This window comes from Triticum urartu, chromosome 2A (assembly GCF_056163025.1).
Source record: "Triticum urartu cultivar PI428250 chromosome 2A, HENAU_Tu73, whole genome shotgun sequence".
In the NCBI taxonomy this organism is placed as follows: Eukaryota; Viridiplantae; Streptophyta; class Magnoliopsida; order Poales; family Poaceae; genus Triticum; species Triticum urartu.
The window spans coordinates 110710122-110782210 of NC_141874.1; the positions used below are offsets into that span (position 1 = coordinate 110710122).

General features: G+C 44.5%; 1 protein-coding gene across 1 annotated transcript; it reads left to right on the plus strand.

Moving 5' to 3' along the window:
- The first annotated feature begins 34761 nt into the window (after positions 1-34761).
- On the plus strand, positions 34762-39873 carry LOC125529796 (uncharacterized). The gene is made up of 6 exons (XM_048694211.2): positions 34762-35120; positions 37286-37667; positions 38258-38454; positions 38546-38687; positions 39203-39362; positions 39445-39873. Exons 1-6 carry the CDS (start codon positions 35035-35037, stop codon positions 39471-39473), a joined length of 996 nt encoding a protein of 331 aa, XP_048550168.1. The 5' UTR covers positions 34762-35034; the 3' UTR covers positions 39474-39873.
- Positions 39874-72089: the final 32216 nt, after the last annotated feature.

Below are 72089 nucleotides of genomic sequence, written 5' to 3' on the forward strand. Positions count from 1 at the left end.
TTGTAGGTGAAGTTTGAAGTTTGTTCCTTGTTGGAACATGGAGATGTTGTTCCTTGTTTGGAACATGTTTACTTGTTGGGATATCACAATATATCTTGATTAATTAATGCATCTATATACTTGGTAAAGGGTGGAAGGCTCGGCCTTATGCCTGGTGTTTTGTTCCACTCTTGCCGCCCTAGTTTCCGTCATATCGGTGTTATGTTCCCAGATTTTGCGTTCCTTACGCGGTTGGGTAATAATGGGAACCCATTGACAGTTCGCCTTGAATAAAACTCCTCCAGCAATGCCCAACATTGGTTTTACCATTTGCACTAACAACCTACCACCTTCCCTTGGGTTCTGCAGACTCAAGGGTCATCTTTATTCTAACCCCCCCCCGGGCCAGTGCTCCTTTGAGTGTTGGTCCGAACTGAGCTGCCTGCGGGGCCACCTCGGGGAAACTTGAGGGTTGGTTTTTACTCGTAGCTAGTCTCATCTGAGTGTGCCCTGAGAAAGAGATATGTGCAGCTCCTATCGGGATTTGTCGGCACATTCGGGCGGTGTTGCTGGATTTGTTTTACCCTGTCGAAATGTCTTGTTGTACCGGGATACCGAGTCTGATCGGAATGTCTCGGGAGGAGGTCTATTCCTTCGTTGACCATGAGAGCTTGTCATGGGCTAAGTTGGGACTCCCCTGCAGGGATTTGAACTTTCGAAAGTCGTGCCCGTGGTTATGGGCAGATGGGAATTCGTTAATGTCCGGTTGTAGATAACTTGAACCTTAACTTAATTAAAATGAGTCAACTACGTGTGTAACCGTGATGATCTCTTTCCGGCGGAGTCCGGGAAGTGAACACGGTGTTGGAGTTATGCTTGACGTAGGTTGTTTTAGGATCACTTCTTGATCATACTTGTATCGACCGTGCTTTGCCTTCTCTTCTCGCTCTCATTTGCGTATGTTAGCCACCATATATGCTAGCCGCTTGCTGCAGCTCCACCTCATACTTTACCTTACCCATAAGCTTAAATAGTCTTGATCGCGAGGGTGCGAGATTGCTGAGTCCCTGTGGCTCACAGATACTTCCAAAACCAGCTTGCAGGTGCCGATGAGTCCGTGCAGATGACGCAACCAAGATCAGGAGGAGCTCGATGAAGATCTTATCCTTTGTGTTGTTCCGTTCTAGTTGATCAGTAGTGGAGCCCAGTTGGGGTCGATCGGGGATCTGTGTAGCATTTGGGGTAGTCTTCTTTTATTTTGGTTCATAGTCGGACCCTGATTGTATCTGGATGATGTAATGCTTTATTCATGTATTGTGTGAAGTGGTGATTGTAAGCCAACTATGTATCTTTTTCCCCTATTGTATTACATGGGTTGTGTGAAGATTACCTCACTTGCGACATTGCTTTCAATGCGGTTATGCCTCTAAGTCGTGCTTCTACACGTGGGAGATATAGCCGCATCGAGGGTGTTACAAGTTGGTAATCAGAGCCTTCCCCGACCTTAGGAGCCCCCACTGATTGATCGTTCTTAGCAGCCGTTGTTGTGTCTAGAAAAATGTTTTGAGTCATTTAGGAATTATATGTCAAAGAGTTTAGGAATTCTTTTTTACTTCCCAGTCTCCTCATCGCTCTGGTAAGGCATCCTGGCGTAGAGTTTTGACTCTTCTCTTCTCAAATTTCACTAAATTTTTTTTAGGATCACGCGGGTATCTTGGAATCGTTCCGATGGTTTTGTGACGAGAACATTGTCTTGGTGCCTCCTGTCAGGGGTTTTGTGGCAGTGTCCCGGGGAGTTGAGCTCTAAGGTGTTGTCGTCATAATTTTATCATTGCAGTTCTGGAATACCTGAGTTTAGTACGCCGACATCGAAAATCTCTTTTATGCAGTTCGTGGGTGAGATAACCTCGACGCCACCCAGTACTGGGGCGGGAGTTCGGGAGTATTGCCATAACTTGTATAACGGATGCTTTTCGAAGGTTGAGGTAGATGATTTCCGAAGGTTTCTTGGTTATGTGTTGAAGGATGGATACAGCTGGATGTAGGATTTGCTAGTTTTGGGTGAGATATTATGCTTCCCCTGTATCCCCAACACCTGATTGCATAGCCGGAAAGTTTCGGGAGTTTATAAGTCGGAATTCAAGTAGTTCGTAGGATATCTTTTCGACAGATGTATGATATGAAATTAGGGTTCGACGTCTAGCGGTCCGCCTATTCACGGTTGGTTTTACAGTGGTCTCGTTGTGTCTTAAAGAGTCCTTGGCTATGCCGACTCGGGGACGCTTCGTATGTCATGTGCACTGCCTTGTACATGATGGTGCTGTACGATTGAGCCCGTGTAGGCCCCACCACGAAAACTTCGGACGAAATCTCTATCATATGTTTGTTCTGGCTTATTCCGCAAGCCAACCCTTTGTGTTGTTTTGAGTTGTGGTATTCAAGTTGCTTCGAAGTCAAATGTTGATTCCATACCTTTCCTAAACAGTGTTCTCATATTTCTATGTGAATACTAATCCTTCTTGATCATCAAGATTGTTTTTGTCAATCCTTTTAACCGGTGTGCTTCTCTTCAAGTGGATCCGATCACTTCAACATTCGCAAGATCAACTCAAGCTCTCTCAACGGTGTTTGTTTCATCCATCCCAAGTTGCCTTTGTTTTCCAACCCTCCCACCCTTTTTCTTCGAGGACTAAGATTTTTTTCTTAATCAAATATCCATTTTATATGTGTGAAGTCTCTTCTTTCTTTTCTTTCAATATTCTTATCCGGTGATTCTCATGAAGATTCTAACGGAGCTTCTAGTTCATCATTTTTCATTCTTTTCTTCTCCAGTGGATGCAAATCAAGCTTTGTTTTTGATCATATCCTTTTTTCCTCGTTTCAAATACCTTCTCATGCCGGTGCACCTCATATTCGTTCACTTCTCGCTATTTAATTGTTCCGGAGTGCTCAAGATATATCGAAGATTTGTGTTTTCCACTCTGCATTCATTCAAGATCTTTCGAGGTTGTTATCTCATTCAAGTCATTTAATTCAACCGGTGCAACAACTCTTTCAAATTATTCAATGGTGTTTCTTTTGAGTGGGCCCTAACCCACAGGTCTTTTCCCAGGATCTTACCTGACTCTTCTTATTTTCCCGGAGGTATTCTCAAATTCCTTTCGAAGTTTGACGTAAGTATGATTTATCATCAGTCAAATGTCTTCTTCAAGATCTGTCAAATTCTTTTCATCGTCGGCTCAACCTCTTCGCTTTTGATTCTTCCGGAGTATCTCAACAATACATGGTGGTGTTCTCGTCGTCATTCTCGGATTTTGAAGACCAAAGAAGAATTTTTCTCTCAATCTTGCTCTTTTCTCTTCAAGATTCGTGTTTCTAGCTTTATGCCATTCTCTCATAATTATTTTCGGTTGTGAGAATTCTTTTCACCTATCCGGAGCAATTCAAGAGTCTTTTCAGTTTGTTCATCCGGAGCCCATCATCTAAGATTTATTCATTCTCAGCTGTCAGTTATCATTCTCCTATCTTACCAGTGCATCGTTCAAGTGATCTCTAATCAGTCGTGATTCCTTCGTTCTCATGGATCTAAACTCTCTCATGTATCTTCGTTCATTTGCTAATTCTTACCGGTGATTCACCCCTTTTACTTCGTTCGTTTTCAATTCTTACCGGTGGCTCGTTCAAGAGTTCTCTTCCTTGGTTATTTATCAATTCATTCGTTCTTTCCAATCCTTCCGGTGGTTCGTTCAATACCTTTCCAAGTTGGCGCGATATCTATCTTAATCTTCCTATGAGGATAAGTAGTATGTAAAATCCATTGCTTGTCATCAATTTGAATTGGTGAAGGATAAGCATAATGTAATTCTTATTATTATTTCATCCAAGTGATTTAATTCCTTATTCTGGAGGTTCATCAAAATTCTTGATTTCAGTTGTTTCATCTTTTCTTTTCCGGAGTTCCAAGTTTTTCTGCATTATATCGTCGCAAAGCTCCATCTATATCATTTCTAGGCTTCAACCTTACTCTTTTCATCTTTCTTTTTGTTTGATCATTCTTTCATTACCTGAGTTCTTCATGAAGGTTCTACGTGATAGTTCATCAAGGATTTAATTCCTTCTCGAAGTGTTCATCAAGATTCTTTTCAGAGGAGCTCAAGCATTCTTCTTCTTGCTATCCGGAGTGCAATTCTTTCTTCCGTATCATTGGAGGTGGTATTATGTCATTCTTGATAATTTGAGTTCATGTTTCATGATTCACATCTTATTAAGAATGAGGTATTTTAAATCCTTCAATCTCGTCATTGGAGTTACCTTGGGTTATATTTCACCTAAAGCCTTCCCTAAGTATTGTTGCTATCTATGGTGCTTATAAATGATCCAAGTTCTTCATTTATTCTCCCGGTGCGATAGTTTCTCGTATCCTTTTTGATATCAAGCCAATTATTGTTTCGTTAGTGGCAGAATTTCACCTCATAATGTTGAGATGTCTTCCATAAGCCCACTACCAGCTTACTCTTTTCGTTGTTGGTTTTCCAACAATTCCGTTCGACCCTTCTCCTAAAAGATGCATTGTCAAGCTCTTTCGTGACAGAACTTGGCATTTTCTTCTCCATTCTTTTCTCTCAATTACCTATCTTCTATTTTTTCGTTCCGGAGGTCTATTGATGTTGCTCTTTTCACTCCTCATCTCGTTTTGTCAAGATCATGTTCAATTTCTTCCATTTACAGTCGAAGTGCTGTCCAAATTATATCAGTCTTATCCCTTCTCTATCTTGTTTAACCGGAGTGTCGTGTCCTCTGCTCAAGTTCTTTTCATCGTATCAAGTCTTGCATAACTTCTCAACTGGAGTGCTGCCCGTATTTGTTCTTCCTCGTTCCTCTTTTCTAACGGAGATTGTCAACTTCGTTCATCTCCGTTGTGTTCTTTTCTTGAAATGGCTTAACCTTTTCAAGGCTCCTTGGTTTCACTCATTGGTCAAAGAAGCAACTTAGTTTTACCTCTTCTTTTTCTCTTCCGTTTTCCCTCCAGTGCCATTCTAGATCTGGGGACGAGATCCTCTCGTAGTGGTGGAGTGTTGTAACGCCCCGAGACCGTTGTGCCAGGTGTCCTCCAGTTATTCGCTGTTTTTGCCTTGTCATTCGCTTGCGTGTTGCATCTCATCTTATCATCATGTGCATTGCATCATCATGGTTTCAAAACTTGCATTCGTCCGAGTTCTCCGAGTTCTCTCCGTTGTCCGTTCTGAGCCTAGACACACTTGCACGCGCCCGCGGCATGTCCGAAATAGTATTTTATAAGTGCCCGGAAAATGTCCTTGGAATGGGATGAGAGTTGACGTGTGGTCTTATTATAGTGTAGACAGAGCGCCTGTCGAGTTTCGTCGCATTCGGAGCTCGTTTGATAGCCCAACCGTTATATATATAGCGGCACCGTTGCCGGTATTTTCGTCGGACGTTTTCGATCTTCGGAAACCCGTGTCGGGCTGCAGTTCTTTTCTCTCCTCTCAGTCCAACCCTCCTACACAGCCCGAGTCCAGCCCACTAAACCCCCCTCCGACCGGAACCGTTCGATTACGATCGGAGGGCTCCGAAACCCCCCTAGAACCCCAACCCTAGCCATTTTTGCTATAAAAGGGAACCCCCTTCCAAATCTAGACATTCTTCCACTCTCCTCCTCATTTTCCGCGCAGCCCCAGCCTCCACCCGCCACTTGTCGCCGTTAGATCTGCTCCGCCGCCGCCACTTGGCCTCCTCCAGCGCCGCCACCTCGCCGTTGCACATGGCACCACCCCAGTGGGCAGCGTCGCCGCCCTGCCCAACCAGATGAGGCCACGTCGCCCCTGGGTCTCCCCTCCACCGCGCGGCCCTGCAGGCCCACGGGGAGCCCATCATGGACCGCCACAAGCCCGACCGTTGTGCCCCGTCGCCTCGCTTGAGTTGGATCGGGAGAGCTCGATCCCGAGCTCCCTGCGCCACCGCCTGACCTCTCGCCGGAGTTGAGGACCCCGAGCGCCCTGTCTCTCTCCCTCCCCTGCCCCTCCTTCTTCATCTCTCTCTCACAGAGCTCTCTCTCTCCCCGTGTCGCGCAGATCCTCGAGTTTCGTCGCGCCGCCGCATGGAGTTCGCCGGAGCTCGCGACCCCCGCCGTTTCTTCGCCCGGATCTGTGCCGCCCTCGCCGTCCTTGCCCACATCCGATCAGATCCGGTGCCCAGGGGCCGGATCCACCCATTCCCGTCGTCAGTCGGGCCCATCCCCGCTGCCTATCGCCGTACCCTCGCCGGAATCCGTCGGTCGCCGCCGCGTCGTTCCTCCTCTGCATGTGGCCGCAAGTCGCGTGGCCCAGCGCCTCCTCCTTGAGCTCGACCTGGGCCTGGCCCAGCTCCAACGCAGGTGGATCCAGCGATTGGGCCTCCTCCTCTCCAGATCTGGGCTATGGCCTATGGTGAGACCCCCATCGCCTCTGCTCCGGTTGGCCCGGCTAAATTTGGCCCGAGATGTATTTTCTTTCCACAGAATGTTTTAGCTAATTTCCTGAGCACTACCCGTTTTGCAGAATAGTCCCTAGAGTTCATGCATATAATAACTCACAAACCGTGCATCGGATTAAAACAAACTTAATATGAAATATGCTTAGTTTTTCATCTAGTTTCATAATATGTCTTTTTCATCCATGTTTAAAATGATGTTTGATTAAATTTGCTCCTATGCCATGCTAAAATGACTTAATTCATAACTAAATAATTGTAGCTCCGTTTTTAGCAAACTTTATATGTAAATGGGGTAGAATTTTGCCTAGTTTAACATGGTTCACTTACTTTGCATGTTTAACAACTCTAAAATTTTGTTTAGGGCATAACAGTACCAAACCTAATATATACATATGAGGAGTTTCCGGAATTGTTGTTCGTTGTTTCCGGCCTCATTTAAACTTGACTAGATAGGTAGTTTTCATTTGCTTCACCCTCTTGCCATGTTTTACAACATTTAATATTGTTGTGTACATAAACGAGATCGAACTAAATAACTTGTCGTGGTGTTTCGCCAATATGCAACTCGTTGCATATTGAGCTCCACTTAACTTGTAGTGTTGTTTGTGCACTTTGCCATGCCATGCATATTTAAACCGGACATGCATCATACTTGATTGCGCTTCGTGCCATGATTATGTGATGGTTGTTTTACTATATTGTTTGCTTTCTTTCCGGTGTTGCTTCTTTGGGTTGGTTCCGATAACGTTGCGTTTGTGAGGATCCGTTCGACTACGTCCGTTTGTCTTCTTCATGGAATCGTTCTTCTTCCTTGCGGGATTTCAGGCAAGATGATCATACCCTCGAAATCACTACTATCTTTGCTTTGCTAGATGCTCGCTCTTTTGCTATGCCTATGCTACGATGCCTACCACTTGCTTATCATGCCTCCCATATTGTGAACCAAGCCTCTAACCCACCTTGTCCTAGCAAACCGTTGTTTGGCTATGTTACCGCTTTGCTCAGCCCCTCTTATAGCGTTGTTAGTTGCAGGTGAAGTTTGAAGTTTGTTCCTTGTTGGAACATGGAGATGTTGTTCCTTGTTTGGAACATGTTTACTTGTTGGGATATCACAATATATCTTGATTAATTAATGCATCTATATACTTGGTAAAGGGTGGAAGGCTCGACCTTATGCCTGGTGTTTTGTTCCACTCTTGCCGCCCTAGTTTCCGTCATATCGGTGTTATGTTCCCGGATTTTGCGTTCCTTACGTGGTTGGGTAATAATTGGAACCCCTTGACAGTTCGCCTTGAATAAAACTCCTCCAGCAATGCCCAACATTGGTTTTACCATTTGCACTAACAACCTACCACCTTCCCTTGGGTTCTGCAGACTCAAGGGTCATCTTTATTCTAACCCCCCCCCCCCCGGGCCAGTGCTCCTCTGAGTGTTGGTCCGAACTGAGCTGCCTGCGAGGCCACCTTGGGGAAACTTGAGGGTTGGTTTTTACTCGTAGCTAGTCTCATCTGAGTGTGCCCTGAGAAAGAGATATGTGCAGCTCCTATCGGGATTTGTCGGCACATTTGGGCGGTGTTGCTGGATTTGTTTTACCCTGTCGAAATGTCTTGTTGTACCGGGATACCGAGTCTGATCGGAACGTCTCGGGAGGAGGTCTATTCCTTCGTTGACCGTGAGAGCTTGTCATGGCCTAAGTTGGGACTCCCCTGCAGGGATTTGAACTTTCGAATGTTGTGCCCGCGGTTATGGGCAGATGGGAATTCGTTAATGTCCGGTTGTAGATAACTTGAACCTTAACTTAATTAAAATGAGTCAACTACGTGTGTAACCATGATGGTCTCTTTCCGGCGGAGTCCGGGAAGTGAACACGGTGTTGGAGTTATGCTTGACGTAGGTTGTTTTAGGATCACTTCTTGATCATACTTGTATCGACCGTGCTTTGCCTTCTCTTCTCGCTCTCATTTGCGTATGTTAGCCACCATATATGCTAGCCGCTTGCTGCAGCTCCACCTCATACCTTTACCTTACCCATAAGCTTAAATAGTCTTGATCGCGAGGGTGCGAGATTGCTGAGTCCCTGTGGCTCACAGATACTTCCAAAACCAGCTTGCAGGTGCCGATGAGTCCGTGCAGATGACGCAACCAAGCTCAGGAGGAGCTCGATGAAGATCTTGTCCTTTGTGTTGTTACGTTCTAGTTGATCAGTAGTGGAGCCCAGTTGGGGTCGATCGGGGATCTGTGTAGCATTTGGGGTAGTCTTCTTTTATTTTGGTTCCGTAGTCGGACCCTGATTGTATATGGATGATGTAATGCTTTATTCATGTATTGTGTGAAGTGGCGATTGTAAGCCAACTATGTATATTTTTCCCCTATTGTATTACATGGGTTGTGTGAAGATTACCTCACTTGCGACATTGCTTTCAATGCGGTTATGCCTCTAAATCGTGCTTCGACACGTGGGAGATATAGCCGCATCGAGGGCGTTACACCTCGCTATCAACGACGGCCTAAACGTTGCCCCTCCTCCCCTTCACCAGCGGAGGGGGATACGTCTGGATCTATAACCAGCGGTGAGGATAGAAAGCCAATGTTTTTTAAAGGGAGAAAGACAGTGTTACTACCCCTATCTTGTTTAAATCTGGAGAGGATGAGAGTGTGTGAATAGAGCAACCCTAGCAAGCAAGCGCGGAGGCTCCGGCCACGTAGTGAGCAACCCTAGCAAGCAAGCAACCCCTATCTTCATCAACTCGTACAAGACCGAGAAATTTGATTACTACAATGCCCTCTCCCTCGCGGACTGAGATCCAGTGCCTTAAATGCACCTGCCTTTGGCTGCATGACAGGAGGGCCAACCACCTGTCATGGACGCAAAGGCAGGAGCAGTAAGTTGAAGCTTTCACTATCCCTCCCGCACGAGGTGGACGGACATGCAGCAGTGGATTCGATACTGTAGAAGTAGGAGTAACATCATTATTGTTCGTCTTCTCGAAGAGGCGAAGAGCCAAGCGCAACCCGAACATGGCAGTTGCGAACGCTCGCATGATGCGGTTCCTTGGAGTACTAGCCAGGCTCTTGCATGAGACAAAATTGCTATTGTTTAACAATTAAACTCCATTATCCATTGGTTGATACTCATTCTGCATAGGTCCACGCGCTTAGCACCGTTTCCTCCTGGGGTCACCAATGTTTATTTGCTAATTAATAGCATTGCATGCAATGAACTAGCCATTGCAAGTCATTAAAAGCATGCACACCTCTCATCTCTTATTGGTTGATATGTCAAGAAACAAGAAACAAGGTAGAAGTTAATGCACCGTGCCTAAGTGTTTTGGGACTATTTGGTTTTCGTAAGATGACTTGCACACCTAGACAGAGGGAGTAGTATAGCCCTGTAAACCGGAAAGGAGTATTTGCCTTTCTAGAGATTTCAACAAGTGACTAGACTACACCGTGTGCAGTACTCCCTCCCTTCCGGTTTATAGGGCTCAAATCTCAAATCTCATGAACCAAGGCATTTTGCGATTGGAGGAATGTATCTCATACTTTACAAAACTACCCTAATTAAACTCATGCATTAATTACGTAGTTCTCTCGTTTTCCTCTCTGCCTTGGTCGCGGTGCACAATATTGAGCACTCCTATATGACTAGCCGCTCTATTTACATGCGGGACATTTCAAAGCATCCGGGCCCGCATGCCATCCACCAAATCACAGTGAGGTGCTACAGTTGAGACTCACCTGTAACCCCGGTGTGGCCGTCATGACCCGTCATATCACAAAACCCACACCTTTACCAGAAGTGGTAAGGTGGCCTCCAAGTTGGACTGGACGAAGCAACCATCATTTCACTAGAACGCTCGTTCAAGCCCTTTCTTCCCTTTCTTGAAGAAAACCTCACTCCAGGCTACTCACTTCTGCCATTTTTCTTCTGTACCGATGAAGGAAAGGTGGGCGAATCAGTTATGCTGCTATATTTTCAATCCAAGAATCTTCTTTTTGCGAAGCACCGACCGATTCTCACATCCTATTCTTTTCCCGTTTTCATTGCGATTGTGGTTTCCTTTCAATTACTTTTTGTTTGTCAGTTCATTGATGGATCCTGGAGCACTAGGCAAAGAGTTGTCGGCGGACAACCCACTGGAGACAGCGATCTCCAGGAAGCGAGCACCGACCAACGAGTTGACCATGTTGGCGGGCCAACCCATGGAGACGAATAACTCCAAGAAACAAGCATTGGCCAAAGAGTTGAGGATGTTGGCGGACGAACTCCTCAAAGGAAGTTGGAAGAATGACAAGGGCCCCACCGTGCCTACCCCAGGAACTCTGATTGCCACCTATGTGAGGCTCAAGACCGAGTTTGAGGAGATAGTCGCCGTTGAGAAGCAGTATTCCCCTGGAAAGGTGATGGCCCCCATCGAGGACGAGGAGATGGCCCCGGAGGGATGAGATCCCCCGGTGAGCTGCACAAGGTAAAAAATAATGGCTTATTACCATAGTTGTGGTTTCTGATTATTTGCAATGTGCTTGCTAATATGTTAGGGTTGTGCAGGTGCCGGTGGACGTCCTTGATGATTCCGATGTCGTGGCCCGTCCTGTTGGCATCGCCCCGGAGATCGATTCCGATGCCGCTGTCCATCCTGTGGACATCGCCCCAGAGATCGATTCCGATGTCGCGGTCAGTCCTGCGGACATCGCCCCAGAAATCGATTCCCATGCCGCTGTCCGTGTTGTGGTCATTGCCCGAGAGATCGATGACAAGAAATAGTTGGTCGCGCTAATCCTTCAGGGTAGTTTGCATTGCCCTATGTTTAATTACCAGAATGATGCGTGTTATCAAACCATCTTAGGGCTAGTGCACTGTCTTGTGTGGGCGGATCTTGCTACTTTTGTTTGATAGTGAATCATGCGATGAATCATGTGAACCCTCTCCGAGTTATGGAAACAGATGTATCCTCACCAGCTTTTGATGTAATATATGGCATGATTAGATGTAAGTTTGAACTGTTTATCATATCAGCAGGGCTTGTTTGATGATTCTTGGTGTTAGTAGGCTAGCTACTGTGCAAGCTATAGTACTTGCAAAACACTCACCGAAGAGAAACGTTGGGGCTGATGAGCTTGTGGTACGCTTATACTTATCCCTCGTCGATCGACCAATAGCCCTAGCTCCTAAAATTGTAGGCTCAGCGATCGATGACCTAGGCGGGCTAGTTTGGCCTAGTGGGTTTCAGTGATATGACGTGCAACACAAAATCATAGCAGTGCAGAGACGTACTCCCTCCGTTCCAAAATAGATGACCTAGGCGGGCTAGTTTGCCCTAGTGGGTTTCAGTGATATGACGTGGTACAGTGTCGTCCAGTCTTCGTGTGTGGTAGCAGTATTGCGGGTACAGTAAGTTTTCTTGAAGAAGCAGAATTCAACGAAGTCATGATGGTTCCTTCGTCCGAACAACTTACAGTGGGAAAGGTTGGGCCTGCGATACGACCGGGGTAGACCAGGATAATTTTGTGCATGGCAGGTGGACCAGGATGGTCGACGTCCCACATGTCGGTGAATGAAAGTATTCTTTCCGATATAGAGGACGAGCAACGAGTATTCATTGTTTATTTTTGATGAAAGCTATTGTCTCCACTATTACGACAGAGGAGTGTGAAACATGGCAGCCTAGTGAACTTGGCATGTGCACCACTCCCTCCTTCCTCATGTAATGCCCAGGTTACAGCTTTTTCTCACTTTCTCTCTATCTATTTCCTCTCAAATGTTTTTTACCTTTCTTTTTTTAAGACACAATTGTTTTTATGCCTTTTTTAGAATTATTTTTTTATACTTAGGAGCACGTGTAGAGACGGGCTCTTGCAGAGCCCACTCCTTGACTTTGTCAATGCCTCTCTCTCCTCCACATAAGGAGTACTACTTGCTATGCATGCATGCGGCGGGCAGCTGGCGTCTTGAGGGACCAGGGCGGTGAGAGCGGGCTCCGGAAGCGGTCCGGACTCTAGCATAATTTTGGTTTTTACAATATTTCTTTCTCCATTGATAGCTAGGCCCGCGTAGATAGATAAAGAACACGAGCTGATGAGGCGCATGCGGACTGTTTGACTGGTCAACCAGACAAATACGGAGCTATACGCTGAGCCAGTGACCGTATAATCACCATATCTCGTATACAATGATCAAAGTGAGCTATCAAGACAAGTTTGATGACCGCCAATGCATTTTACTCGGTAATAAATGACCAGGATTGAAGGGAAATCCAAATTTGCTTCGTCTTCTGTCCTTGAGCTCTTGATAAACCAATGCACTATATGGTTGTCCGGCCACTCCACCCCAGAGCTCTCACCAAGCGTCGTTCATGCCACCGCACCGCACACTAACCGGTAAGGCAGCGATGGCATCCCGCCGCGCCGAGTTCCTCGCCGCCCACGACCGCACACAAAATGGTAGGGAAGCGATGGCATCCTGCCGTGCCGAGTTCATCGCTGCTCGCGACCTCACAACTATGTGGGAGGAATTTGAAGATGCCAAGGCCGAATGGGCGGTAGAGCAAGAGGCGGCCAAAGCCGCACAGAGGGAGCGGAAAAGTCATAAAGCACTCAAGAAAAGAGAGGCCCACTGCCGCAAGAAAGAAAAGGACGCACGCGCTGCTGCGGAGAGGTCGGCGGAGATCCAAGCACGGTGGGGTGTCACTGACAAAGTCGGGAAGGAGAACGACGGTGTCTGGCCAGCATGTGAGAAGTAGTAGTACTAGTAGTTAGTGTGTGTGTGTGTGTCTGAGTACGAGCATGTACCAGTACTACTAGTTACTACTGTAGTTTTTAGAGCAAATTACCAGTACATTAGCCTAGACTAAATGGAAAAATTCCTATCCTAAGCATCAAATGGCATCTCTTTCTCTATAGGAATTGAGATGCATGTCATCTCACTTCCTATGATTTTCATATTCCTATCCTATGAACGAAAGGAGGCCTCTGTTGGAGTAACTACTGTAGCTAGCAGTACTGCTGGTACAGTAGTTTTCTTCAAGAAGCGGAATTCAACGAAGTCATGATGGTTCCTTCGTCCAAGCAACTTCAAAGTGGGAAGTGGGCCTGTGATTTGACGGCTCATTAGTCATTGTTACTGCGGCGCGACGACCTGGGTGACTCCCTTGGAGTTCTGCCTGCATGGCAAGTGGACTAGGATGGTCGACGTCCCACATGTTGGCGAAAGGAAGTATTCTTTCCGATATCAAGGAGCAAGGAAATCGCGTGGTATAGTATCACTCCTGATTGGTTCGCAAAAAAAATAGTATCACTGCCGATTTATAATTATTTTTTATTTCTGATGAATGCTAGCGTTTCAACTCTTACGACGAAGGGTGCCAAACACGGCACGTGCTGGATGTCCCACACATCAGCGAAAGGAGTGGGACATGAACAGCGTGGTAGAGCCCAGCGTAAAAAAACAACGTGGTAGAGCATCTCCACTTCTTCCACTTCTGGGTCGGAGACCACACGTAGTAGTACTTAGTGGTATGAACGATAAAAAGTGCGACCTGGAGACAAAGACACGTCTAGTTGGAAGGTCTCGGGGCACATACACGTAAACAGATATAAAAGTTAATATGTGCCTCCAACTAATATAGTAGTAGTAGAGTACTTAGCCACGTACTCCATAACATCACCGTGCATTGCACGTACAACATTTAGTGGTAGTACGTAGTAAGAGACAAATGTCGCCCAAGAGTTCCCTTCTCGACCTACTTTTGGGTGTTTGGTAGAGTGTATGGAGGGTGCATGAGTCCACACTAGTTTAGCACAAATACACTAGAAGCATGCATGAAGAGGGGTGCTGAGTTGAGCATGCATGAAGAGGGAACAACTATGCTGAGACGAGAACGCAACCAAACACACCCTATATGCCACGCATGTTCATACCATTTGTGCCTTTCTACTTCACTTACTGCGCTACATTACTCAGGTTCGTACGTCTGGGTACATGTTCGTCTCGTAGTTCTAGTCCCACGTGTTCTTCAAATAGATGGAACGATCCTTGCATAACACGTGCACCTTGATGCTAGATGTCTCGCGTGTTGGCAAAAGGATGAACAAAGCTCACGTAAAAAAATAGAGTGGAAGAACATAGATTCCGGACGACCGAGAAGGAGCAAGGAACCTCGTGGTGGAGCGTATGCACTCATAATATTTAATATTATTCAGTGATATAAAATTAACCAATCATCTCCACAGTGGACTGGAAGAGTACGAAACATGGCAGCCGAGTGTAGTATCATACTAGTACATGGCTAACCCACGCTATCACCATATTTCTTGGCCTCCGTGCGACACCTATCTCTAGTAATCCAGTAGCCTCTATCGCTTCTCCCTCCTCGTCTCTATCAAAGTGCGACGGGCTGGCGTTTCTGCCGTCTATTGAGGTCGGTTAACTATCACATGTTAGCGACATGCCAAGAGCATTCTAAAAAAATTCCTTTCACGTTCCGTTTTCAAAAAGAAAAAAATCCTTTCATGTACGAATTTGCATGTATGCTTTGAGCAACTTGCATGTCCTATACTGCTCCTGTTTGATACTCTAACTTAGCTAGAGGTTAGACTAACTCATGACTAACCCTGAACTAACTGTAGCCAAAGAGGTGTTTGGGTGACAGGGTTAGATTGACAATAAATGCACTTCATGGAGAGAGAAAAGTGATTTTTCAGTGGTCCCAATGAAAACTATCTCCAGTTAGCACCTCTTGGGTGGGACAGTTTTTTTTTGGTGGGTTCGGTGCAACTTGCTCCAATTTAAACCCTCATGCTTGGATAGTTTAGGGCTATTTGAGCCCCAACTAGCTCAAACTAACTCTAACCCATGGATCCAAACAGGGCCTATGGTCAGTCTCGACGCGGAGCGGTCGCGTGCACCGGGAAGCGGCGCTCTCTCGGCCGTCGCGCCACTTCAAAGCCGGCGCTAGTGAGAGGTCCCCTCCGCTCTGGCCGGGCATTAATGCGGCACTGACGCTCCAGGGCGATGCTGACCGTTTCACGCGAGAAGCGCGCGCTGGCAAGGGAGTATAGGTTTTTGAACTGTTTCAGGTGTAGTACTAGTAGTTTGCAAAACTACTCAATTATTGCACTCAGTTTCCTAAGAAATTGTGGTAAAAAACGTTACTCCACAGCCCGCTTCCCTTCTCCTTCCTCTTCCACCGCCCGCGCACGTCCGCGGGAAGCGACCGGTCAACCCTTATATAGGAGTGCTAGCACAAAAAGATGCATGCATGACCACTAAAATTTCCATATTAAAGCGCCGCTCCGGCGGGAGTATGGCATATGTTGTTACCTTCGGCCGGCCCATGGCTACCGAGCGACGGCGACCAAAGAAGAGGCGGCGGGAGGGGAATAAATGCAGCTACTGTTTGGGTTCGCCTTCCGACTTAAATAAATGTGCATCATCACGTGTACCTGCGGGTGCACAAATTGTAACATACGTGTCTGCTTAAGTGGGTGTCACGTAACTGGTGTGTGTGTGAGAGAGAGATTCTGAGAGACAGAGTGCGTGTGTGCGACTCTACTCTTCGGACATGTACTCAACCTTTTGCATCGGGATATAAGTATAATGGTATTTACTTCAGCTAGTGATTTGCGTGGCCATGTTAATGTGGTTGTGTCAAAAAAAATGTCACTTCCTACTCGTGATTTGCGTTATATAATTACAAGCAAGATTCTCGTGCATTGCACGGAACATCAATATGCATTTTTTATAGAACACCTGTTGTGATTGACCCATGCAGGAGTAATCCCATGTGTAAAAACTAATGATATCTCAAGAATTTTATCGGAAAACGGGTATCTCGAGAATGTCATTGAAAAAATGAAAGATGAGAGATAAGGCGAGGAGGAGTGGAGCGTGGTGGTGACTGGTGGTCGGAATGGGCGGAGGCATGGGGATGGACGGCGCCGGCAGGCGGCAGCGGCCACCATGCATGCTAGATTATTCCAGAGACTTATTCCTTTTTTAATTGCTGAGCAATGAGGTTGCGAGAGATAATGATGTGGAGAGAGGTGCCGGTATCTTTTGTAAAATTATCATAGTTTGCTTTCTATCCTCAGATATAGATCATATGGTATGTATTACAAGATGGCAGGCACACCATCACCACCAACTCGTTTTTTTATAAGGGTACAGATGATAAGTTTGCTGACTACTAAAGTAAAGTGGAATTTATCCATGTTATGCAAGTAAATAAAGGTGATTGTTTATCATACGGGTAAGGTTGGATGAAGGGTGGTAGGAACAAATGCTCCACCTAGAGCATGTGTGTGTGAGATGGAGTCTTAGTGTGTGTGTGTGGGGTGTGTGTGTGTGGGGGGGTGTGTGTGTGAGAGAGAGAGAGGGAGAGAGATGGAGTCTTAGTGTGTGGGGGGGGGCAGGCGTGTGTGCTTGCGTGTGTGTGTTTGTGTGTGTGTGAGAGAGAGAGATGGAGTCTTAGTGTGTGTGTGTGTTGGGGGGTGCGTGTGTGCGTGTGTGTGTGTGTGTCGCGGGGTCCTCTGTGGCCGATGTAATTTAAGTGTGCATGGATTTCATCATAGAGAGGTGATGTGTATGGCAGAGGCCACCAACGATGGGGTGCGAGAGAGAAAATGCCCGTAGAGAGGGAAGAGAAGATGTGTGCGCGTGAGAGGAGTCGACTTCGAGAGAACGTGTTTGTTCGAGAGACACCGAGGAAGACTACTATATATCGATGGTGCATGTAGGCGGGAATTAAACTAAGGGATGGTCTTATTGGTTTCGGGGATATAGAGGAAGAGTGAGAGGTGGGGGGTAGCTAGAAGGAGATTGTTAAGTGTGAGTGTGTGTTTTACCCATCCATGCGGAAGTTATGTGCACAAAAGAGGAGAACGATTCGATGTGGCGTTAGGATTGAGGGTAATTAACTACGTATGGAGACATAGAGACCTTGAACGTGCATGTGTGAGAAGTATACATGTATACGTGGGATGTGTGTGTGTGTGTGCGCGCGCGCATGATCGAGATAAAAGAAAGAAGACATAAGTCATAAGATCAACGACATGGGAGAGACGGATCAGTATAACAATATGCATGCATGTGAGAATGCATGGAAGAAGTCCCGACAATTGAGCATGTGTTTTTGTCTTTAAGAGATAGTGGCGTGGGCTGGAGCATGCATCTATGACGAGCAGAGGGAGTGAGGCGCAACAATTGTGCAAAAGAGACCAACCTATAAATGCATATGTGTGGAGAGACATATATAGTGTGGGTGATAGGAAGCAAGACTCCGTGAGAGAAAGAAATGTTGACGGAGAAACTACGGATAGATACAGAGATGGAGATGTTAGCTAGAGGGACATCCGCTAGTTTGGGTGTTGGAGATGACCATCGGGTGGTTCAAAGGGTGAAGTTATATATGTGTGTGAGAGGGCACTTGACTGCATGTAGAGAGAAACATATGTAGTGTGCGGGGTAGGAATCAAGAGTGAGGGCGAGAAAGAAGGTTGATGGAGAAACAGATAGATAGAAAGATAAAGATGCTAGCTAGTGTGCATTAGAGATAGGAGTCGAGTGGATCAGAAGGCTGGGTTATGTGTGTGGGTGTGAGAGAGATAGAGAGAGGGTGCGTGTGAGTCACATACAAACAGATATCAGAGAGAAATGAGATCCAGAGAGACGGAGTTTTGTGTCTGCGAGAGAGAAAGATATTTCACAACGAGAGTGATAGCTAGAGAGACATACGAGGGAACGCAAGATATCTCTAGGGAGAGAGGGTGTGTGTGAGCGACATACAAGAGAACAATGGAGAAATATGAGACCCTGGGAGACGGAGTTTGTGTTTGTGTGTGAGAAAGAGATATTGAAGAGGAAGAGTCGTAGGTTCTCATATCTAAGGAGCGAAAGACATCTCTGTATGAGGGGTGTGCGAGTGGCACACATGGGAATAGTAGAGAGAAATGAGACCCCGGGAGACAAAGTTTTGTGTTTGTGTGAGAGAAAGAGATTCCACATGGAGAATCATAGTTAGAGACACATAGCAGGGAGCGAGATATACTTAGAGAGAGATAGAGTGATGAAGGTCGAGGGAGAGAGTACCGTCAGTGTGTTACGAAGATAAAAGATCATTGTCGACATACAGGTAGCACGAAAGATACCTGAGAGACGATGGACGCGTATAGGTCCAGAGAGATAGTCCTATATAAGCATGAGTGATAGCTATATGAGACGAATATATGGATTAAAGGGGATTCAAATATTTAAACTGGAGATCACGACATCGATAATATCATAACGCAAATTGGTGTATCAAACATGCATATTCATTTGAATTTGGGCACACGTGTAATGTTATATAGTTTATCAATATTGGTGATCCATAGATTATTCAATTACAAACAATGCATGGTTTATATACAATTAATGTCTAAACGGGATTACACTATATGTTACGTGTGTGAAACACATTATACATGTTTGAGAAGTAAAAAAAACCGCATGAAACACATATTAATTGGAGACAGTTAGCGAGGAATGCATACATAGGATTTCAACATAAAGTGGTTTCAAATATTTGAAAATCCAAATTGATGGATACAACCTTGTGAATCTGAGATCATGCCATTTGTAGACCATATTTATGTATAAATGGTGTTGTGCTTTTGAAAGTATATATAAAAAAATGATGTATATAGAATGTAATTCCAATTGAAAATGGATCCCGCCCGAAAAAAATAGAATAAAAACGGGATTCGAATTGAGTTGGCACGGTAAACGTGCACTGTACAAAATTTGAACGAAGGGGGGAAAGTCGCAGTAACCGCCCGAAACCAAAATCTGCGAGATGGAAATCACTACTGCCTATCCCTGCCACGCAAAGCCTATATGCTGGATTTCTATAGGTTTCGATAGGGGTAGGTTTGTAATTTCACCCAAACGTGATGTAGCCGCCTCTCACCCGGATTCATACACGGTGGGCACCAAAACACAATGTGTCCTCGGCCGAAATCGACTCCCTCCCTGATTCATATTCATACACGGTGGACGCCAAAAACAAACTCTCGTCGGCAAATATTCGGTGTATGCGAGATTACCGTCCTATCCCCAACCGACTAGTGTTGCTGTGATGTAGTAGAAATTTGAAACGGGGCTAAGTTTGTAAATTTCCTCACATTTGAGATAAGCGCGCCCTGAATACATGGTCCCCCCTTCCTCTCTACCTCCCTTTTCCCCATTCGTACTCCGTGGGCGCCAAAACACCCTCTCCACCCCACCCTCCTCCGTCCGCCGCCGTCCACCACCCCATCCACCGCCGTCCTCCTCCACCATGCCGGAGCTGATACCCTGACGCCTCCGTCCATTACAAGAGATCGACCTCTCTCATCCACGGCTTCGGACCGGGATCCTTGCATCCCGTCCTCTCGCTTCATCCCCGCCGTCGTCCACCTTGCTGGCGCCGCTCCTACGACCGTCTCGTCCACCGCACCCCGCCGCCACCGTCTACCCTCCTACATCTGCTTCCACGCCGCCGACAGCCATCGCTACCGCAGCACCATCAAATTCTCAGCAGATGCGTAACGGCACCGCGCCAGAGGCGGTACTCTTTCGTATCTGCTCAACTTATTTATCACAGCAAGAAAATAGATCGCCACTGCTTTACTCTGATTTCTTGTCTTGGTTGCGAAGTTGCCTTTGTCCGGTTTGCACCTTCAGATCCTCCATGGAACGCTCAACACCATACTCACAATGCTTATGGTTTTCCCCTTTTATATTCCACACTAGTTAAATCACAGTAGACTAAATTTCAAAATTAGGTCAGTCGATTTTTTAGAGCTCGCCAAAGTTCGCCGGTGCGATCGAAGGGGCTCGGGTGGGGACGGTGGTTGTGGGAGGTGGTGGTGGGGTCGAACAAAGAAAACTCGACGCGGGTGGGGCGGGGGTGGGGGTGGCGGAGGAACACAGGCGGTGGGGCCGGTGGTTCGGCCGGCGGCCCGTGCCGTGTTCTGTATGGGAAGCACAGTATGTTCCTTGTCAGGAAGGGGAGCAGGGACATCTGCAGTCAACAGCTGATAGAGCTGGCCTGTACGTGATCGATAGGATTTCAATTACTAGCGGCAATACAACACCGTAATTTCCAGCCAGTTCCACTTTCCCGATTTATATATCCTGGTTATGGTCTACCCCTGTTATGTACACTATGATCTGCCTAGTTGTTGTGTGCTCTTGTTATCATGGTTTGGCAATAAACTCTCTATACAGTATATTATGAACCTATCATCTGCCAGCTATCCTTACTTCTGGAGCCTATTTTTTGTGTACTTGTGCCAGATTATATAAATGCACGCACCATATTACAGCACACATGAGCTCTCTCATCAGAATCCAGTGATAGCACACAAGTGTTTACAGGGGCGCCCCTATATTAAAATATCATCTGCATTACAAAGATAATCTCACAACTATTTATGTTTTCATGGTTCTCAGATATTATACGCAATTACAGTGAATATCAGAATCCGCGCATCAGAAGAATATTGTGGAACACTGCAATGACTTACAAAATTGGCAGCAAGGCATTGAGTGCCATTCTGGAAGCAATGAAACTCGTACGCTCCCCACCTGTTGATTCTTGTTCAGAATATCATCCTAATGACTATTCTAACCTCGAGGAGTCAAAGGCAGATGGTATGTCCTGTTCACCCATCAAGGTGCCTGTTCTAATTTGGCAAGGTTTTATTGATTGCGCGTATCTTACATATGTTGTCTTGCATTTCTTCTACTTTGTTGCACCGCCATCTGCTTAGTTTACTCATCATATATGTCGAGATGCCATGCCCATCCATTATCAATACATATTCCATCTGTCATCATACCATATTTTTTCACTCAAATGTTGTTCTTGTGCATCAGACATCAAAAAGGAACAGGGTGATTGCCGAACCTGAAGGGGCACCAGCAAAGTCCTTGAAAACGTGGTGGTGCCAGAGAAATCAGACAGCACCCCACTTATATTGGTTGTACAACCAGTGACACAAAACGTAGGACCGACTCCAGCAGATGGTACCCATACTTCACTGGCCACACCACTAGCCCCACCACACAGGACCTGCACTCCATCAAAAGGTATACCGATTTCATTTGCCATAGCACCAGCTGTACCACAGAAAAATCCCACCCCAGCAAAAAGTACAGCAAGTCCACCGGCCGAAGACCTATCCCAACTGCAGAGACGGCCAATTCCTGCAGATTGGAACCCCATTCCATTTATTCCCAGTTTAAAAGGCAATGCTTTCAATGTTGTTAGGGACTACGTGCATATATTCCCATCATGGGAAGATTATTGTGAAGACAGACACCATTTTCACATCTTCCTATCCAACTTACGTGTAAGTGCTATTATTCATGGTTATTATTTTCCTATTTTCTACTGATTGAACACATCAATGATGTACATTACATTGTTGTAACTAGGCGAGGGTCAATCTGGATAGTCATGACGAGCAAAGCTTGCTTGTGCTTTTCAAGGAAGCATTGCAGCAGTATCGGTGTTACCTGAGGAAATCCCACTTTGATGGCAAGTCTATAAACGAATTTCTGGTGAAGTCTCCTGTGCTAAATTTAGAAGACATTGAATGGAAAAACCTTGTTATGAACTGGTCTCGTTCCCAGGATGAGGTATTGTCTATGAAATCACATGACAATTTGAACTTCTACTTTTCCGCATGTGCCTTACGGATCTTTTTTGCAGGAAATCTGCTCGAAGAAGAATTCCAGTTTGACAAGAACGACAGGATATCGCAAATATGATGCCCGCTGCTTTGCTCTTGTTAGTACCTGTTGTCCTATATCACTGTACTTGCATACATACCTGGTTCATTATGTGACAGCAGTATGCATGATAGCTTGCTTATCAATTGTTCGCTCCAAATTATCTGATCTGTATGAATGGTTACATTAGTGTAGAATATATCCAATGCCAATGTTTTTTTAGCTCTGCATTGTTCTTGTAAGTACATGCTGTCCTTTATCAGTGTACTTATAATGACAGGTAGTTGTTCATGTACCATCACTCTGCAGCTTATTTTCCTTTGCCCTCCATTTTCTACACATCAGATCTATATTTACTCTTACCATAAGGTTGGTACTGAAGAAGTTTAGTTGTGCATTGCTCTTGGCTGTACCTTTCGCCTCTATCGCTGCACTTACATTTATAGCTACTTGGTTATGTAGCATCACTCTTCATGTTATCTTAAATATTCTCCATTTTTTTCGTATATTATCACATCTATATTTACTCTTAACAAAATGTAGAATAAAGGCAATGCTTTTGAAGAAGATTCTGTGGTAAACTTCTTGAATTGCCCCCCCCCATCAGCATGGACAAGGCCTTTATAGAGCCTGTCTTCACCAATAATGTAAGTTTGTCCATCTCAAGCCTTCAAACTTTTTTGTATATATTTGGTTAGGCATGACTGCAACAGCTGTTTATTTTTGGTGTTTGCATCAAATTGCTTGTTTAAAGTTTATTATATGTAGTTCATAAACAAAAGTTTGTCCTTTCTCAATTTAAGTTTTCAGTTGTACAACCAAGTTCCTTCTTCATACCATGTAAATTAAACTATACAGAGCAAGTGATCTTCTTTTGCACTGCATGTATACTTCTGTTCTTCATCCGTAATCTAGTGGTGTGGTGAACCTACCCACTACAACACAATGTCATATTCTGCAATGTCTTAACTATGAACAATGTCATATCATTCTACTATTATTTAAACCGTCTCTTTATTTGCCAATCTGAAATGGTATAAATTGACAGCACACTAACCATTGATACTTATGAGTTCTTGATCTGTAATCCAGTGGTGTCGTGAAGCTGCCAACTCCTTCACAATGTCATTTCCTGCCATGTCTTGACCTGAACAATACCATATTGTGTTAATGCAAATTTAAAGTGTCACTTTATTCGTCAGTAAGAAATGTGATGAATTGTCAGCACTGATACTTTTATGTGCAAAACCTGTCATCTGTCTGCTTGTTTATCTTTCAGAGTGAGGAAGATATAAGTGTTGAACAAGCGCAGTCTCATCATCTTGCTCAGCTGCTTGCGCTGCAGCTCCCCAGCAGGGCTAAGCTTTCCTAAACTCTATTGAAGTGCTGTCGGTTTTGTATATTATTTTGTCGGCGTGTTTATTTGCACTGGTGGCGATCTTTGATGCCCAGTGTATGTAATCTGCTGTCTGCTTGTGCTTTATTATCATAATGGCGAACTTTGATGCCCAGTGGATGTAATATGACGTAATTTCTTTATTGTATAGTCTAGGTTTTTTCTTATTCACGATGCTGCAGTTATTTTACTGTATATATATCCTGTCTTCGCAGTAAACTGGCCAAACCGTAAAATTACGGTACATAATCGGGCCGTCATGCAATCACGATGTAGGTTGGGCCTGAAACGTGTCGAACAGCTCACGGGCCGGCAGCAGCCCTAAATGAACCCCGGCCCATGATTGTGCGAATCAAATCACGGGCTTTGAACTGGCCAAAAAATTGTCTCGATCCTTGTTTGGCCCAATCAGATATCGGCTGCGAGCAGGCCGGATGCAAACCGGGCCGTAGTTAGGCCCAACTATATGACGGGCTTTTAACAGGATGAAATTAATATAGGGCCGAAATGTTAAACGGGCCCTTAACAGGGCAAAACTAATATCAGGCCGAATTACTAAGTGGGCCTTTAGCAAGTGGGCCCAAAAGCATAGTGTCCAGTTGACGGGCCGAATCTAATACGGGCCATAATTGAGCCCAAAGCCTCTTAAAGGGTCGGACCTGATCTAGGCCGTAATTTAGCCCAGAACGTGGTAGGCCTTTAACGGGCCGGATCTCATATGGGCCACTATTAGGCCCGGAGTGTGGCAGGCCAATAATGGACCGGATCAAATATGGGTCGGCATTTGGCACAAAACATGGCAGGCAGTTAATGGGCCGACCTACTAGGGTCCTCAAAATCTTGTGGGCCTATAGCTGGGCCGGCCCATTAACGTCGGCGAAATCTCATGGGCCTTTAGCTGGGCCAGCCCGTTATGATCCTCAAGAATCTTGTGGGCCTTTACCTGGGCCGGCCCATTACGGCACACAAAAATCTTGTGGGCCTTTACCTGGGCCGGCCCATTATGGCCCGCAAAATCTTGTGGGCCTTTAGCTGGGCCAGCCCATTATGGTCCACAAAATCTCATGGGCCTTTAGCTGGGCCGGCCCATTATGGTCCGCAAAATCTTGTGGACCTTTAGTTGGGCCGGCCCATTTAAACTTGTTGGGTCGTGCCACGTGTCGACGTATCATAGGTGCCTTCTGTCCAGTGAGTGGATGACATCTATCCCGACGATGAGCCGACACGTGTTTCCTCTAGCCAATGATGATTTTACACGTGGAAAATCCCCATTGGTCGGGGCTATTAACGGGTTATCGGATCCAAAACCCGACCCGATAGCTTAACGGCGTTCCGTTACGGTGGATGCCACGTGTCGGTTACCCTTGATGAAAGCATTTCTGTGACGCACGATTTATCGTTATGGAATTGGACACTTCCGTGATGATAATTTTGGTAATCTCATGGAACACTTCTACGACAGCGCGGGTATGACTATCTTGATTCTGTCATAAATTTGTCATGGATGTACATGCATGACAAAAAAAGCGACGTACTGTGACAAACACTTATCATCATGGAAGTGTATTTTTTTGTAGTGAATATATCTTAATGCTATGGTTGGGTTTTACCTTAATGAACGTTAGTAGTTGCGGATGCTTGCTAATAGTTCCAATCATAAGTGCATAGAATTCCAAGTCACGGATGACATGCTAGCAGTGGCCTCTCCCACATAATACTTGCTATCGGTCTAGTAAAGTAGTCAATTGCTTAAGGGGCAATTTCGCAACTCCTACCACCACTTTTCCACACTCGCTATATTTAATTTATTGTTTCTTTATTTAAACAGCCCCTACTTTTTATTTACGTACTCTTTATTATCTTGCAAACCTATCCAACAACACCTACAAAGTACTTCTAGTTTCATACTTGTTCTAGGTAAAGCGAACGTCAAGCGTGCGTAGAGTTGTATCGGTGGTCGATAGAACTTGAGGGAATATTTGTTATACCTTTAGCTCCTCGTTGGGTTCTACACTCTTACTTATCGAAAACTGTTGCGATCCCCTATAATTGTGGGTTAACAAGACCTTTTTCTGGCGCCGTTGCCGGGGAGCAATAGCGTGGGGTGAATATTCTCGTGTGTGCGTGTTTGCTTTATCACTAAGTAATTTTTATTTGCTGTTCTTAGTTGTTTTCTATCTTTAGTTATGGGTAGGAAACACAAAATACCAAAAAAATTAGTTGTACCTACTAAACCAATGGTTGAAGAACCACTCAAAATCTAGCACACTATTGAAGCTTATTACTTGGATCATCTTCGATCCCTATGTGCTCATGCTGAAACCCCAACTAGCTTAGTTGAGGGCAAATCTTTAGATGAGCATGCTTGTTATGTGCGACACCGCATATCTGAAAAGGGAAACGTTTACTGGATCAAATTCATCGTTTGCAATGCTATGCTTGGAATTTATGTGAAATATATGATTTTATTTGTTGTTCTGAAAACCCTAAGAAACACCTTCCCTATCAATGTGAGTTTAGTGATAATGGAATCGTATCTTCGTATGCTAAGGGTGTTTATAGTTACTATGATGTTCAACAAATCAAAGAATTTGTTGCTTTTAAGGGTGCTTATGAAATTGCTTCTTTGATTGAAAAGTATGATGCTACTCTTTACAAATATGAAAATTTTGACATACTTAAATATTGCTATGATAATTATGCTTCTAATGCCTATGTTGAACCATATATTGAGGACTACTCCGCTGTCCAAGAAGAGACTAATATTTTGCAGGAGTTTATGGAAGAAGAAATTGATGAAATTGTGAGCTCATTGGATGAAAAAGATGATGAGGAGAGCGAAGGACAAAAGGAGGAAGAGTGGATTAGCTACCCGTGCCCACCTTCTAATGAGAGTAACTCTTCAACTCATACATTGTTTAATTTCCCTTCGTGCTTACCGAAGAATGATTGCTATGATGCTTGTTATGATCCCGTTGATTCTCTTGAAATATCCCTTTTTGATGATTCTTGTGGCCAAGATGCCAATATGAATTATGCTTATGGAGATGAACTTACTATAGTTCCTTATGTTAAACATGAAATTGTTGCTATTGCACCCACACATGATAGTGCTGTTATCTTTTTGAATTCTCCAAACTACACTATATCGAAGAAGTTTGCTCTTATTAAGGAATATATTGATGGATTGCCTTTTACCGTTGCACATGATGATTTTGATGAATATAATATGCATGTGCTTGCTGCTCCTACTTGCAATTATTATGAGAGAGGAACTATATCTCCACCTCTCTATGTTTCCAATATGATAAAATTGCAAGAAACTGTTTATACTATGCATTGGCCTTTACTATGTGTGCATGAATTGTTCTTTTATGACATGCCAATGCATAGGAGTTAGACTTCGTCATTACATGATATATGTTACCTTGTGCTCACCACTAAATTACAAATCATTGTTAATTAAAATTGGCTTTGATATACCTTGGGATCCGGGTGGATCCATTACTTGAGCACTATATGCCTAGCTTAATGGCTTTAAAGAAAGCGCTGCCAGGGAGACAACCCAGAAGTTTTAGAGAGTCATTTATTTCTGTTGTGTGATTTTATAAAGTTTAAATATAAAAATAATGTGCCAAGGTTTGCCTTTAGGATGTTTACATTTGCTTGATGGTTTGTACGGTGCAGGACAGAAACTTTGGTCGTAGTGCAAAATTTTACATTTTTAGCTGGAACGTCAAATGGTTCTGATTCTTTCTGCACTGTCTTCCTATACAAATTGTTTATTTTTCCTAATTTTGGTAGAATTTTTCAAGTATCAGAAGTATGGTGAATGTTCAGATTATTACAGACTGTTCTGTTTTAGACAGATTCTGTTTTTGATGCATAGTTTGCTTGTTTTGATGAAACTATCGATTCATATCAGTGGATTAAGCCATGAAAAAGTTATATTACAGTAGACACAATGCAAAAACAAAATATGAATTGGTTTGCAACAGTTAATTTAATTTCTTAGCATATTGAATAACATTTAATTTCTTAGCAACTCTTTGCCCTAGAACAACACCTACATCATAATAACTAGCATCACACATAATTTCAAAAGGTAAATTCCAATCAGGTGGCTGAACAATAGGTGCAGAGATTAATGCTTTCTTAAGTATTTCAAATGCTTCTACGCAATCATCAACAAAAACAAATGGTATATCTTTTTGTAATAAATTAGTCAGAGGCCGAGAAATTTTTTAGAAGTCCTTAATGAACCTCCTATAAAAACCGGCATGACCAAGGAAACTTCTTATACCTTTGATGTCCTTGGGACATGGCATCTTTTCAATAGCATCAACCTTGGCTTTATCAACCTCAATACAATACCTTCATTAACCATAAAGTGGCACTTCTCCCAATTCAAGACAAGGTTAGTTTCTTCACATCTCTGCAAAAGTCGATCAAGGTTGCTTAAGCAATCATCAAAAGAGGATCCATAGACGGAGAAATCGTCCATGAAAACCTCACATATCTTTTCACAAAAGTCAGAGAATATAGCCATCATGCATCTTTGAAAGGTAGCAGGTGCATTACATAAACCAAAAGGCATACGTCTATAAGCAAAAGTACCAAAAGGGCAAGTAAAAGTAGTCTTTGATTGATCATTGGCTGACACAAGTATTTGAGAGAAACCAGAATAACCATCTAGAAAGCAATAATGTGTATGTTTGGATAATCTTCTAGCATTTGATCGATAAAAGGTGAGGGGTAATGATCTTTTTCAGTAGCTTTATTTAATTTGCGGAAATCAATTACCATCCTATAACCTGTAATAATTCTTTGCGGGATCAACTCATCTTTATCATTAGGAACGGCAGTAATACCTCCCTTCTTAGGGACACAATGGACAAGACTTACCCACTGACTATCAGCAACGGGATAAATTATACCTACCTCAAGAAGCTTTAGTATTTCCTTTCTTACCACTTCCTTCATCTTAGGATTCAGTCGTCGTTGATGATCACGAACTGGTTTGGCATCTTCCTCTAAATTTATTTTGTGTTGACACAGAGTGGGACTAATGCCCTTAAGATCATCAAAAGTATACCCAATAGCATCACAGTGCTTCTTCGGAGTTTTCAATAATCTCTCTTCTCCATGCTCTAAAAGGTTAGCACTAATAATAACAGGATATATCTTTTTCTCATCAAGATAAGCATATTTAAGAGTCGGTTTAAGCTGAAACACGGGATCACCCTTGGGTGGAGGAGGATCCCCTAGGATTTCAACAGGCAAAATGTGTTTCAGGACGGGTTCCTGTTTAAAGAATACTTCATCTATTTCCCTTCTTTCTTTCATAAACATATCATTTTCATGGTCTAGCAAATATTGTTCTAAAGGATCACTAGGAGGTACGACAATAGAAGCAAGACCAATAATTTCATCTTTACTAGGCAATTCCTCTTCACGGTGTTGTCTACGAAATTTAGAGAAATTAAATTCATGAGACATATCACCTAAGACAATAGTAAGAACATCCTTTTTGCAATCTATCTTAGCATTAACAGTGTTCAAGAAGGGTCTACCAAATATAATGGGACAAAAGCTATCTTGTGGGGAACCAAGAACAAGAAAATCAACAGGATATTTAGTTTTCCCACACAAGATTTCAACATCTCTAACAATTCCAATTGGTGAAATAGTATCTCTATTGGCAATTTTAATTGTGACATCAATATCTTCTATCTCAGCAGGTGCAATATCATGCATAATTTCTTTGTATAAGTCATGAGGTGTAGCACTAGCACTAGCACCCATATCACACAAGCCATGATAACAATGATCTCCTATTTTAACAGAAATAACAGGCATGCCTACCAAAGATCTGGGTTTATCTTTAGCACAAGGTTTAGCAATTCTAGCAGTCTCATCACGGAAATGAATAACATGCCCATCAATATTATCAGACAAGAGATCTTTAACAATAGCAATATTATGTTCAACTTTAATTTGCTCAGCAGGTGTATAAGTTCTAATATTGCTTTTACGAACCACAGTTTAAGCTTTAGCATGATCTTTTATCCTAACATGAAAAGGTGGTTTCTCAACATAAGCAGTAGGAACAATAGGATCATTATAAGTGACAGTCTTTTCTTCAACTTTAATAGGTGCAGCTACTTTTAATTCTATGGGAGGATGATATTTAAACCACTTCTCCCTAGGGAGATCAACATGAGTAGCAAAAGATTCACAGAAAGAAGCTACTATCTCAGAGTCAAGTCCATATTTAGTGCTAAATTTACGGAAAACATCGGTATCCATAAAAGATTTAACACAATCATACTTAGGTGTCATACCTGACTCCTTACCTTCGTCGAGGTCCCAATCTTCAGAGTTGCGTTCAATTCTTTCTAATAAATCCCATTTGAATTCAATAGTCTTCGTCATAAAAGAGTCAGCACAAGAAGTATCGAGCATGGTGCGATTGTTATCAGAAAGCCGAGCATATACATTTTGAATAATCATTTCTCTTGAGAGCTCATGATTGGGGCATAAATATAACATTGATTTAAGCCTCCCCCAAGCTTGAGCGATGCTTTCTCCTTCGCGAGGCCAAAAATTATATATATAATTGCGATCACGATGATGCATAGGATAAAACTTCTGATGAAATTCCAATTTCAATCGTTTGTAGTTCCATGAACCCGTATCATCACATAGCCTATACCATGTCAATGCATCTTCCTTCAAAGATAAAGGAAAGACCTTCTTCTTAATAACATCTCCGGGTACACCTGCAAGCTTAAATAATCCACAAACTGCATCCACATATATTAAGTGCTCATCAGGATGCGTTGTTCTGTATCCTGCAAAAGGATTAGCTAGCAGTTTTTCTATCATACCCGAAGGAATTTCAATGCAGACATTTTCATTTTCAGTAGGTTCAGTAGGTTGAGGAGCAACTCTTTGCTCTACTGGTCGGGGCAAAGATACCCCGAACAAGCCCCTCAGAGGATTACTTTCCATAGTAACAAGTGACAATAAATTTCAGCACACTATATAAATTTTTCCTTACCAAATTCCACCTACCAAAGGCGCTTCACTCCCCGGCAACGGCGCCAGAAAAGAGTCTTGATGACCCACAAGTGTAGGGGATCTATCGTAGTCCTTTCGATAAGTAAGAGTGTCGAACCCAACGAGGAGCAGAAGGAAATGATAAGCGGTTTTCAGCAAGGTATTCTCTGCAAGCACTGAAATAATAGGTAACAGATAGTTTTGTAATAGGATAATTTGTAACGAGTAACAAGTAACAAAAGTAAATAAAGTGCAGCAAGGTGGCCCAATCCCTTTTGTAGCAAAGGACAAGCCTGGACAAACTCTTATATGATGTAAAGCGCTCCCGAGGACACATGGGAATATCGTCAAGCTAGGTTTCATCACGTTCATATGATTCACGTTCGGTACTTTGATAATTTGGTATGTGGGTGGACCGGTGCTTGGGTGCTGACCTTACTTGGACAAGCATCCCACTTATGATTAACCTCTATTGCAAGCATCCGCAACTACAGCAAAAGTATTAAGGTAAACCTAACCATAGCATGAAACATATGGATCCAAATCAGCCCCTTACGAAGCAACGCATAAACTAGGGTTTAAGCTTCTGTCACTCTAGCAACCCATCATCTACTTATTACTTACCAATGCCTTCCTCTAGGCCCAAATAATGGTGAAGTGGCATGTAGTCGGTGTTCACATAACACCACTAGAGGAGAGACAACATACATCTCATCAAAATATCGAACGAATATCAAATTCACATGACTACTATTAGCAAGACTTCTCCCATGTCCTCAAGAACAAACGTAACTACTCACAAAGCATATTCATGTTCATAATCAGAGGGGTATTAATATGCATATAGGATATGAACATATGATCTTCCACCAAATAAACCAACTAGCATCAACTACAAGAAGTAATTAACACTACTAGCAACCCACAGGTACCAATCCCGGACTTGGAGACAAGAATTGGATACAAGAGATGAACTAGAGTTTTGAGAGGAGATGGTGTTGGTGAAGCTGTTGATGGAGATTGCCCTCTCCCGATGAGAGGAGCGTTGGTGATGACGATGGCGATGATTTCCCCCTCCCGGAGGGAAGTTTCCCCGGCAGAACAGCTCTGCCAGAGCCCTAAATTGGTTCCGCCAAGGTTCCGCCTCGTGGCGGCGGAGTCTCGTCCGGAAAGATGGCTTATGATTTTTTTTCTCATCGAAATACTCCATATAGCAGAAGATGGCTATCGGAGGGCCACCAGGGGGCCCACGAGGCAGGGGGCGCGCCCAGGGGGTAGGGCGCGCCCCCACCCTCGTGGGCAGGGTGTGGCCCTTCGGTGAACTTCTTGTGCTCAGTATTTTTTTATATATTCTGAAAACGTCTTCCGTGAAGTTTCAGGACTTTTGGAGTTGTGCAGAATAGGTCTCTAATATTTTCTCCTTTTCCAGCCCAGAATCCCAGCTGCCGGCATTCTCCCTCTCTATGTAAACCTTGTAAAATAAGAGAGAATATGCATAAGTATTGTGACATAATGTGTAATAACAGCCCATAATGCAATAAATATCGATATAAAAGCATGATACAAAATGGACGTATCACTTGCCGAAACACTATCTTTTGACTTACAAAGGAAAGATAAGGGAGCTACAATAACCTTATTTCCCTCCATGTGTTCCATTAACAGTGCTTAAAACAGTGGCCTACAAGCAATTTGTGTACAATAACTGACAATCTACAATATTGTATTTGTAAACATGGCCAATTTTTTTGCCGTGCACATTGGGGAGCTTTATTGCTTTAACCATGTCGTGTTAGAATGAACTCCAAGTGTGTTTACAGTAAAGCTTGGGCATTCCTCAAGGCAACACTTGGAAACCGATAAGAGACACACATGCTTGGCACAAACGTCTGCCGAACTATTGACATCCCTTGGGACATGTCTAAGTCAGAAAATGCAATAAAACTTGATGATTTCTCCCCTATTTCATCTAAAAGATTTGTTGCATTAAGATCAGAGGTTAACGAAGACCTAAGCAGTAGACTTTCATCACGACATGTAAAAAGTCCTGGAGTTGAGTAAAAATGACCCCCCTCCTGGAGAGCCATTCCTTTGACGACCATCGGGTCAGTGACCCCAATGAACGACTTACTCCAAGCTCCCAGGAAGATCAGGTGAGAGCATCTCCAGCCGTGCCCCCGGCAGCCCCTCCCTCCCCAAGGCATTTTTTCGGCGCCGGCGGCCGAAAATCGGCCCAGTCGCGTCCCAGGAGCCCGTTTTTTTGACGGTTTGGACCGAAACTAGCACCGGCGGACCCAGGCCGAACCCGGTGCGCCGGGGGGTGTCTGGGACGCCGGGGAACACGTTTTTGGCGCGAATGGTGATGGGCCCGCCGCATCAGCGAGACGCCGCTTCGTCGTCCTCATCGCCTCGATTCCCGCAGGAATCAATGCCAAGGCTACTGCGCAGGTCAGACTCCATTGATACCTTAGGGCGGCGCAGTGAAGGCGCCACCGGCGCGCATCACGCCAGCTCCCGCCACGCGTCGCCCGGCATGCAGGCTCTCGCCGCCCGGCCGCGGCTATAAAAACCGATCCCCCGCTGGTGAATGCCACAACTGCACACTTCGCCTCGGATCGCCACACAAAGCATCACACTCCCTCCCTCCCGCCGATGAGCAAATGGATGAGAGGTTCCCAGGCGACGGCGCGGCGGCAAACGGCTTCGGCATCCGCCATCTCCAAGAGCCGAAGGCACGCCTCCTCTACGAAGCCGAGTATCCGGCGCCCCCGCCGGTGCCCGGAGGGGTGGCACTGCAGGACGAGATCGCTTGCATCCGCTCGTCGCTGACGGAGGAGCAGCGAAACGAGCCGAGGTACGCCGCCGACAGCCACACGTTGTGGACGATGTACTTCGAACGCCGCCGTGAAGACCAGATCGCCTCCACCAACGACATCATCCCCCACGGACAATGCCGACGGGCGGCGCGACTGATGGGGCATGCCCGGCCGCACCCTCGAGGCCGTCCTCGACCACATCGAGACCGGCAACACGCCGCGCCTTGAGTACCCGTCGCGACCGTCCTTCTCTCGTCGCTGTGGCAGCTCCTAGACGCCGTGGCGAATGGAGCCGGGGACGTCCTCGTCGTCGGGCTCCGGCTCGCTCTCCTCCGGCTCGCCGGCGCTCCGCCCCGTCAAGCCGGAGCCGGAGGAGACGCCGCTCCGGCGCCCTCGTCATCAACGAGGGTGCCCGCTCCTCTCCGCGCTCCCTCCGCCTGGTCCGGCCGAAGCCCGAGCCGGGGCTGCTCCCCGTGAAGCCGGAGCACGCGGACATGGTTGCCCGAGACGACGCGGCCACCCTCAAGTGGGCAAGGGAGGACTACGTCCGCGAGCAGGTGCTCCGCCAGCGTCGGGCATACGTGAAGCTCCAGGTCCGTCACCGCAGACGCGAGGAGGGTGGCGTCATCGTCCTCGACAGCGACGAGGAGGACGAGGCCTGGCCGTCCAACCCCCCACCGCGCGTCGGGACCCTGGCCAGGGGTGCAGTCGGGACGGCGGCGGCTCCAGTGGGGCGCGTGACGACTACGACGACGACGGCGACGGCTCCAGTGGGGCGCGCGACGACTATGACGACGACGGCGGCGACTACACCCGTTTCTACAGACTTCTCGGTATGTAGATGGCGGGCGGTGGCCGCGGCGAGCAGGGCTAGGTGTAGTTTGGCGTAGTAGTAAGTGTAGTTTGCATGTTTATCTGTTTTTGTATAAATTTCAATGAAGTTTCGTTGAGTTTGTGCTAGATCGCCGAGTTTGTACGATTTTGTATGAAATATCGCCGAGTTCGTGCGATTTTGACGGCGACCTATGAGTATCGACTGGGAACGCAATCGCCCCCACGCGTCAAGTATGCGTCCTCAGGCGGCATTTTTTCGATATTCTGAAGGGCCGAACGGCTGGAAATGCTATGAGACCAGACCACCAGATCCTTGACTTGCCTTCTCTGTTTCGCTGCTGTAGCACACTGCCTCGAGGATCCACCTCCGCGCCACACGTGGTGTGCCGACCACACGCTCGAAACTTCCAACCCCCCAGCTGCGCAGATGACTCGTCCCCGAACCCTATTTTCCCTCGAATAAAATTTCTGCGCCGCCATCCCGTTCTCCCTCCCTCCTCCGCCCTCCTTTTCCCCCGTGCGAATATCCGCCATAAAATCCCACCGGAAGAGCAAGCAGCCAGCAGAGCCCACCACCGCAGCACGGTCGACCTACCGCGCAGGACCACCGAGCCCCTCCCTCCCTTCCCCCGTGGCCGCTGCGGATCCCCTTTCCTCTGCCTTCTCTCCCCCCGTCAGCTCCTCTTCCGCGCGTGTGGCGGGCGATGGCGGCGGCGGCGGCGGCGGCGGACACTTCCGCGGCTTCCACGACCGGGCTCGCGCTCTCGGAGGCGAGCATCAACTGGGAGAGGTACCCGCCCTTTCTTGCAACGTACTAGTTCTTCTTGTATTCATTCATGCCGCGAGGATGCCTGCGGCGTCGTGTTCCGTTAACTCGTGTGCTAGCTAGTTTAGCCCCTGTTCCTTCGGAAAAGGTAGGATCTTTGGCAGTTTATGCGCAGCGCCTTGCCTTTGTTTATGGTTAGATTTTCTTGATGCGGTGCGAGATTTGGGTTTAGTCTGGGAAATCGGGGATTCGTTCTGGTAGTATTGGTTGAAAGGAAGTCGATTCACGAGCGCGCTTTTGTTCTGGGTTGTGGGAGCAGCCATGCGGTGAGCGCAGTCAGTCAGTTTGAACCGCAACAGAAATTTGTACCTGTCCTCACGCTGAAACTTTAGTTGCGGGGAACGCCAACTTGGCTGCGGTTTCCACCATTTTCTGAACGGAAATAGTGGAGCACGTTTAACTAATTTAGCAAGTTCAGAATCCATCGAATTTAATACTTACACTTTTTCTGTGTGGATAAAGTAGCTTTTAGGCATGGTTTTTGGTATATACGCCATTGATACTTCAGTAAATATGGCATGAAAACAACATATGGTTCGGTTTCGGTATATACCAAATTGTTTCGGTATATGCCAAATCGACCAAAGTTGACGTGAATTTGAAATTGAGGCAACAACTTTTTAGTTATGTTTGTAACTTTGAACAATGCAAAGTCATCAAGACAATCTTTAGTACTTCTCCATTAATTAGGAAATCTGCATTACAACTACACAGCCGAATAATAGCTGCAGAACACAATTATAATTGTTACTCTAGCCATGTTAATTTCAACTAGCAGTGACTTTGTATCAGTAAAAGCGGCAGGGACCAGCGCATCAAAAAGAATAGAAGCCTGGCTTTGGTGTCACTTGTCCCTAAGCACTGCATTCTTATCACATCAGTGAAAGTGGCAGGGATCAGCGCGGAAAAAAACACCTACATCCAGTGGCGGAGCCAGGAACATTTAATGAGGGGGGGTGCGGGGGTGCAAGTGATGTTAAATCATATTGGGGAGGGCCAAAGCCAACCAAATCATCCTAATATACGCATATTAGCAGCAAGTAATCACTGATGTAATGGAAAAATCTGCATGTTGGCCTGGGTCGGGGCCCCTGCTGGTCCCCCTGCCTCCGCCACTGCCTACATCTACAAGTTCCATACATTAAAAGATAGCACGGTGCCGGCGGAAAGGGTGGCGGCGAGGGGTCCAGAGTGCCAGAGCTGGGGAGGAGAGGCAGCGAGCACCCAGGTCACGCGTCGGACACTCAGAGGTGTGGCGTTGGAGGAGCGGCTCAACGAGGCTGTGTGGGTGGCTAGCGCGCCGCTGGCTGTTGTGCCTGGCTGCTCCGGCCTGTAGTCGCTCGCTAGGGTCCTGTATGGTGCGTCTGGTGTGGACATGAGGCTAACTTTTACGTGAGGCCGTGTGGTGGTTGGTGTTCCGTAGTTGTGGGCTGTGCTGGTAAAAACTGAACTGGTGTGGTGGGTTGGCCAGCATCTAACGGTAATTTCAGTTCTATACCAAAAAGACCAAGCTCCGTTTGTTTTTAGATTATGTACCATACTATAAACCAAAAACCGTATTAACCAGAAATTTAACCAGAAATTCAGGCTCGGTTCGGCTTTCCTGATATGGTTTCGGCTTGGTTTTGAAATGTGCAGAGTTATTACTATCCCATATATCAGGCATTGCAGGGGTTGGGGAACAGAAACTTACTGTTTGGGCATTTGGTATAGTGTGCTGCAAACTAGGATTTACCCACATAAACCTAACCTTCTTCTCAAGCTGCTATGTTCCTCTTTTATTAGGGAGTCCACTTTATTTTATACCATTGTTCTGAGAAGAGCAGTGGTTGTGCTTATTGTATCGATTCTTCTTTATAAGCCATGCAGGATCAGATGTCATAAGGAACCGGATGGGTCCTCTGTGGTAAGGTAGCAAATCGTACGACCATAACTAGTAGTCGTAAAATCATAGATTGTAGAATCACACGACAGAATCGTGATTCTGATAACATGGGATGTTATCTTGAAAGGATTATAACTGTAACTGGTAACTCCATGTAATTATACATGTGGGGTTAGGTACATCACCAACTTGCGAGTACGTAGTCTTGTGATCAAAATAGCTGACCTTTTGTATAACACTGCAGGTTGGACAAGACAAAGTTTCATGTCATTGGAGCAATCCTATTTACGGCCCAGCAAGGTGTTCTGCACCCAACAGCTGTTGTGAAGACTAGAATGCAGGTTGCCGAAGGAGGACTTTCACATATGTCTGGCTTTGTCGTTTTTAGAAAGATATTGAGGAGTGATGGCATCCCTGGTGTTTTCAGAGGATTTGGCACCAGTGCAGTTGGAGCTCTGCCTGGACGAATCTTGGCTCTAACTTCACTAGAGATCTCCAAAGAAATGGCATTTAAATACTCTGAGCATTTCGATATGTCCGAGGCATCAAGGATTGCTGTTGCTAATGGTGTAGCAGGCTTAGTGTCAAGTACCTTTTCAAGTTCATATTCTGTACCCCTAGATGTGGTGAGCATCCTTTCTATTTGTTTTCCATGTCTCTGACCTCTTAACAGTTACTCTTTTGAGGTTAATGCCATAACGAGTAACAAAGTTGCTTTTGTGCTATATTTTTGCCTTCGGATTGAAAAAAGGAAACATGATAATGCTGATCTCATCCATGTATCTGTGAACATGATTATTCATTCCATGGAAACACTGCCTTCTAGCTGGTGAAACTTTGTAGTGAAGATATCCACAGTGAAAACTGGTTCATATCTAGCTATGGCATTAACCTAAAAATATTAACAGTTAAGGGATTATGGTATGAAAAACAACCTGCCATTTAAATTATGTTTACTATTTTTTTATTCTTCTTAAGAAGCATGTAAGTACTACCTTTGTTCTGAATTATAAGATGTTTTGGATATTTCAATATGGACTACATACGGATTGAAATGAGTGAACAAACACACTAAAACGTGTCTATATACATCCGATTCAGAGAAGTTGGACCATTTTATAATTTGGAACGGAGGGAGTAGCATTCTGCTGGGTGGTACATTGCATTTTTCTTATTGTCTAATTTACATGTTACCTTTTTGTATTTGTGCTCGTAGGTTTGTCAGAGGCTCATGGTTCAGGGATTGCCAGGGATGCAAACATATAGAGGCCCATTTGATGTGATAAATAAGGTTGTCAGGAGTGAAGGCCTCCGGGGCCTTTACCGAGGTTTTGGAATTACCCTTTTAACTCAATCACCAGCTTCTGCCCTTTGGTGGAGTTCATATGGTGGGGCTCAACATGCTATCTGGAGGTGCGCTAGCTTTACATAATATTTTCCTTTTCCTTTGTGTCTGACGTTTGTACTCCCACATCTTATTTATATTCCTGCATTCCCTATTTAGGAGCTTGGGCTACGGAAATGGTACGCAGAAGAAACCCTCCCATACAGAACTTGTTGCTGTGCAAGCAACAGCTGGAACAATTGCTGGAGCTTGCTCATCGATTATCACTACACCAATAGATACCATCAAGACCCGGCTTCAGGTAATTTATTATTTCCTTTCTCTTGATATGCATTTTTTTTCCTGTTTGGAAGGGCCAATGGATGGTTGAACTTTGATTGTTGTCAACTTCTTTGCTGGGCATTACTTCCAATCGGGAAATGGGTTCACCTTTATCACGACTTCTTCTTGGTGTGGCCTTTTTATACCATGTTAGGAAAAACAGATCAGTGTACAGTCCCAATTTTTTTAAATGAAGGTGGTAAAGGGTTACCCCTACAGCGTTTTTAAAATAATACTATAATAATAACCCAAACTCACGTCCGTAAGGACTTGAACCTGAGCACCTGGGGGCTCACTTCTTGAACAGTCCTCATTTTGGTAGGTGCTGTTAGGTAGTACTAGAGGATAAAAATTGTAAGCTGTTACCGTTATGGTATGAACTGCTTGGGTCATGTTATCACAGCTTACTAATGTCATCCACATGGTCGAAGTCACGACAGATTTTTGTCAGAGTTCCATTGGCGAATGGGCAGGTGCTAACATGTGTTATTTCAGGTAATGGACAACTATGGCAGTGGAAGGCCATCCGTCATGAAGACTACCAGGCTGCTACTGCGAGAAGAAGGCTGGAGAGGTTTATACCGAGGGTTTGGACCACGCTTTCTTAACATGTCTCTGTGGGGTACATCAATGATTGTCACATACGAGCTAATAAGTAAGCCCAGTTCTTGAAATTATCATCCCTGCCCTCCTTAATCTGCCTGGTTGATTAACTAATTTTCCTCTTAAACCTGCAGAAAGACTTTCTGTGAAACCTGAACAATGAGCCTCTTGGCTTCTGCTCCACGTATCTGGTCATCATTTCCGTTTTGGCCATCTAGTGAATTTCTTTTGGTACAGGGATTGGCATGTAACACCGGTTGGAAATTCTTGGTGCAAGTCCCCTTATAAAGTCTGACATGTTTCTGTACGGAACTACCCTGTAAATACCTCCAAGTGCTGAAGGGTGCTCGTTTCAGATGAGACACTCGTAGAAAAAGGGCCTGTTGTCTTGGTTCGTAAGGGCCTTAAGGGTCGGTACTAATGCTCTGTCCTTTTAGTCCTGGTTCAATTCAGAACCGGGACTGATGGGCCTCCACGTGGCCTGTGCGCGGAGCTCAGTCAGAAGGCCCTTTGGTCCCGGTTGGTGGCATCAATCGGGATTAATAAGCATTCATGCGTCAGTATTTCTGTGGTTGAGGTTTTTGTTTTTTTAAGAGGGGTTTAGGGTTTTGGGGGTTAATTTAGGTGTTTCATATATTGTGTTAGCTAGCTATAATTAATAGAGAGAAGTGTTCTCTTTTATGTCCGTGCTTGGTTGACGCTACGTACTATACATATGTATAGAAAAGACTAGACACGCTAGCTAGCTAGTAAGCAAACAAAGGAAACAGAAGATCGTCATGAACATATATGCATACAGAGAGAAGTGATATCGACCACCTCTTCTTCTTCGAGAGATTGGTCGAACAACAAGTTCTCGTATATTTATCCGACACTACCGGCTACATATATACAATAATTATCTCTTACAAATATAATCATACGGACTCATGGTCCATGCAGTATTCTCCGTCTTCAGTGATCACGTGGTCAAGAAAGAATGTTGCTAATTCCTTTTGAATTGCTCACATGTGAGCTGGTGCTAGGAGTTTATCCCGCTTTCGAAACATCTAATTTGAAGAAGGGGGTCAATATATATATATATATGTATAAATAAATGAAACTCAACACAAATGATGGTAATAAAATAAAATTATGAATATTGTTATTTACGTACTTCATATTGTTCGTCAGTGTAGCTCCGCTCACAGGTCGTGTGGCGGATGGATTCGTAAACGTAGTATCCACAGAAATCATTCCCTTGTTCCTGCCACAACCACTTTACAAGAAATAGAGGTCAATCAAACTGATAAGCAAGAATGTCAAATGGTATTGATAAAACTAGCACTTGAATCAATAGGAGATGCACGGAACATGCTACTATAGTACTTACTTTCGGGTGTCTAAATTGCAGCTTTTTTGGGAGTCTTGAAGCTTTTTTGAAGATTTTTTTCCAAACCCTGCCAGACAAAGAAAACAATTACTTGATATATCAGGAAATGAATAAAGTTGCTGATATGCTGGATAATAATCGATTTAACTTACTTCTCGAGCATTTGAGTCATGTCTGCATAGTCCTAGTGATCTTTTCGTCTTGAGTCTAAGACGGTTACTAGTCCCTGCTCAAGCTTAATCTCTAGAAGAATATAGTGGTAATTGCACACGCATGCATAACTCATCAATTACATTACTATAACCTTGACTAATATATAAGGGAAACTGAATATGCATAAGACAGTAACACTCACTTGAAGTTGTAAAGAAAGAGTATTATATCTTTGTTTTCATTTATTACCAACGATCGTAGCAAGTTGGTTTCGGTATCTGCGGCATGAAATTTAACCTGAGTTGCATCTATGAGATATGCGTTAATGAACCCAATATCACCGACTTGTCTTTTCTTCAATTCGGCGATCTTCAATCTGCATAATATATTGAGGATGATTATAAATACATGCAATGAAAAAGCTGAGCTATATAGAGAGATTTAATGACAGAAGTAGTACTACTTACAGATAGTAGCAGGCGATCGTTGTTTTATCGAGGGCCAATTGATTGAAAAACTGAAAGAACTCCTCGAATGGAACAGGCAACAGTTCAATTCCAACGAGGTCATGCTCCTTTTTAACTTTCACATACAAAGTACTCCTCCCCCAGAGTCTCTGCAGATTTTTAAGTACCAATCATGCAATGTTCGCATCATCGTTGATAGAGATCTTTCATCTTTGACGAGAGGCTTCCCGTCCTCGTATCTTTGTATCTGCACCTCCATGAAATCATAATGTACATCGTCGGGCAGGTAATCGCCAAGATTGCTATAACCGGGCATCATCCTCGGATCATTAGCGACGTTGTCGCTAGGCACCTTGAGCGGGGGGCACGATTGCTTTGCTTGTTCGCCGAGCTGGGCAATTTGTTTCCCAGCTCGTCGTTCTTTCAGCCTTTGATCACTGACAGTACTTCCCGACCGCTCCGCTTCGGCAAATTCCTTTCCAATAATGCGCTCATAGTTTCCTTTCGGCGGAGACTTGGGTGGTTTTGTCAGGGCAGCCAGAGTGCGCTTCGCTTTCACCGGATCTACCTTCTCCTTCGGAGGTGGATGTTTCTTTGCTTTCACCCCTTCAAAGTAGTTCCTCACTTCTTCTCGTGCGATCTCGGCGTTCTCCTCCGGGGTCCTCTCGTATGGTAACTTCTCTGGAGTCTTCAGAGAAGGACCAAATCTGTATTTCCTCTCGCCTCTGGCTGTACTGCTAGACGCCGGCAGAGCAGACGGAGCGGTTGTCTTCTTTACTTGCTTACGAGGCGGAGGAGAAGGACTACGACGCGCCGGAGCAGCCGGAGCGGCGGCAGGTCTCTTCCGCCCTTGCTGACGAGGCGGAGAAGGAGGAGGCTGGCTGCTCGGGCGCGTCGGCGCAGGCAGAGAAGGAGGCGGAGTGCCGCCACGCGCTGGAGAAGGAGCCGGACGAGTGCCCTGATCGTCACTCGCCGGAGGAGGAGGCGGTGGAGGAGGCGGAGTGCCCTGACTCGCCGGAGGAGGAGGCGGAGTGCCTTGACTCGCCGAAGGAGGAGGCGGTGGAGGAGGCGGAGTGCCCTGACTTGCCGGAGGAGGAGGAGGAGGCGGAGGCGTCCAGTTCGGAAGGTTGATGAGCTCCTTCCGCCATAGGCATGGAGTCTTCAGAGTAGACTCCAGCCTAGTCTCCCCTTCATCGATAGTGTGGTCAAGCTGGAGGTCCTCAAATCCCTCCGTTATTTCATCCACCATCACCCTAGCATATCCTTCTGGAATCGGCCGGTAGTGAAAAGTTGCGCCGGGTTCAGTAGGATAAACAGAGCCAACAGCCGCCTTGACCTTCAAATTCATCCATTGCGTCATAAGGTGGCAATTTTGATACTCCGTGATAGCATCCACGGGATAGCTGGCAGGAGCCGTCAAGGCATGCTTCGGCTGAAGCAGCTCGGTGGAAGCCACGCTGCTTCTCTGCTAAGATGGCGGGGTAGCTTCGCGGGAAGCTTCGGCAGTACGTTTGCTGCGATTTGCTTCTCGTTCCTCTATCGCTTGTACCCTTGCTTGCAGCGCCTGCATTTGGGTCTGCTGCACTTTTTTCCTCCTCTCATGGGATTTGTAACCGTCTGCGTCCGGAAACCCAACCTTCCACGGAATGGAGTCTGGCGTGCCTCGTGTCCGTCCAGGGTGCTCAGGATTCCCGAGGGCCATTGTGAGTTCGTCGTTCTCTCTGTCTGGAAAGAACGTCCCTTGTTGCGATGCTTCGATATACTGCTGAAGCTTCCCGACTGGTATGTCCATTTGATCGTTCATCCAAATGCACTTCCCTGTTACAGGGTCCAAGGTTCCGCCAGCCCTGAAGAACCAAGTCCGGCAACGGTCTAGCCAGTTAATTGTCTCCGGTTTGATCCCTTTATCAACCAGATCATTCTCAGTCTTGGCCCACTTAGGCCGGGCTACGAGGTAGCCACCTGACCCCGTGCGATGGTGATGCTTCTTCTTCGCAGCATTTTGCTTGTTTGTCGCCGACATCTTCTTACTCTTTTCCGATGTCTTGTGGGCCACAAATGCGGGCCAATGATCTCTGATCTTCTCATATCTGCCCTTGAATTCTGATGTCTCATTATTTTCGACAAACTTATTCAGATCTTTCTTCCATCTCCTGAATAGTTCTGCCATCCTCTTAAGAGCAAAAGACTTGATTAATTGCTCTTTAACTGGCTTCTCTGGATTATCCTTTGGCGGTAGGGTGAAATTTGACTTCAGCTCAGTCCAAAGATCATTTTTCTGCATATCATTGACATAAGACACCTCAGGGTCTTCTGTAGCCGGCTTAAACCATTGCTAGATGCTGATCGGGATCTTGTCCCTAACCAAAACCCCGCACTGAGCAACATATGCGCTCTTTGTCCGGAGGGGTTCAATCGGTTGGCAGTCGGGCGCGATTGCTATGATCTCAAACTTTTCATCCGAGCTCAAATTTTTCTTCGGGCCTCGTCTCTTTACCGAAGTTGTGCTCGATCCGGAGGGCTAGAAAAAATAACAAAGACTTAATTAGTATGTGTACATACCAAAACAATGAATGCATCAATTAGCTAGTCAGCAGAAGCTTAACTAATATATATACCTGGCCTCGACTCCTCTATTCTTTCTTCTCCTCTTTTTTTTTCTTCTTCCTCTTCTTTTTTTATCCTTGAAGTGTTGTCGAGGCCACCCCAAATCCTAGAGAAGCAGCGTCGAGGCCACCCCAAACCCTAGAGAAGCAGCGTCGAGGCCACCCCAAACCCTAGAGAAGCAGCGTCGAGGCCACTAATTAATATTAGTTCTACGTTTGCCACTAATATATCCATCTGTCATGTTTGAATAATAATTGCCATGTTGTCAATATTTGTAGAAACTATGGACACTGCCCGAGACGAAGTACAAGAAGAGTTGCTGGGGGACATAATCGCACGAGGAAGTGATGCCGTCTGCTCGTTGTTTCTCAATGACACCGATGGTCTGGAAGCAGCTGGCTATGATTATGATGGCTCCGGTGACCTAATGCCGGTGCAAGAAGGAGACCGTGAGGACGGCTCCGGTGACCCAATGCCGGTGCAAGAAGGAGACCGTGATGACGTCTTCGATGACCAAACCGAGTCCGGCACTACATCTTCTTCTTCTCTTTTTTTTCTTCTTCTTCCTCTTCTTCTCTTTTTTTTCTTCTTCTTCCTCTTTATTTTATCGGGAACGAGGGTCGTCGAGGGTCAGGGTCGCCGAACGGTAGAGGAAACCCTAAATAGCAAGTATCGTGGGTGTGAGATACATGTGGTCGTCGGTGTCGGACACTACATCCACGTCCCACAAGTGGCGCGGGCTTCGACGCCCACGTCACTTGTGGGACGTGGATGTAGTGTCCAACACCAACGGCCACATGTATCTCACACCCACGATACTTGCTATTTAGGGTTTTCTCTACCGCTCGGTGACCCTCGACGACCCTCGTTCCCGATAAAAAAAAAGGAGGAAGAAGAAAAAAAAAAGAGAAGAAGAAGATGTAGTGTCCGACACCGAGGGTACATGTATCTCACACCGACGATACTTTCTATTTAGGGTTTCTCCTCTACCGCTCGGCGACCCTCGACGACCCTCATTCCCGATAAAAAAAGAGGAAGAAGAAGAAAAAAAAGAGGAGAAGAAAGAATAGAGGAGAAGATCTCCTCTATTCTTTCTTCTCCTCTTTTTTTCTTATTCCTCTTCTTTTTTTATCCTCTTCTTCCTCTCATGTTCGACGACCCTCGACCCCTCGGCGACCCTAGACCCCCTCTCGACCCCCTCTTCTTCTCCCTCTTCTTCCCCTTCTTCCCCGCCTCTCTCATGAATGTCCGACGTCCCCCTCCCCCCCTCATCATCATCTATCATCCCCCCTCTCATGTTCGACGACCCTCGACCCCTTGGCCGCCCTCTCGACACACCCACGACCTAAAATGGCCTAAAATGAAAATAACCTAAAATTCACTAAAGTTATCGATGACCCTCTCGACACACCCACGAATAAGAAAATATATCATCTTCTTCATCTCCTCTTCTTTGCATATTCACATAGCCACATACACATACATAGACACATACATATTCATCTATGAATAAAAAAACATCATAGGTACAATTCATATCGACATTTATACATACATGAAAAAAATTATATGAACATCGTGAACAAAAAGATCATCGAGCAAAATTATTTTCCATGAACATACATATAGCCACATTCATATAGAAATTTTCCATATATGAACATATATAGATGATTTTCTAAAAATGTAACTTTTGCATATATGAACATATATACACAGAGAAAATACATGCATATATAGCCATATCCATAAACAGATAGCACCGGCGGCAATGGGTGGCGTCGTCGGCGACGGGGATGGGAAAGGGGGGAGCTCACTGGGGGCGGGCGGCGACGGGGAGAGGAGGCCAGCAACGGGAAGGAGGACGGCGGGCTCGGGGATGCCGGCGATGGGGACAGCGTGCGCGGGGTGGCACGCGGTGACGGGGACGACGGGCTCGGGGTGGCACACGGCGACGGGGACGGCCGCGGGCTCGGGGCGGCACACGGCGATGGGGACAAGGAGGCGGGGCTCGGGGCAGGGCGGACGGCAGCGAGCTCGGGGCAGGGCGGCCGGCGACGGGCAGGAGGGCGCAACGACGACGACAGCGACAGGGCGCGGCGACGGCGACGGGGCAGGGCACAGCGACGGCAAGCACGCGGGGATGGGGCAGGGCGCGGCGACGGCGACGAGGAGGACGAGCAGCCTGGCGGCGTCGGCGATGGGGAATGGAGCAGTTGGCGAAAATTTCCTAAGTGTGGACTTATATAGCAGAGCCTTTAGTCCCGGTTTGTGGCAGCAACCGGGACTAAAGGTGGGCATTAGTCCCGGTTGGTGCCACCAACCGAGACCAAAGGCCTCTTTTCAGCAGCCCAAAGGGCGGGAAGCGGCGGCCTTTGGTCCCGGTTGGTGGCACCAACCGGGACTAAAGGGGGGCAGTGGTCACGGTTTGTGCCACGAACCGTGACCAATGCCCCCCTTTAGTCCCGGTTGGTGCCACCAACCGGGACCAAAGGCCTTGTGCGGCTGCTGCGTCGAAAGTTTAGTCCCACCTTGCTAGTTGAGAGGGGTGCGCAGTGGTTTATAAGCCCCACTGCCGCACCCCTCTCGAGCTCCTCTCCATTGCAGGCTTACGAGCCTAATTGTCACTGCTATGCCTGTGGGCCTACTAGGCCTCCTGCGGGCCTGAATCCTGGCCCTTGGATGGGTTTCTAGTCGTATTCAGGCTGTGGGGGCCCAGTAGGTGGCATTTTTTTGTTTTTTTGTTGCTTTATTTATTTTATTTTGTTTTTTGCTTTATTTTTTAATTCTTTATGCTTTTAGTTTTAGAAAAATTATAAACTTTTTGTCAATGCCATTAGTTTTCAAATTTGAAAACATTTTTTTGTTTTTTTTGTTTTCTTTGTTGCTTTATTTATTTTATTTTGTTTCTACTTACAGCAAAATACTTATTGTTGCTATTTTTTTCTAGTTTTTTTGTTTTGTTTTCTGCATTATTTATTTTCTTTTGTTTTCTGCTTTATTTTTTATTATTTTTGCTTTTAGTTTTAGAAAAATTATAAACTTTCTATTAGTGCCATTAGTTTTCAAATTTGAAAACACTTTTTTAGTTTTTTTTGTTTTCTTTGTTGCTTTATTTATTTTATTTTGTGATTAACTTTACTATAAAAATAGTTTTTTTCCTGTTTTTTTGATTTGTTTTTTGCATTATTTATTTTATTTTGTTTTTTGCTTTAATTTTTAATTCTGTTTGCTTTTAGGTTAGCAAAATTATAAACTTTCTGTTAGTGCCATTAGTTTTAGAAAAATTATAAACTTTCTGTTAGTGCCGTTAGTTTTCAAATTTGAATAGTTAAAATTTGAATTCTTTGAAAATTGTTTGAATCACAAGTTTGTGATTAACTTACTAAAAAAATGAGAATAGATGCGCTTATAGAGAAAATTCAATCTAAATTCCTAGTAAATTTCTATGAATTTCAGAGAAATTCACTTGAATTTAGGTTAAACTTTTCTCTATTAGGGTATCTATTTTCACTTTGAGAGGAGCTCAACAAGGCAGAGAGGGAAGGGCTTATAAACCGGTGTGAGCCCCCTTCGGTTGGCGAGGTGGGACTAAACTCTGCCCGCAACGAGGACCAACCCTTTAGTCCCGGTTGTGGCACAAACCGGGACTAATGGTCATGGGCCAGGGGTGAGGAGCAAAATCATAAACTTTCTGTTAGTGCCATTAGTTTTAGAAAGTTGAAAGTTGAAAGTTGGCATGGGCCAGGGACTAATGGTCATGGTATTACGAGGGCTGAACCATAAGACATGAAATCATAATAGTTGCGGGAGAAAGTCTTCACTTTTTCTTCGATTGTGTCATTTGCTTATTGCGCCGTAACCATGGATAATCTTCATTGTTTATCAGGATGCTTGGGCCAGCCTTGACATTGAAGGGAGGAATTTCATGAAACTTTTCATAATCTTCAGACATGTCTGTCTTGCTGTCCACTCCCAGGATGTCCCTTTTTCCTGAAAGAACTATGTGGCGCTTTGGCTCATCGTATGATGTATTCGCTTCCTTATCTTTTCTTTTTCTCGGTTTGGTAGACATGTCCTTCACATAGATAACCTGTGCCACATCATTGGCTAGGACGAACGGTTCGTCAGTGTACCCAAGATTTTTCAGATCCACTGTTGTCATTCCGTACTGTGGGTCTACTTGTACCCCGCCGCCTAACAGATTGACCCATTTGCACTTAAACAAAGGGACCTTAAAATCAGGTCCGTAGTCAAGTTCCCATATGTCCACTATGTAACCATAATATGTGTCCTTTCCGCTCTTGGTTTCTGCATCAAAGCGGACACCGCTGTTTTGGTTGGTGCTCTTTTGATCTTGGGCGATCGTGTAAAATGTATTCCCATTTATCTCGTATCCTTTGTAAGTCAATACAGTCAAAGATGGTCCCCTAGACAACAAGTACAACTCATCACAAACAGTGTTGTCACCTCTGAGACGTGTTTCCAACCAACTGCTGAAAGTCCTGATGTGTTCACATGTAATCCAGTCGTCGCACTGCTCCGGGTGTTTGAAGCGCAGACTGTTCTTGTGTTCATCGACATACGGGGTCACCAAGGTAGAGTTCTATAGAACTGTGTAGTGTGCTTGAGACCAAGAATATCCGTCCCTGCATATTATTGAGTCTCTTCCAAGAGTGCCTTTTCCAGTCAGTCTCCCCTCATACCGTGATTTAGGGAGACCTATCTTCTTAAGGCCAAGAATGAAGTCAACACAAAACCCGATAACATCCTCTATTTGATGGCCCATGGAGATGCTTCCTTCTGGCCTAGCGCGGTTACGGCCATATTTCTTTAGGACTCCCATGAACCTCTCAAAGGGGAACATATTGTGTAGAAATACGGGCCCCAAGATGACAATCTCGTCGACTAGATGAACTAGGATGTGCGTCATGATATTGAAGAAGGATGGTGGGAACACCAGCTCGAAACTGACAAGACATTGTGCCACATCACTCCTTAGCCTTGGTACGATTTCTAGATCGATCACCTTCTGAGAGATTGCATTGAGGAATGCACATAGCTTCACAATGGCTAATCGGACGTTTTCCGGTAGAAGCCCCCTCAATGCAACCGGGAGCAGTTGTGTCATAATCACGTGGCAGTCATGAGACTTTAGGTTCTGAAACTTTTTCTCTATATATTTATTATTCCCTTTATATTCGACGAGAAGCCAGTCGTGACCTTCATACTGAGCAGGCATTCAAAGAAGATTTCTTTCTCTTCTTTCGTATGAGCGTAGCTAGCAGGACCTTTATACTGCTTCGGAGGCATGCCGTCTTTTTCGTGCAAACGTTGCAGGTCCTCCCGTGCCTCAGGTGTATCTTTTGTCTTCCCATACACGCCCGAGAAGCCTAGCAGGTTCACGCAAAGTTTCTTCATCACATGCATCACGTCGATTGAAGAGCGGACCTCTAGGTCTTTCCAGTAGGGTAGGTCCCAAAATATAGATTTATTCTTCCACATGGGTGCGTGTCCCTCAGCGTCATTCGGAACAGCTAGTCCACCGGGACCCTTTCCAAAGATTACGTAGTGTAAATCATTGACCATAGCAAGTACGTGATCACCGGTACGCATGGCGGGCTTCTTCCGGTGATCTGCCTCGCCTTTGAAATGCTTGCCTTTCTTTCGACATTGATGGTTGGCCGGAAGAAATCGACGATGGCCCAGGTACACATTCTTCCTGCATTTGTCCAGGTATATACTTTCAGTGTCATCTAAACAGTGCGTGCATGCGTGGTATCCTTTGTTTGTCTGTCCTGAAAGGTTACTGAGAGCGGGCCAATCGTTGATGGTCACGAACAACAACGCCTTAAGGTTAAATTCCTCCTGTCTGTGCTCATCCCACGTGCGTACACCGTTTCCATTCCACAGCTGTAAAAGTTCTTCAACTAATGGCCTTAGATACACATCAATTTCGTTGCCGGGTTGCTTAGGGCCTTGGATGAGAACTAGCATCATAATGAACTTCCGCTTCATGCACATCCAAGGAGGAAGGTTATACATACATAGAGTCACGGGCCAGGTGCTGTGATTGCTGCTCTGCTCCCCGAAAGGATTAATGCCATCCGCGCTTAAAGCAAACCATACATTCCTTGGGTCCTTTGCAAACTCATCCCAGTACTTTCTCTCGATTTTTCTCCACTGCGACCCGTCAGCAGGTGCTCTCAACTTCCCATCTTTCTTTCGGTTCTCACTGTGACATCGCATCAACTTGGCATGCTCTTCGTTTCTGAACAGACATTTCAACCGTGGTATTATAGGAGCATACCACATCACCTTCGTAGGAACCCTCTTCCTGGGGGGCCCGCCGTCAACATCACCAGGGTCATCTCATCTGATCTTATACCGCAATGCACCGCATACCGGGCATGCATTCAGATCCTTGTATGCACCGCGGTAGAGGATGCAGTCATTAGGGCATGCATGTATCTTCTCCACCTCCAATCCTAGAGGGCATACGACCTTCTTTGCTGCGTATGTACTGTCGGGCAATTCGTTATCCTTTGGAAGCTTCTTCTTCAATATTTTCAGTAGCTTCTCAAATCCTTTGTCAGCCACAGCATTCTCTGCCTTCCACTGTAGCAATTCCAGTACGGTACCGAGCTTTGTGTTGCCATCTTCGCAATTGGGGTATAACCCTTTTTTGTGATCCTCTAACATGCGATCGAACTTCAGCTTCTCCTTTTGACTTTCGCATTGCGTCCTTGCATCGACAATGACCCGGCGGAGATCATCATCATCGGGCACATCGTCTGGTTCCTCTTGATCTTCAGCAACTTCACCCGTTGCAGCATCATTGGGCACATCGTCTGGTTCCTCTTGATCTTCACCAGCTCCCCCCGTTGCAGCATCACCGTATTCAGGGGGCACATAGTTGTCATCGTACTCTTCTTCTTCGCCGTCTTCCATCATAACCCCTATTTCTCCGTGCCTCGTCCAAACATTATAGTGTGGCATGAAACCCTTGTAAAGCAGGTGGGAGTGAAGGATTTTCCGGTTAGAGTAAGACCTCGTATTCCCACATTCAGTGCATGGACAACACATAAAACCATTATGTTTGTTTGCCTCAGCCGCATCGAGAAACTCATGCACGCCCTTAATGTACTCGCAGGTGTGTCTGTCACCGTACATCCATTGCCGGTTCATCTGCGTGCATTATATATAATTAAGTGTCCAAATTAATAGAAGTTCATCATCACATTAAAACCAAAGTGCATATATAGTTCTCATCTAACAACATATAGCTCTCCAGAGCATCTAATTAATTAAACCATACATTGAAACTATGTAAAACATTTCAATGCGAAAACAAATGCGATCATAATCGCAACCAAGGTAACAATTGATCCAACGGCATAATGATACCAAGCCTCGGTATGAATGGCATATTTTCTAATCTTTCTAATCTTCAAGCGCATTGCATCCATCTTGATCTTATGATCATCGACGACATCCGCAACATGCAACTCCAATATCATCTTCTCCTCCTCAATTTTTTTTATTTTTTCCTTCAACAAATTGTTTTCTTCTTCAACTAAATTTAACCTCTCGACAATAGGGTTGGTTGGCATTTCCGATTCACATACATCCTATATAAATAAAATCTATGTCACGTTGGTCGGCATAATTTTCATAAACAATAAAGGAACCAATAGTTATAAAGATAATATATATACCACATCCGAATCATAGACAGGACGAGGGCCGACGGGGGCGGATACCAAAACCATCGCACTATATAAGATGCAATAATAAAAGTAAGAAAATAATACAAGTATCTATGTAAACATACAAGTAAGAATATTTTTCCTTTCAGAAAGAAGATAAGAACAAGAGGCTCACCACGGTGGTGCCGGCGATGAGCTCGGCGCGGGTGATCGACGGCGGTGAAGACGGGGACGGGGCATGACGGACCGCTAAACCTAGACAAATATTATGGAAAATGGAGCTTGGAGGTCGAGCTTGGAGAGGAGAAAGCTTAATTAGTGTGGCTCGGGCATTCCATCGAACACCTTGTGTGCATAGGAGGTGAGCTAGAGCACCACCAAGCCCTCTCCCCCTCGGCCAGAGAAAAACAGAGCACTGGGGTGCTCTGCTCGCGAGCGAGGGGTATATATAGGCACCTCATTGGTCCCGGTTGGTGACATGAGCCGGGACTAAAGGGGAGCCTTTGGTCCCGGTTCAAGCCACCAACCGGGACCAATGGTGGTGGGCCACGAGCGAGGCCCATTGGTCCCGGTTCATCCCACCAACCGGGACCAAAAGGTCCAGATGAACCGGGACCAATGGCCCACGTGGCCCGGCCGGCCCCCTGGGCTCACGAACCGGGACCAATGCTCACATTGGTCCCGGTTCTGGACTGAACCGGGACTAATGGGCTGACCCGGCCTGGACCAAAGCCCTGTTTTCTACTAGTGAGAGCCAGAGGATCGATCTGGGTACTGGAGCGCCTTGTAGTTTTTGAGCAAAAATTTCCCTGTAAGTGCTGAAGGGCACTCGTTTTAGGATGAGAGCCAGAGGCTTGATCTGGGTACTGAGCACCTTGTAGTTGTTCAGCAGAAATTCCGGAAACATAGTTCTGTGTCTTCTCATCTAATTGGAATAGTTACCCTAGCTTGAATTTTCAATTTTGAGATACTTTTGTAGCTCACTTCTTGGGATGAGATGTGGCATGTCCAAGGAAAGTGCCCATCTGAGCCCGTGCACAAATGCACATGATATCTCAGATGTCCGTTCGTTCCAAGATTCGGTCCTGGTCCTCGTATTTCAGGACGTATGTTGCGCAGTATATTGATTTGCACAGTCCATATGACCCACAGCGGTCAGATAATCATTGCAGCCTTCGCCGTTAGGTTTACCTCAGGTCTAGAATCCCATTCACGTCAAAAAAACGGTCTAGAATCCCATTGACGTTCTGGGCTGTCTCCCGTACTGCTATGGCCATTCCGTTAATGCAAAAGCCACCCCGCCCAGCAAAGCAAAATGAGCAAACTGATTAGCAAACTGGAGACTAGAGTAAATTAAAAAATCATCAAGAATGCAACAGCAAGCAGCAAGAGAAGATTGGTTGGGAAAATTGGAACCCAGACCAGTGGGTGGTGAGCCATGGGACAACAGTCAACTTCACATTTCAAAACGCTCGACCTCGTTTGAATCTATGAGCAGTACAAGTTTGCTTTAAATGCGAACACTAATCAGCCATCAGCACTCAACACTTGAGTCTGTTCCCAGGAGTGCTACAACCATTCCAAAACTTCATTATTTGACAAATTCCCAGACAGACATTTTGTAGAAACCATTTTAACTGACATACACTCCATATCTGTACTCTTAAATGCTACAGCCCATGTCAGAACACCAAACATTTGGCTTGATTAGATCAGTACAGAAATCACAAAGTAAAGGTATAACACACAAACATTGAATTTTAGTCCCGATCTTGTCATTTCACAAACAACAATTAGTGACTGGCCATTAAGCACATAAACTAAGCACTCTCTGTAGCAAACTAAAACAGCACTACAGACACCCTCGCAAAATCTGTAACAGATAAACTAAGCTCCTCTTGGCATCAAAATTATGTTTTCTCCCGTCAACCTTAATTCGGCAGACCTGGTACAATTCTTTGGACGGAGTCCCTCAACTCCATTGGTCTTGCAGGTTTCTGAGGCTGCTTTGGAACATTGCCAAAATATGTTTCTCTCGTGTCCTCTTGTGACCTTGCCACCGACAAATGGTGCAAAATCTGTTTCTCTTCAACCTCTGCTCGTCGTTGGTCGACCCATCTCCTTGCTCTGAGTAGGAGCCAATAAACCTACCATTGCCTGGCACATTAGTTAAATTATTGTTGCCACTGATTGCATCATGCAGTACATCAGTCGCATGATTTGGGCAACACCTCCTTTCACCTCCATATATATGTTTGATAACAACTCCATTTTGAGCAATCCTATCCTCCAAACATAGCCCATCTCCAGCTTCTGTGAACGGTTGCATTTTACACCATGCAGTACTTGAACAAAGCAATGAGACGGTAGTAAGCCTCAACACTAGTGTCACCTAGTCCAACTAGCTCCACAATATGCATGAACACATTCAAATGTACCAGGTTCATGATATATGCATGTACATATTCATAAGCACCATAAATAAATTGATATTGTCCATATACTTGAATCGTGCTTCACATGCTGTCAGCGACTAAATTTTGAAATGTGTGCACACTTATTCATTGAACTGGAGGGAGTACTAACTAACTACAACTCTCCTTCTATGATGTAAAAAAAATTGGATCCATATCAAGACTATGTGTTGCCTAAAATTAAGTCACCAAACAACATACATCATGATAAAATAGGGTCATATACACTGTTTGTAGTCATAAATTTGAACCAGCTTTTGGGAGCCAATCTCTTTTAACACTTGCTGTCACGCATGAGCTCAACCATGCATAAAATTAGAATTAGCTGCACAAGTTTACTAGCCTTGAGCCCTTGACAGTCTTTTATCAACCAAGCCCATGCTAAAAAACAAACATCTGACAGACACAAATAATATGCAAGCAGAAACACACCTGCGCCTCTATCCAGGTGCTTGCCAGATTAATTGTTTGGGTGCTTGCGGTGAGCTATCCCTTTGTGCAGCCACCACCGCTTTCGCCTCACAGATCTGCATGTCCACACTCAGGGCCGCCGCTGTCGCTTGCTCCAACTCTCTCATGGACGCGATCACAGGGTAATGAGTTAATGACGCACCGATGCTTGCTCCACCTTACCTACGGCTGCAGCACAGGTTGATGGAGCGGCTCCATCAGGACATCACTGCCACTGACCTCCTCCAGCAGAGTGAATTTCGCACAACAGTTGAGCACAAGGCAGATCGATCTTAGAAACTCAATGCAAAAAGATAGATTCCACGGCTTACCTATTAATTGGTTGCATCAAGAACTCCATCTCCCAGACGGCGTCTGCTCTTCCCCGCTACTCGACACGCTGCGAGCTCCCCTGTTACGTGCAGTGGAAGAAGAGAATCTTGGGGCATCATGAACGAAACAACGCCTGCACACCCAACCTCCTCCGAGCGTTAACTGCGACAGTTTGCCACAGACCAGAAAAGTATTTCTGTTCCACCGATCCGCACTCTGCAAGCAAAGCACAGATGCGCACAAGAGTATGTAAAAATAAGTTACTATACTTTCTTGAACTCATTTCATTGACTTATATTCATTAATTTCTCCCATTCCGTTATTGTTCGACACTTTATACAAGTTCGTTAATGCCCACAGTTTCCATAGGGCTTGCTAACTCTACTTCATGAACAGAATGCACTGCAACCTCAATATTCATAGTTGCATTCTATCTTACAAGTCACATTTTCTGCTCCAACCAATTTTTCCATGACCTATCGATATGTGGTCTACTGGCCATAATATCCAATTCCTGACATTCTGTACAACATGTAATAAATTACCCAGTATGCGGTCTCATAATTACAAGCAATCACATGAATTTTGCAACATAGACAGTCTATCATTTCAGTTAACAATTTATGGTTTAATAATTTATCTAGGGGCACAACAATAGGTGCATACCGAATCATTCAGCTCACAATCAAATGATATGTCCCTGTACAGAACTCTTGTGCTCCCTCTGTTCCAAAATAGATGACCCCAACTCTGTACTACGTTAGTATAAAGTTGGGTCATCTATTTTGGAACTGAGGGAGTAATTACAACCAGAAATTGTTCAGATTTGCACCACAAATTATATGCAATCAACCACACACATGCAAAATAAGATTATTCAGATTTGCACATTAATTTCAGAACTACTGTGTTGAGCACGAAAATACCTGCGGCTCCATCGTGGAGCTCAGGGTTCCATCTTCCCTATCGTTTGTGAAGCCTACGGTAAACCCTTCCTATGACCCACCTCCACCTCCAACACACAAATCTTCCCATCAAAGCTCTCACCGGGGTGTCCGATGCTGCTCCGTTCCCACAATCAGCGCACTCACTGGGTATTGGAGGTTTGGAGGGGTTCCATCGTGACGTCACTATCACTTAACCTCCTCAAGCACCATGGATCTGCGCAGCATGAGGACGAAATTGCAGATCGACACCACGGGATCCAAAATCGAGCAAAAACATCAGACCGGGCAAAGTCTAATTGGCTAGATCAGGAACTCCATACCAACCTGTGGACGTGGCCTTTTTGGGGAATCGCAGCCCCGCAAAATCAACCCTCTCGCTATTGAAAAAATCCAGCTTGAGAGGTAGGAGACGATGGTACCACCGGTCTGCCCCCATCTGTCCCCCAAATCCTCACATTTACTCCTCCGTCGACAGATTTAACGAAAAGAATGTATCCTGATCCACGGACCGGAATGGAGACCGACGAGTTGAGCCACGGCTCAACTTCCTGCCGTCCACGTTCGCCGTTCCTCCGTCTCTGTCCTGGCCCATAGCTCATGCGTATTTCTTCTTTTTCATATTTGCGGTCGCTCGCGAAGTTGGCCCAGCCATTTAATGTGTCGAATCCCGAGACACTACTGTACCGCCTAGATATCGAGCACATATGTGCTCGAGCTCAAAAACACAGCGTCCCATGTCCAAATCAATCTAGCATCATCAGTGAGGTGGTAGGCTGCAATGTATACCTTGTCGAATGTCGACATTCTACAGTGAGAGGTAGATACTTTCTTTAATATTTGTCCTACATGACTAATACCATTGTTACTTCGTATATTTTTGTTATTCTTGTCCATTATTTTTGATTCACTATTTATGACCTTGACCAGATGCCAAAGCGTAATCATTAGTTCATTCATTCTTAGGGTTGATTATAATTTGGGTGAAAAACTTTGTGGTTTAGCTTCTGTTTTTTGGCGAAAGAAAGTGACACATATTCCAATGTAGTTGATACAATAATCAGGCAAAGAACAGAAGTGCATCATTTGAACTGTCGAACACATATTATTAATTTATCATTGCACAACAAGCACAAGATCTCATTGCGCATATATATGTTGTTATTATCTCGTAGTGCATAACTCTTGTTGGTTAATTGATTTAGTTATTGTTGTCCATCCAAAACTGAGCTTGGAGCCACTTCACTATATTCTTTTCCACCTGAAAAACTTTTAGATAGGATATCTTAGCTTTGATCCAAACACTTCACTGTATATGACTGTTAGCGCAAGGGATAAGTTGGTAGGCTTGTTAGGGCAAATGATAAGTTAGAAGTGGACGAGTCCTTTTGAGAACACAAGCGCATCATCTTTCTTGAGCTTCTTGGTGAGAAGCTTGTTCTCCGGGTTAGAAGTCACAAAACTGACATCACTAGAGTGTGTGTGTGTGTGCGCCTGCACGCATGGCTGGAGATGTGTAAACGTCCATATAATAATCAACATATGTAGATAAAAGCCTGTACCCAAAAAAATGCATCCAAAATAGGTATGCACAAGAATATATACGTGTTACATTAAAATTTTCTTCTAAAATTCTGAATGCAAAATAACCGATGATAGTATCAGTATTGATCTTGTCCAATAATTTCTTCTCAATGCATAAAGTCGCCAACCCATTTAACCTATCATGTGACAATAAAATCTAATATGCAGTAGAAATATTAGGATAATATCTGCTTCTTTGACAAACTCAAGAATCTCCATAGCATACGTTGGTCCAGGCAAAGTCAACGTAACACTTAACTCAGAAATTATATCATTTAACTCAAAATTAGATTGACCATTTGAAGAGAAGTCACTTGCAAATCTATTGCAATTGTCTTTTTGTTCAGAACTTAAGTTCAATAGTTATTGAACTCATTAAAAATCAAATGTGTTTATGAATGATTGTAGTTCTTCAAATAAGCTTTTCAATGAATTGGTTGCCTTATCAAACATAACCAAAACAATAATGAACTTCAATATCCAATCTTGGTTCTAAGATTGCTTCATCATAGTCAATTTAATCAAATTACCTTTCCTAGGAGCATGGTGTTTTACTGAAAATTATGGCTCTGCATTAATTTTAGCTGCAATTTCTTTAGCAATGATCACACTAGAAGCAAGCACTTCATTTCTGTAAGTGTCAAAGTCATTTCTCATACCTTCTTTGTATTAAGGGGATTCAATGCACATGGATGATGATTACAACCTCCTGCTCATTGTATCTACAATATAGAATGTCATGCCAAAATGACCATATCCAGTATAAACTCATAGCCACCAATCACTTCAATTTTGTTGCATCACCATTATCCTTGGGTTTGGTACCACTACCTTCGCATAACTCAAGCTGAGTTGATCTTAGCTTAGGAGCTTCAAATCTAATTGCTTTAACACTTTTGATCCGACTCTCCCTACGAGTATCACTTAAAGATTTCATCGTTAGATCTTCCACATGCCTAACCAAAACATTCCATCTTTTGGTAGAAAAAAGTAGTACATATTCGTTATATGATTCTAATAAAGAAATTTACCATAAGATTTAGCCACATCGCAGACTGAGATTAACTTTGGCGAGCACATGCCATATACAGAGCTCGTGGAATTATCTCAAATAACCGACTTTGCACTCCCCTGTATTTTCCTTTCATATTGGAACCATTGGCATAGCCTTGGCCCGTAATGTCATCAATATTTAGGCCGAAAGACTTGATAGGATTAACCAAAACCTTGAAAAGTACCAAACCAAAAGAGTCATCCACTATAAAAAAAGAACAAGTATTTCTCTATTTTTATTTTTCCATCAGACCAATGAACATATCAAACCAACATACTCATATGTTTTTGGTGACTATGAACATATCAAACCAACACACTCGTTTTTTTGGTGACTCACATCTGGGGTACAATCTAGGGTAATAGAGAAATATTTTGTCACTTTGACAATCTTGATGATACAATTTGTAATGTCAACAACCATGAGAGAAATCAACTCATTTTGAATTTTATGGCTAAGATAATGGTAATGAATCTCTTAGTTTTCAATACGTCTAAGATGCTCTTGCATTACCAAGTCAAATTTTGCAACCATCTCCACACAAGCTAAGAAATTACCGAGTCATCATAAAGTTGCTCTCTTGATGATCCTTTAAAAGCCAAATTGCAATTATAAAGAAATTTAACAATGACAACTATTCTTAATAAAACCTGCATTATGTGTTCATTCTCCTCTGTTGCTGTAGCCAGTTTGTCATTTGTTTCATGCTTTCTCAGTCTAGTTCTCGGTTCATTCAAGGAATCATGGCGGTAATATGCTCGACACTAGCTTCATGTTCTTTCGGTCTCTCATTAATATGTATTCAATCACTAAATGCATCATGCATCAATGAACTCCATTTGTCAGAATTGAAAAGCTTAAAAAAACAAAACACTTTATTTGAGCATTTTGAATAAACTAACCGTTTTCTATCACACACCTCTCCATTGCTCATTTTTTATAGAGTAATGGCTATACAAAGTGTCTTGAATTTCTATCCAAAAGGATACTCAGTATTTTTGTTCTTCCGTTTTAGGCCTTTCTTCACTAATATGTCCTGCTATTCGTCTACCTTTACCTAAAATGGAAGAATAAAACACTACAGAAGGGGCCTAAAATGAAAGAAGAAAATACTGAATATACTTTGGATGGAAGTTCAGGATATTTTCTGGTACAACTATTACTCTAGAAAAGTGAGCAATGGAGAGGTGACTAATAGAAAATAGCTACTTTATTGAAAACACGCAAATAAAGTGTTCTGCTTTTTGTAAGCTTTCCAATTCTGACAAGTGCAAGTGCTCCTTGGGGCATGATGGGTTTAGTGATTGGAGACATAATAATGAGAGACCAAAAGAAAATGAAGTTAGTGTTATGCATATTTCCAATATGAACTCTTGGAATGAACTAGAGAAGCATTATTAGAATGATTGGCATTGTGAAATTTGTTTATAAATGCAATTTGGCTATTAAAGGATCAAGGGAGCAACTTTATGATTACTCCAATGGTAATTTCTTAGCTTCTCTGTAGATGGTTGTAGAATTTGACTTGGTAATGCAAGACTATGTTAGACGTATTCAAAACAAATAGATTCATTGTCATTATCTTAGCCGTAAAATTCAAAATGAGTTGGTTTCTCTTATGGTTGCTGACTTTACAAATTCTATCGTCATGATTGCCAAAGTGGCGAAATGTTTCTCTGTTATCCTAGATTGCACCCTAGATGTGAGTCATCAAGAACAAATAGTTTTTTTTAAACTATGTATTGGGAGGCAACAACCCCACAGTCCTTTATTACAAACGAAAACAATGGAGCAGACTCCAAAATTTATAAATGTACATGGTTAGGGGGAGGAATATACAAAAGAGGGAACCTAACAATGGAAGTTAAACAATCCAACTTAAAAGCCTATCCTTATATTTGCATTTAATTCTATGTGTTTGTTGGTTAGACGTGTCCATATGTCTCATGGAGAAACTAAAATCGAGTAGTTTCTTTGCTTAATGGATGTCACATTTGGTTTGGGACTTTTCAAGGTATTGGTTGATTCTATCAAGTTTTTAGCCTTAATATTGATATTGATGACAATAGGGACCAAAGTTATGACTTGTTCCAATACGAAAGGAAGATACAATGGGGGTGCAAATTCGGTTGCTTAAGATAAATCCAAGAGCTTTGTATATGCCATGTGCTTGCCACAGTCTTAATCTCACTCTTTGTAATATGACTAAATCTGAAGGCAAAGATTCTTTTTTTAGAATTGTATAACAAATGTATGTATTATTTTCTAGTTCTATCAAAATATGGAAAGTTTTGGTTAGCAATGTAGAAGATTTAATTATGAAATCGTTAGAGTAATGCTCGTTGGGAGAGTCAGATGAAAAGTGTCGCAACAATTAAATTTCAATCTCGTAAGTTAAGATCGACTTTGCTTGAGTTAGGTGAAGATAGTGGTACCAAACCCAAGGACATGAGTGATGCAATCACCATCTGTGTGCATTGAGTTCGCCTCACCTCAAGTGGAAGGTACGAGGAATTAATTGAAGGGTCAGTTTCTTGTGTGATCATTACTAAAGAAATTGCAAGTGAAATGGGTGTAGAGCCATCATTTCCAGTAAAGCGTCGTGCTCCTAGGAAGAAGAAATTTGATGAAATTGACTCCGATGAAGAAACCTTGGAATCTGAGAAGGATTTTGAACATAATTATTGTTGGGAAATGGTTTGATATCAACTAATTCATTGAAAAGCAGTTATGAAGAACTCAAATCATTCATAAATATATTTGGAGTTTTAATGAGCTCAACATCGTTGAGGTTATTGAACCTTTAATTAGTTTTGGTTAGTCGTGTAGAAAATTTAATTGTGAAATTGTTAGAGTAATGCTCGTTGGGAGAGTCAGATGAAAAGTGTCACAACAATTAAATTTCAATATCCTAACTTAAGATTGACTTTGCTTGAGTTAGGTGAAGATATTGGTACCGAACCCAAGGACACGAGTGATGCAATCACCATCTATGTGCATTGATTCCACCTTAACTCAAGTGGAAGGTTGGTGTCTACTACGCAACCTTCTTCTTGTAGACGTTGTTGGGCCTGCAAGTGCACAGGTTTGTAGGACAGTAGCAAATTTCCCTCAGGTGGATGACCTAAGGTTTATCAATCCGTAGGAGGCGTAGTATGAAGATGGTCTCTCTCAAGCAACCCTGCAACCAAATAACAAAGAGTCTCTTGTGTCCCCAACACACCCAATACAATGGTAAATTGTATAGGTGCACTAGTTCGGCGAAGAGATGGTGATACAAGTGCAAAATAGATAGTAGATATAGGTTTTTGTAAACTGAAAATATAAAAACAGCAAGGTAGCGAGTGGTAAAAGTGAGCGTAAACGGTATTGCAATGATAGGAAACAAGGCCTAGGGTTCATACTTTCACTAGTGCAAGTTATCTCAACAATAATAACATAGATAGATCATATAACGAGCCCTCAACATGCGACAAAGAGTCACTCCGAAGCCACTAATAGCGGAGAACAAACGTAGAGATTATGGTAGGGTACGAAATCACCTCAAAGTTATTCTTTCAAATCAATCCGTTGGGCTATTCCTATAAGTGTCACAAACAACCCTGGAGTTTTTACTAGAATAACACCTTAAGATACAAATCAACCAATACCCTAATGTCACCTAGATACTCCATTGTCACCTCAAGTATCCGTGGGCATGATTATACGATATGCATCACACAATCTCAGATTTATCCAACCAACATAAAAGTACTTCAAATAGTGCCCCAAAGTTTCTACCGGAGAATCAAGACCGTGTGCCAACCCCTATGCATAGGTTCATGGGCGGAACCCGCAAGTTGGTCACCAAAACATACATCAAGTGGCACGTGATATCCCATTGTCAGCACAGATAAGCACGGCAAGACATACATCAAGTGTTCATAAAAGACTCAATCCGATAAGATAACTTCAAAGGGGAAACTCAATTCATCACAAGAGAGTAGAGGGGGAGAAGAAACATAAGATCCAACTACAATAGCAAAGCTCGGGATACATCAAGATCGTGCCATAGATGGAACACGAGAGAGAACACGAGAGAGAGAGATCAAACACCTAGCTACTTGTACATACCCTCAGCCCCGAGGGTGAACTACTCCCTCCTCGTCATGGATAGCGCCGGGATGATGAAGATGGCCATCGAAGATGGATCCCCCCTCCGGCAGGGTACCGGAAAGGGGTCCCGATTGGTTTTTCGTGGTTCTGGAGGCTTGCGGCGGCGGAACTCCCGATCTATCTTCTGTTTTGGAAGTTTTAGGGTACGACGGTATATATGGGTGAAAGGAGTACGTCGGTGGAGCTACGTGGGCCCCACGAGGCAAGGGGGCGCGCCCAGGGGGGAGGGCGCACCCTCCACCCTCGTGACAGCCTCGTGGCTCTTCTGACGTGGGGTCCAAGTCCATCAAGTGGGTTTCCTTCCAAAAATAACTTCTCCAGTTGATTTCGTTCTGTTTTGACTCCGTCTGATATTCCTTTTCCTCGAAATACTGAAATAGGCATAAAACAGCAAATCTGGGCTGGGCCTCCGGTTAATAGGTTAGTCCCAAAAATAATATAAAAGTGGATAATAAAGCCCAATATTGCCTAAAACAGTAGATAAAGTAGCATGGAGCAATCAAAAATTACAGATACGTTGGAGACGTATCAAGCATCCCCAAGCTTAATTCCTGCTCGTCCTCGAGTAGGTAAATGATAAAAAATATATTTTTTGATGCGGAGTGATACTTTGGCATAATTTCAATGTAATTCTTCTTACTTGTGATATGAATATTCAGATCCGAAAGATTCAAGACAAAAGTTCATATTGACATAAAAATAATAATACTTCAAGCATACTAATCAAAGTAATCATGTCTTTTCAAAATAGCATGGCAAAAGAAAGTTCATCCCTACAAAATCATATAGTTAGGCTATGCTTCATTTTTGTCACACAAAGATGTTCCCAACTTCTATACCCCCGATGACAAGCCAAGCAATTGTTTCATACTTAAATAATCTCAAACTTTTTCAACCTTCACGCAATACATGAGCGTGAGCCATGGATATAGCACTATGGGTGGAATAGAATATGATGATGGGGATTGTGTGGAGAAGACAAAAAAGGAGAAAGTCTCACATTGACGAGGATAATCAGCGGGCTATGGAGATGCCCATCAATTGATGTCAACATGAGGAGTAGGGATTGCCATGCAACGTATGCACTAGAGCTATGAATGCTCAACAAAAGAAAACTAGTGGGTGTGCATCCAACTTGCTTGCTCATGAAGACCTAGGGCATTTTGAGGAAGCCCATCGTAGGAATATACAAGCCAAGTTCTATAATGAAAAATTCCCACTAGTATGAACAAGACAACTCACTATATGAAAAACATGGTGCTACTTTGAAGCACAATATATGAGACTCACTACATGAAGAACAAGGTGCTACTTTGAAGCACAAGTGTGGAATAAAGGATAGTAGCATTGCCCCTTTTTATTTTTTTTATTTTTTATTTTTATTTATTTTTTTGGGCCTTCTTTTTTTTCTTTGGCCTTTCTCTTTTCTTTGGGGGGAACAATGCTCTATTGAATGATGATCATCACACTTCTATTTATTTACAACTCAATGATTACAACTCGATACTAGAACATAGTATGACTCTATATGAATGCCTCCGGCGGTGTACCAGGATGGTGCAATGAATCAAGAGTGACATGTATGGAAAATAATGCATGGTGGCTTTGCCACAAATACGATGTCAACTACATGATCATGCAATGGCAATATGACAAAAGTAATGTATTTCATGATGATGATGAACGGAACGGTGGAAAGTTACATGGCAATATATCTCGAAATGGCTATGGAAATGCCATAAATAGGTAGGTATGGTGGCTATTTTGAGGAAGATATAGGGAGGTTTATGTGTGATAGAGCGTATCGTATCACGGGGTTTGGATGCATCGGTGAAGTTTGCACCAACTCTCAAGGTGAGAAAGGGCAATGCACGGTACCGAAGAGGCTAGCAAAGGTGGAAAGGTAAAAGTGCGTATAATCCATGGACTCAACATTAGTCAAAAGAACTCATATACTTATTGCAAAAATTTAGAAGTCATCAAAAACCAAGTACTACGCGCATGCTCCTAGGGGGATAGATTGGTAGGAAAAGACCATCGCTCGTCCCCGACCGCCACTCATAAGGATGCACAAGCCAGGTACACTTCATGTTTCAAATTTGTTACACAACTTTAACCATACGTGCATGCTACGGGACTTGCTAACTTCAACACAAGTATTTCTCAAATTCACAACTAGTCAACTAGCACAACTTTAATATCACTACCTCCATATCTCAAAACAATCATCAAGCATCCAACTTCTCGTAGTATTCAACACACTCATAAGAATTCTTACAAATCTTGTATGCCTAGCATATTAAGATTCTAAGCAAATTACCATGATACTTAAGACTCTCAAAATAATATAAGTGAAGCATGAGAGTTCATCTATTTCTACAAAATAAAACCACCGTCGTGCTCTAAAAGATATAAGTGTAGTACTAGAGCAAATGACAAACTACTCCGAAAGATATAAGTGAAGATCAATGAGTAGTCGAATAATTATGCAACCAAGTGAAGACTCTCCCATTTAATAATTTCAGATCTTGATACTTTATTCAAACAGCAAGCAAAGCTAAAGAAAATAAAATGACGCTCCAAGCAAAACACATATCATGTGGTGAATAAAAATATAGCTCCAAGTAAAGTTACTGATGAATGAAGACGAAAGAGGGGATGCCTTCCGGGGCATCCCCAAGCTTAGGCTCTTGGTTGTCCTTGAATATTACCTTGGGGTGCCTTGGGCATCCCCAAGCTTAGGCTCTTTCCACTCCTTATTCCATAGTCCATCGAATCTTTACCCAAAACTTGAAAACTTCACAACACAAAACTTAACAGAAAACTCGTGAGCTTCGTTAGCGAAAGAAAAGAAAACACCACTTCATGGTACTGTAATGAACTCATTATTTATTTATATTGGTGTTAAACCTACTGTATTCCAACTTCTCTATGGTTTATAAACTGTTTTACTAGCCATAGAGTCATCAAAATAAGCAAACAACACAATGAAAACAGAATCTGTCAAAAACAGAACAGTCTAAAGTAATCTGTTACTAACGCAAACTTCTCGAACCCAAAAAATTCTACCCAAATTAGAAGACCTGGGCAATTTGTTTATTGATCAGCAGCAATTGGAATCACTATTTTATCACGTTCTGGTGATTTTTGACAATTCGGGCACTGAGCACAAAGATTCTGGAAATTACAGGAAGATCAAATAACTATCTTCCAAGAAGATCTAATAGGTTTAACTTGGCACAAACACTAATTAAAAGATAAAACCACATCTAAACAGAATCTAGATGGATTATTTATTCCTAAACATAACCAAAAAGAAAGAAACTAAAATAAAATTGGGTTGCCTCCCAACAAGCGCTATCGTTTAACGCCCCTAGCTAGGCATTATGATTTCAATGATGCTCACATAAAAGATAAGAATTGTAACATAAAGAGAGCATCATGAAGAATATGACTAGCACATTTAAGTCTAACCCACTTCTTATGCATAGGTATTTTGTGAGAAAACAACTTGTGGGGACAAGAATCAACTTGCATAGGAAGGTAAAACAAGCATAACTTCAAAATTTTAAGCACACAGAGAGGAAACTTGGTATTATTGCAATTCCTACAAGCATATGTTCCTCCCTCATAATAATTTTCAGTAGCATAATGAATGAATTCAACAATATAACCAGCACCTAAAGCATTCTTTTCATGATCTACAAGCATAGAAAATTTACTACTCTCCACATAAGCAAATTTCTTCTCATGAATAATAGTGGGAGCAAACTCAACAAAATAACTATCATATGATTGAAAATTAAGATCAAGATGACAAGTTTCATGGTTATCATTATTCTTTATAGCATACGTGTCATCACAATAATCATCATAGATAGGAGGCATGCTTTCATCATAATAATTTTGCTCATCAAAGCTTGGGGGACAAAATATATCATCTTCCTCAAACATAGCTTCCCCAAGCTTGTGGCTTTGCATATCATTAGCATCATGGATATTCAAGGAATTCATACTAACAACATTGCAATCATGCTCATCATTCAAAGATTTAGTGCCAAACAATTTATAGATTTCTTCTTCTAGCACTTTCGCACAATTTTCCTTTCCATCATACTCACGGAAGATATTAAAAAGGTGAAGCGTATGAGACAAACTCAATTCCATTTTTTTGGTAGTTTTCTTTTATAAACTAGACTAGTGCTAAAACAAGAAACAAAAAGATTCGATTGCAAGATCTAAAGATATACCTTCACTTACCTATCCTCCCCGGCAACGGCGCCAAAAAAGAGCTTGGTGTCTACTACGCAACCTTCTTCTTGTAGACGTTGTTGAGCCTGCAAGTGCACAGGTTGTAGGACAGTAGCAAATTTCCCTCAAGTGCATGACCTAAGGTTTATCAATCCGTAGGAGGCGTAGGATGAAGATGGTCTCTCTCAAGCAACCCTGCAACCAAATAACAAAGAGTCTCTTGTGTCCCCAACACACCCAATACAATGGTAAATTGTATAGGTGCACTAGATCGGTGAAGAGATGGTGATACAAGTGCAAAATAGATAGTAGATATAGGTTTTTGTAAACTGAAAATATAAAAACAGCAAGGTAGCGAGTGGTAAAAGTGAGCGTAAACGGTATTGCAATGATAGGAAACAAGGCCTAGGGTTCATACTTTCACTAGTGCAAGTTCTCTCAACAATAATAACATAGATAGATCATATAACGAGCCCTCAACATGCAACAAAGAGTCACTCCGAAGCCACTAATAGCGGAGAACAAACATAGAGATTATGGTAGGGTACGAAACTGTTTGACACGAAAAATAATAACAAACAACGATGGTTATCGTGTTATTATCTCTCTACGCGCCAGGGGAAATAAACATGCGGGCATGCCAGTGTACTAAGTACACAAATAAAATTAGGAAAACTTGTATTTTATTAATCTCTCATCGGAGAAACACATTACATGATCCCTTTACATAAGCACTCAACGGCCTGCTAGCTCGGCCAATATGACTTCGGCGATTGTGAGGTTCTGGTTCACGGGGCCTCGGAAGGCTCCCGATTAATTACGTCCGCGAGCCGGAGCCACGGACCACCTCCAATTAAGCTGCTACAATGGTCGTCGTCTTCAAGTCTCGTCTTCTCCAAGTGCTCGGTGTAGATGATGGTGATGATGTGGTGGAATAGAAGAGTGGAGCGGTATGCCCGTCGCTCCGGCGATGCTTAGTCACATCCCTCCGGCTTGTCGATGTCCGATGATGAAGATGTCTGGCCTCGTCAGCTCAGACAGATGGTCGGCCTTCGCCTTGTCGGTGCCCGGCCTGGTGGTGTCCGCCTCGTCGGTATCAGACACGGTGTGTCTTGCCTGCGCCTCGTTGGTGCCCGGCAAGATATGGATAGCTTCATCGGAAGAAGACATGTCGGTGAAGTGGCTTCGCCTCGTCGGAGCTTGGACAGGGTTTGGGGAGTGTGTTGATGTAGAAGTCGGAGTAGATTCGAGTGTCACCGCGTGGAGGCATTGCTTGAAGATGACGACAATGCGAGCTCGTCCATGTAGACCTCAGACCGTCGTGCCTCGTCGGTCTTGGTAGCGTTGGAGTATTTGTTGTCGGGGTGGCATGGGTTGCGCTCGGCTTAGACTTCTCGACGGCCGGTTACTTCATCGGGGTGTGCAAGGGGGTACACCTTGCGGGAGTGATGGTTTGGGGAGACCGGCATCAGTGTAAAAACTAACGCACGCTCACAATGGCGTGGCTGGGGTGGTTGGCGCCTCGTCTTTGCTAGACGCCAAGTATTAGGCGGTCCGCCAAGACAAAGGTAGCGTTGTAGAGGCCGCGTCGCCTTGGGCTGGTGCTAGGCCAAAGGGTGACCTGTACGCCGGCAACCCCGTGGACCTGTACGCCAAGGACCTGTTCTCCACGATAGGTGCACCTCTCGAAGGAGTGACCGGTCTTGTACTGTGTCGCTGCAAACTTTGGTTCGACCAAAGATCTGTACGCCGTGAAGGGGGAAGCGAGTCCGGGGCCGCGTCATCACCGAGCTCTGGCTCCGCCCCGCCGTCACATCCGGGAAGCAAGACACCAAACATGTGCACCGCGATCGGAACGCCATGGACCTGTTCGCCACGGTAGGTGCACCTCTCGAAGGAGGGACCGGTCCTGTACTGTGTCGTTGCAAACTTTGGTTCGACCAAAGATCTGTACGCCGTCAAGGGGAAGCGAGTCCCGGGCCGCGTCATCACCGAGTTCCGGCTCCGCCCCGCCGTCACATCCGGGAAACAAGAAACCAAACCTGTGCACCGCGATCGGAACGCCATGGACCTGTTCGTCACGGTAGGTGCACCTCTCGAAGGAGGGACCGGTCTTGTACTGTGTCGCTGCAAACTTTGGTTTGACCAAAGATCTGTACGCCATCAGGGGGGAAGCGAGTCCCGGGCCGCGTCATCACCGAGCTCCGGCTCTGCCCCGCCGTCTCATCCGGGAAGCAAGACACCAAACCTGTGCACCGCGATTGGAACGCCATGGACCTGTGCACCGGTGACCTGTTCGTTGTGACCTGTGCATCGTAACCTGTTCGTCGGGGACCTGTAGACTGCCATGTTAGAACAGCGTCGGGGCTAGCGGTTGGGCTGCGTCGTTGGCGAGCTCCGGCAGCTCCCGAGTCGTCTCCAGCCAAGAACATGACACCTGAAAATGAAAGGCTTGGTATAGATGATCTCCGGCGGTGTCGGTGCAGTTTGCTGTTCCGGTGCAGTCATCTCCGGCGGCGGCGATGGGATCACACGAGTGTCGTCTCCAGTGACCGGCACGTACTCTCCGCGTAGCGCATGCATGCTGTTTATTTTCAGATAGGCGATCCAATCTTCACAAGGGCAAGGGCCAGACTTTCGGCGGCCTCTCCATGCGTGCTTGCCGGCGGCTTCTGCCTGCTCCTTGTACCTGTATACAACAAACATAAACCTCACCTTGATTACCTGAGGTTGCGTGGAGACGTACAGCCAGTCGGCCGGCCAGCTTGACGAAGAGAACGGGAGAGATTTTATGTAGAACTCCTCGTGTGTGTATAGATCGGGGAAAAGAATTGAGGTGTTGTATAGCTAGGAATGAGATGGGAGTTGTGCGGGGCCTAAACACCATGGCCTTCTGTGTACAGGTTAGCAGCGGCCGCCGCGTGCGTGTGTGAGCGGCCTGACGGCCAACCATATAGTGCGTGCCCCCCCCCCCCCCCCCCCCCCCCCCCCAAAGGGATGCCAGGAGCCAGGGCGACGGGTGGAGCGACCTGCAGCCCACAAGCGCCGCCGATTTCTTGTTACGCTGATCGCGTCATTGACGAGAAGCTAGGAACGGTGCTTATCCTTTCAAACCGTGAGCTCATGCATGTTAATCTAATTATAAACAACCAGCCGTACCTGATTACACTAGTATTTTACTGACTGCATATGGTCCCAAGCGAGACGCATGGGTGTGGCTCCAGGGGATTAGCAACCTAGTTGCCCAAACACTTAAACATCGTGTCAGGTTTAGGGCGTTGGCCGGAATATTTAAATGACTTATATATGATGTATCTTGCACGGGATGCATGCATTCGATCAGTTCCACGTTAAATATATAGCAGCTCACTTTGTGCACCGAAGCCTTGCAAAATACACGTAGCGTGGAGAAGATTTTCCTTATATACGTGCACATGCAAAATACTATCACATTTGTTCTTTCTGTGATTCTAAGAAAATAGTTAGGAAAAAACATTATGGAAATACTTCCCATGCTCATAGATACTTCGGCGCGACAAAATCTCGTCAAACAGAAACCACCTCAAAGTTATTTTTTCAAATCAATCCGTTGGGCTATTTCTATAAGTGTCACAAACAACCCTGGAGTTTTTACTAGAATAACACCTTAAGATACAAATCAACCAAAACCCTAATGTCACCTAGATACTCCATTGTCACCTCAAGTATCCGTGGGCATGATTATACGATACGCATCACACAATCTCAGATTTATCCAACCAACATAAAAGTACTTCAAATAGTGCCCCAAAGTTTCTACCGGAGAATCAAGACCGTGTGCCAACCCCTATGCATAGGTTCATGGGCGGAACCCGCAAGTTGGTCACCAAAACATACATCAAGTGGCACGTGATATCCCATTGTCAGCACAGATAAGCACGGCAAGACATACATCAAGTGTTCATAAAAGACTCAATCCGATAAGATAACTTCAAAGGGGAAACTCAATTCATCACAAGAGAGTAGAGGGGGAGAAGAAACATAAGATCCAACTACAATAGCAAAGCTCGGGATACATCAAGATCGTGCCATAGATGGAACACGAGAGAGAACACGAGAGAGAGAGATCAAACACCTAGCTACTTGTACATACCCTCAGCCCCGAGGGTGAACTACTCCCTCCTCGTCATGGATAGCGCCGGGATGATGAAGATGGCCATCGAAGATGGATCCCCCCTCCGGCAGGGTACCGGAAAGGGGTCCCGATTGGTTTTTCGTGGTTCTGGAGGCTTGCGGCGGCGAAACTCCCGATCTATCTTCTGTTTTGGAAGTTTTAGGGTACGACGGTATATATGGGTGAAAGGAGTACGTCGGTGGAGCTACGTGGGCCCCACGAGGCAAGGGGGCGCGCCCAGGGGGGAGGGCGCACCCTCCACCCTCGTGACCGCCTCGTGGCTCTTCTGACGTGGGGTCCAAGTCCATCAGGTGGGTTTCCTTCCAAAAATAACTTCTCCAGTTGATTTCGTTCTGTTTTGACTCCGTCTGATATTCCTTTTCCTCGAAATACTGAAATAGGCATAAAACAGCAAATCTGGGCTGGGCCTCCGGTTAATAGGTTAGTCCCAAAAATAATATAAAAGTGGATAATAAAGCCCAATATTGCCTAAAACAGTAGATAAAGTAGCATGGAGCAATCAAAAATTACAGATACGTTGGAGACATATCAAAGGTACGAGGAATTAATTGAAGGGGTGGTTTTTTATGTGATCATTACTAAAGAAACTGTTGTTGGGGAACGTAGTAATTTCAAAAAAATTCCTACGCACACGCAAGATCATGGTGATGCATAGCAACGAGAGGGGAGAGTATCGTCTACGTACCCTCGCAGACTGTAAGCGGAAGCGTTATGAGAACGTGGTTGATGTAGTCGAACGTCTTCATGATCCGACCGATCCAAGTACCGAACGCACGGCACCTCCGAGTTCAGCACACGTTCAGCTCGATGACGTCCCACGAACTCTGATCCAGCAGAGCTTCATGGGAGAGTTCCATCAACACGACGGCGTGATGACGATGATGATGGTGCTACCGACGCAGGGCTTCGCCTAAGCACCGCTATGATATGACCGAGGTGGATTATGGTGGAGGGGGGGCACCGCACACGGCTAAGGGATCAATGATCAACTTGTGTCTCTCCAAGGGGTGCCCCCCTCCCCGTATATAAAGGAGTGGAGGAGGGGGAGGGGG

Excerpts from the sequence above, each read along its gene's own strand:
- LOC125529796 (XM_048694211.2), top strand. The coding sequence starts at position 35,035 with ATGGCGGCGGCGGCGGCGGCGGCGGACACTTCCGCGGCTTCCACGACC. Across the intron at positions 38,455-38,545 it reads GCTCAACATGCTATCTGGAG|GAGCTTGGGCTACGGAAATG; the intron begins GTGCGCTAGCTT and ends TTCCCTATTTAG. Across the intron at positions 39,363-39,444 it reads TGTCACATACGAGCTAATAA|AAAGACTTTCTGTGAAACCT; the intron begins GTAAGCCCAGTT and ends TTAAACCTGCAG.